This window comes from Nelumbo nucifera, chromosome 1 (assembly GCF_055504915.1).
Source record: "Nelumbo nucifera cultivar China Antique chromosome 1, China Antique-T2T, whole genome shotgun sequence".
Lineage (NCBI taxonomy): Eukaryota > Viridiplantae > Streptophyta > Magnoliopsida > Proteales > Nelumbonaceae > Nelumbo > Nelumbo nucifera.
The window spans coordinates 121,714,048-121,785,782 of record NC_142649.1 but is presented as its reverse complement, the minus strand read 5'-3'; the positions used below and the strand labels follow the sequence as shown (position 1 = coordinate 121,785,782).

Below are 71,735 nucleotides of genomic sequence, written 5' to 3'. Positions count from 1 at the left end.
AAATTGAAAATAGTAAAATAAAAATAATTGATATAATAATTCAAATATAATGGTTGCATATTTTTTGTGCCTTGGATTTTAATAAAAGTAAAAGTTGATGCATTATCAATAAAATTGTATAATATCTATGCATTCCGTTATATCAATAATAATATATTTCTTTAATTATTAATATAATTATTGAATTTATATGCATTTTCTTAGCGTATCCAAGCATTTTCATATTTTTCGTCCGTATCCATGTGTTTCCCAAGCTTATTTGTAACTGTATCCAAGTTGTCCGATACGATACCCGACACCTATACTTTAATCCTTGGTTACGTGAAATGTGAAGTTTATTAATGATATGTGTTGGTTGTGACACTAGAATCAAACACCATTCTCATTATTAAATCTGGATATTAGAATTTAGATTTTAGAGACAAACAAAAGACTTGTCTATTCTTTAGACTCTAGTTTTATCTTTTCAGTTTAAAGACTTGTGGTGGAGGGACTCTTGGTCAGATTTTGTAATTGGTATGAAATCAATCGACATCAACGAGAAACTTGAGGGACATTGTTAGGGATGTCACTGGCTCAAACTAAACTATAAACCCACATTAGGGTTGGGTCAGTCTTAATCAAGGTTAGGGTCGAGATGAACCCATGGCAATTCTAGATAATGATAATGATAATACTAATAATGTATCCAAAATTTTCTATAAACTTTATGTATTTTTTTATATTTAATTATTAATCTGATGCAGATTGTTAAATCCAATTTTGAATACATAAACACCTCATCCAAATATATGATAATCGAATCGAGTTGTAAAGTTTTAGTGTCATTAATAGGCCTACTTGTTTAGCTAGACTCTTCTTTTTTGTAATATTTTATTTTTTTGGTGTATCTTTTTTTGTGAAGTTTTAGAGCCTTTTTCTTGAAACAATGAGAAGAGTCATGAGTGATACATTACATTGTAAAAGTAGTAGTTCAATTTACAATTTAAACCTCACAATTAAACAGGGACTAAATTTAAAAAAGAGTATTTAAGTCAAAAGAAAGTTCCACGGTCTTACTCATATTTTTAATAGTAGTGTAAATATAGAATTATAGATGTGTTCAATTTTTTTATATTTTTTTGTGTAAAAATAATTTTGATATACCACACTTACTTTCTATTTAATATGATAAATATATGATATTATAGATGTGCCAAAAGTTGAACTATTGATCTTTATTAAATAGTAAAATAATTTTATTTTTGTTCAATTCTAAATTATGCATATCATTTTCACCATCAATAAAATTATTTTTTTTATTACACTTATTTTTTTTAATTTTATTAATAAAAATATCATAAGTGTCTAATTTTTCTATTTTTTTATTTTAAAAATTTTATTACCTAACTATAACTTCATTGGTTGATTAATTTGATTTGAATGGTTGAATTGCTTAGCCACCACTTGGATAAAGAATGATTTTCTTTTTGAGTCAGTTTTAAAATGTATAGGTTTATATTGTTAAAAATATTGACATAGATCTAATTAGTAGCATTTATTAGTAAAAAAATAACTTAGGATTTAATAAGAGAGAATGAGAGTTAATGGATTAAGTATAAAATGCTAATGAGAGGGGATTAAATGAGGTGGAAAGTAATAATTGAGATTACATTTTTAACCCTTACCATTAGAGATTAACTAAATTCATAAATATGAGCATTTTAGTAGCCATTAAAGCTTATATTAAAACTTTAATAAAATGACTTTTATAAATTATACCCTTTCTTAGACTAAGAAATAGAGGATAATTTTAATCCAAAAAAACTTTCACTCTTTATCCGCACTTTTATATATAGTATAAATAAGATTGGTTACTATAGATGTACTATATATGGAACATGACCGATTGGGTTTGGGTTCAAAATCTCTTATCCATAACCCATATATAATCCATATAGGATATAACCCTTTTTAGGTTTGGGTTCAAATTCAAGCAAATCTATACTGAACCCAACTTGTTGACATCCATACATGTCATAGCAATCTTGTATTTATTTTTAATGTTTCTATGAGTTTGTGTTAAAAAGAAGAAAGGAAATGAGGTTCCATTTGGTTCGCATTTGGAATCAGAACCGGGACCGGAATCAAAATCCTTCGGAGTTGGAATTGGAATGGTTTATTCCCATAGTCTGTTTTGTTCAGACAAGAATGGGAATTGGAATCAACAGGAATGAGATTTCATTCCCAAGGGATGGGTAGAGAATGGCCATTCCCTCAAATGGGGGAATGCCATTCTAGTAGGAATGGAAACAGGGTTCCAAAACAGTTGGAATTAGAATAGCCCATTCTGATTCCGGTTCCAGACCCCTATTCCTGCAAACCAAACAGGGCTTGAGATTATAATTTAGTATATCTATTTCATCAGAAGAACTTTGACCAATAATTAAGCATGTTGATTTTTCAAAAAGTTATTTACCTTGGTAAGTTCACTTATCCAAGTAAGTATTACCTGGGAAACACTTACCTGAGTAAGTTAACTTATCTGTATTCTTTTGATCCTCAAGTAAATTATACAATGACTCATTTATCTATAAAATGTCATTGTTAGATGGGGCAAAAGTGTCCCAACACGTTTTGTCAATTTTTCCTCTAGGTGTGAAAGTGGCATCACTTATTCAAGTAAGTGATACTTAGGCCTAATGGAGGGTGATTTGACCTGACCTCCTAACCAGGGGACACGTGGATATGACTCGACGTAAATGACAGCTCAGCATGACAGTTTGATCACAACTCGGTGTAATGAGCTCGCTGAAACCCCAGCAGAACAGCTCACCACAAGACAGCTCGCTACAGAACGGCTTACTGCAAGGTAGCTCGCTATGAAGGAGTTCGCTACAAGGGAGCTCGCTACAAAGGAGCTTGCTATTGAGTAACCCGGAGTCTTCAGGAAATTTCTTATTCGACAAGACCGTGCCTGTCAGACTGCTCCCACATCTCTTGTCTAGCGGCGCAGCACCTGCCAGTCTAGAGGACTGCGCCCACGTCTCACGTCAAGCGGCGTCGTGCACGCCAGCTCTGCATAACGTCTCTCAAATGATAGGACCGTACTCTGCGACGAATACATGCACCAATCGAATCAGCCTAGCGAATAACGGCTGCAGCAAAGAATCAGAGGCGGTTACACCCGATTCGATAGAGCATTAATATATAAGGACTCCAACTCCCAAGGAAAAGGGTAATCGAAAACTGCGCATCTTCACTCTTAGCATTTATTTCTTCGCAACTCTCTCAGTTTTTCCGCCGAGTTCTAAATTAAGCATTGGAGTGTTCCCGCCGGGTGAGCTCCCCGGGAATCCTTCATCTTCTTCTTCTTCTCAGGTACTGTCCGTCGCCAGCTTGGAGTGTGGCCCCCTGCCAGCTAGGAGTGACCAGATCACGCTACATCATTTGGCGCCATCTGTGGGAAACGCTTCAAAAGGCCTTCCTACACCAAACACCACAACTTTCAGTAAGACTTTAATGGCTTCCTCCAGCAACGCCGGACGAAGTGCTGACCAAAACACCTCTGAGGAACGACCTCGCTCCCTATCGTCTGCATTGGCCAGTTCACTGTACCCCTCTCTGCGGATGGAGTCCCTACCCTGAGCGCACCTCAGGTCATGGCGCCAGTAAATACTCCACTCCCTTCACCGGTGGAGGCGACCATTGCAAAACCGTCAGTTCTCCTAGTGGTTGGACAGAACCAACTAGAAAACTTGGTACACTGCATGCGAGTTATGCAAGCTCAAATGCAGCAGGTTCACCAGTTCCAGTGGTACCAGCAACAAATGCTTCACCACGTCTACCAATAGCAGTACCAGTAGCAATTTCCACCGCTGCCTCGGCATCAACAGCAAGTTCCACCTTGACACCCTTCTGCACCACATGCCCAGCCCCACCGTCATAGCGGGTGTCTCCCCCACCGAGGAGAAACCTCCCAAACTCAGAATCCTCTCGGGAGTCAGGTTCATCCCACGACAGGAGGGAAAGACAAGTTACTCCCCCCACTTCGCAGCTTGTAGTCAGGTCGGGGGCCTCTCAGCCAGTCAGACCGCGTCGCCTCGGCCTTCACATTTCAAGCTCCCGCTCACTGAGAACCAGTTCGAGGTCCTGGCCACGGACTGTAGACAAGGCCCTTCAGTTCATAGCCATCAGCAGCAATCCGAGCCCCTTCATGGGCCCATCGAGCTCGGCAACACAGAAGCAAGCAGTACTAATGTCAAGCCAACGAAGCAGCGGAGACGCCGCCGAGCTCGCCGAGCTGCCACTCACAACCTGCCCGAGCTCAAGGGTAAGGAGGAGGTGAGCTCGGATGAAGTGAAAGCCACTCCACTCTTCTTAGTGTCATCCCCCTTGTCTCCAAAACTTCTAGTCGTCCCTATGCCAAAGGACTTCAAGCTTCCTCCTTTGGACAAGTATGACGAATCGTTCGATCCAAATGACCACGTCGACGCCTTCCAGTCGCAGATGCACTTGGCTAGGGCCAGTGAGTCCTGCATGTGTGTGGCCTTCTCCACCACTTTCAAAGGGGTAGCCCACACATGGTACAGGAACTTTGCGCCCGGGTCAATAAAAAGTTGGGCGCAGTTCGTGCAACTCTTTACCTCCCATTTCGTCACCAGCAAGCGGTGCTCGAGAACCCAGGAGAGCCTCCTCGGCATAGCCCAGAAGGAAGGAGAGTCCATCTGGAGTTACATCAAGCGGTTCAATGACACTTGTTTATAGATACTTGACCTAGACCCCGCAGTGCGGCTTACAACAACTAAGAGAGGCATCACGCACAAAGAGTTCAAGTGGCACATGGTGGTCAATCGGCCCAAGACTGTAACCGAGTTCCTCAAGCTCGCGGACCAGTTCATAGGAACGGAGGAGGAGATCAACCAGAAAAATGAAAGTGTGCCCGACAAAAGGAAAAGGGAAGGTGAGTCCTCGATCCAAGGGGACAACAAGAAGAAAAAAGACCCAGCTCGGGGGGCAAGGCCAAGACAGCCTTTCCGAGCTCTTCCAGCAGAAAGGACTAACTACACACCCCTGAACGCGAAGCGGGCCGAGATCCTTATGGCAATCAAAGGTGCCCCGTATGTGAAGTGGCCACCCCGGCTGAAAGGGGACCCCAATGTAAGAAATAAGAATCTGTATTGTAGTTTTCATAAAGATCACGGTCATAGTACCGAGAATTGTAAGAACCTCTGTGACGAGATAGAAGAGCTCATCCGTCGCAGATACTTAAGAAATTTTGTACAAAAACAGTAATAATAAGGCAGGTCGACAAGGGGAGCAGGGTAGAGATGGTCCCGAGCCCAGCAGCAGGCAAGTAGAGCAACCGCAGTGGCAGCCCCCTGAAGAGAGACCAGTTCGAGGGACTATTCATGTAATTGTTGGAGGTTCGATCATCGCGGGCTGCACTTCGGCTGCAACTCGGATTTCAGCTCGAGAGGTCGGAAGGGAGGAGCAGAACCCCCCGAAGCGGCCAAGGATAGAAGACCCGAACTTCTTCACTGAGGATGATGCGCGTGGGGTCCACTACCCCCACAATGACGCGCTTGTCGTAAAGATAAGGATCAATGACTTTGAAGTCAAGCGTGTCCTCGTCGACTCCGGCAGCTCGGTGGACATTCTTTTCAAGGCAGCATTCGACAAGCTTCAGCTCCAAGAGAGCAACCTCAAGCCCGCAAGTACTCCCTTGGTGGGCTTCAGCGGAGAGGAAGTCAGGCCCTTGGGGAGAATCATAGTACATGTGGAAGTCGGCACCTGGCTTAGCATAGTGAGGCTTAACCACGACTTCTTGGTGGTCGCAACTCCCTCCCTGTACAACACCATAATAGGACGGCCCATCACCCACTCTCTATGTGCGGTGGTCTCCACCTATTATTTGGCGATGAAGTTCCCCACGGACTTCGGAGTTGGGGTAGCACGAGGTGATCAGTTCAAGTCTCGCAAGTGCTACATCGCCACCCTCAAAGGGAAAGCCAAGGTGGCTGACAACCTCGAGCTGGAGCGACCTACGGAGCAATGCAAAGAGCGAGCTACACCTACGGAAGAGACTATTTCCGTGCCCACTTCGGCGGAGGACCCAACTCGGACACTCCAAATCGGCGCTTCAGTCCAGGAGCCCCTGCGATCTCAACTGGTAAGTTTTTTACTTGAAAATTTAGATGTTTTTGCATGGTTTGCGGCAGAGATGCCCGGCATAGACCCTAACATCATAACTCACAGGCTAAATACTGATCCTGTAGTTAGGCCCGTTAGACAGAAGAAACGTAACTTAGCCCCAGAGCACTGGAGAGTAGTTGACGAGGAGGTCGGGAAGCTCCTCGCAGCCGACTTTATCAGAGATGTCCATTACCCGAGCTGGGTAGCCAACCCAGTCCTGGTAAAGAAGGCCAATGGTAAATGGCGCATGTGCATCGATTATACCGACCTGAATCGAGCATGTCCAAAGGATTGCTTCCCACTCCCCAAGATTGACCACCTGGTGGACGCGACCTTAGGGCATGAGTTGCTGAGTTTCCTAGACGCCTACTCAGGCTATAACCAGATAAGAATGAACCCTGCCGACGAAGAAAAAACAACTTTTATAACTGAACTAGGCTTGTACTGTTACAAGGTCATGCCCTTTGGACTGAAAAATGCCGGGGCTACCTTTTAAGGACTTGTAAATAAATTATTCGAGCCATTAATTGGCAGAAAAGTGGAATGTTATGTAGACGACATGGTCATCAAGACTCAGTTTTCAAATGATTTGCATTTTGTTTTCGAAATTTTGTGTAAGTTTAATATGAAACTAAACCCAAACAAGTGTGCCTTCGGTGTCACCTCGGGTACATCGTCAACCAGCGTGGCATTGAAGCCAGCCTAGATAAAATTAAGGCTATCCTAGATATGAGACCACCCTCAAAATTGAAGGAGGTTCAGAAGTTGAATGGCCGTATAGCCGCCCTGAGCCGCTTCGTGTCCAAATCGGCAGATTGCTGTCTACCTTTCTTTAAGGCAATTAAAAGCAAAGGCTTTGAATGGACCGAAGAGTGCCAGCTCGCATTTGACGAGCTCAAAGGGTACCTCGCCAGTATCCCAGCCTTAACCCAACCCGAGGAGGGTGATGTTTTGGAGTTGTACCTCTCTGCAAGTGACGAGGTGGTCAGCTCGATACTGATAAGAGAAGTAGATCGGGTCCAACGACCTATCTACTATGTTAGAAAGGTGTTGCAGGGTGCAGAGATGAGGTATCCAGAGATCGAAAAGTTGGCGTACGCGCTAGTTATTGCAGCTCAGAAGCTCCATCCGTACTTCCAAGCTCATACTATCGTCGTTCTCACCAACAAGCCTCTAAGGCAAGTCTTGCTCAAGCCCGAGGTCTCTGGTAGGTTGACGAAGTGGGCCATCGAGCTCAGCGAATACGACCTCCAGTACAAGCGCGAACTGCTATCAAGGCCCAAGCCTTAGCTAACTTTGTCGTGGAATGCACTTTCAGCACTGAAGTCCCTAGGCCGGTCGAGCCCAAGGCCCCCAGGTCGGATGAGCCTGAGGTTCCCAGGCCGGTTGGGCTCGAGCACCGTGAGGTAGCAATCAGTGCAGCTTCTCTCCTAGTTAGATCGAACCCAAGCTAGGATGAGGAGCCCTGGATCCTTCACGTGGATGGCTCGTCCAACCAGCAGGGCAGCGGAGCTGGAATTGTTCTGTATGGGCCAAGCGGGGTGAAACTGGAGTATGCCTTACGCTTTGAGTTCGCGACATCCAACAATGAAGCAGAGTACAAGGCGTTAATAGCCGGGCTGGCTCTAGCAAACGAAGTGAAAGCTAAGCACATCGTCATCTGTAGTGATTCTCAACTCGTGGTCAACCAAGTTACAGGTAAATATTAAGCTCGCGAGCCAACCATGATCGCCTACTTAGCCAAAGTAAGAGAGGCTCTGCTCAACTTCCAGTCTCACTTCATCAAGCAAATCCCGAGATTTGAGAACGCTGAGGCCGACGCCCTATCCCAGTTAGCCAGCACCAGTGACAATACCATGAGAACCATGTACATAGAGAACTTGCCTCCCTACAGATCGTAATGCCGCCAGAAGGGTAGAGCGCCAAGCGGTCAAATACGTCATGATAGATGAACGACTATACCAAAGGTCTTACACGCTCCCCTATCTACTGCTTGCGACCTTCCGAGGCCGAGCTCGTGCTCCACGACATTCATGAGGGCCTGTGCGGTGGACACTTGGGGGGTAGGGCTCTCGCCCTGAAAGCGCTTCGACAGGGATACTACTGGCCAACGATGAAGGCAGATGCGATCGAGCTCGTCAGAAGATGTAACAAGTGCCAGAAGCACGCCAACATCCACTACCAGCCTGCCGCCGACCTGAAGTATCTCACTAGCCCGTGGCCTTTTGCACAGTGGGGGATCGATATACTCGAACCATTTCCGCCAGCGACAGGGCAGAGGAGGTTCTTAGTGGTGGCAGTTGATTATTTCACTAAGTGGGTAGAAGCTGAACCTCTCACAACGATCACAACGCGGAATGTGTAGAACTTCTTCTGGAAGAATATAGTGTGTCGTTTCGGACTACCCCGAGTACTGATCTCTGACAATGGTAAGCAGTTCAAGGATATTAAATTCCAGAACTGGTGCAAAGATATAGAAATTCAACAAAACTTCACCTCGGTGGCGCACCCTCAAGCAAACGGCCAAGCGGAGGTCACGAACGGAGCCACTCTCCGCGGACTGAAGGCACGCCTCGACCGAGCTAAGGGACTATGGGTAGACGAGCTACCCAGTGTACTATGGGCTTATCAGAACACGGTAAAGACCGCAACAGGTGAGACCCCCTTCAACCTCACTTATGGCACTGAAGTAATCATCCCAGTCGAGAGGTTCCCATGCAACGTCTAGAAGTGTATGACGACAAAACAAACGAAAACGAGCTACATGCCAACCTCAACCTACTTGACGAGGTACGGGACCTCGCATACATTAGGACCGCGGCCTACTAGCAGAGAGTAGCTCGGTACTATAACGCTAGGGTCAAGAAGCGAAACCTCCACGTCGAAGATCTAGTCCTTCAAAAAGTTATGGTGCCTGAGCCCGGTGTTGGTAAGCTCGGGCCAAATTGGGTAGGACTCTACCGAGTAAAGCGGGTGCTCGGGGAAGGAACGTATGAGCTCGAAACCCTAGAAAGGAAACAAGTACCTCGGGCATGGAATATTGTCAACTTAAGGCAATATTACCTGTAATCACCAAGCTGAGTGGACTGTAGTCACTCCCAGAGCCTAAGGGCCAACATGCCGAGCTAACAAAAGACCTCGGCACTATAAGACCCAGTCACCTTTTCGGCATGGGCGAACTCCAGAAGGGGGTGGGACCGTAGTCGCTTCCAGAGCCTAAGGGCCAATACGCCGAGTTAACAAAAGACCTCGGCACTATAAGAATCAGTCGCCTCTTCGACAAGGGCAAACTCTAGGAGAGTGTACTATAAGTCACTCCCCCAGCCTAAGGGCTAAAACGCCGAGTTAACAAAGACCTCGACACCGTATAAGACCTAACCGCTTTATCAGCATAGGCCAAGTATTAATACCAAAGGCGCAGGCAGCTCGGGTGTGAATCCTATGATGCATAGCCCGCCCCAGTATACAAGTTGGACCCATTAGGGACAACCGACTTCAACTTCAGTAACCCAGGTGTAGACAGGTTGGGCATATGCCTTACTATGTTGTTCACCTCGATGTACATCATAAAATCACCCCTACTAAGTACGGGGAGACAACTTGGGGTGACGATAGTCAAGAAACCCCACTTCGGGTACTTATCTCTAACAGTTCGAGTGAAATAGTCACTTCGGAAAAAGAGTAAATCGCACAACACTTAGCAAAAAAAGAGAGGAACATTTCATTACTAGTTCTTATAAAAAAAAAAGTGGGCCTAATAGCCTGGGAGAGTACATCAAGGCAAAAAGAAAAAAGAGAACTGGGCTCAACCGCCCAGGAATAACCACTTCAAAGATTCATTTAGAAGAAGAAAAAAGAACAACCAGCCTTAAGGTCCCACCACCTCTACGTCCTCGTCGCTCTCCTCCAGGGAGTCGGGCTCCTCCTCCTCCGTAGTGTCCGCCGTCTCTGGGGCCAGGTCCTTCATTGTTACGCCTTCAAGGTTAAGGCCGGAGAACTTCTTCCGAACCAGCCATCGGCAACGCTTGAACCCCGAGCGGTAGGACTTCGAGTCATACTCGACCTGGAGGTCATGGAACTATTGGGACTCTTTAAAGTCCTCCATCGCCTTAGCCCGCTCTTCTTCCACCGCGGCGTCGAAGTTTCGGGTCTACTCGTGGAAAGTGGACTCCAAGCTCTGGACTTGCTGACGAAGAAGCTCCCTCTCCGCCGTCACCCTCGAAGACTCCTCCATATAACGGGTGCTCTCCTCAAACAATCGGGAGATCCGCACTTCCTAGTCCTTAACGTGCAACTCCTGGGCCTCGCTCCCCTTCTAAGTTTGAAGGACCTCACTCCGGGCCTGGTCGAGCTCGCGTTGGAGCCTCCGCACTTCTGACCTCTGGTTGGTGGCGTCCTGGGAGTGAATAGCAGTCTGACAGGCCATGGCGTGGATGGCGGAGTTCAGCTGCCAATAGAAAGCCAGGGTAAGTAAAAAAAAGGGGGAGAGAAAAAGGGAAGAAGCAAGCACTTACCACCATGTAGTGAGACGAGGTCAGCTTGAAGAGCTACCTAGGGTGCATCCCGTTCCAGTCCGCGATCTCCTCATGACTGACCACCTGCTGGCTCCTCTGTGAGGCCACGAGGAAGTTGGTGATGCTTTCATCACTCCCCTCGGTAGGGAGCCGCGAGAAGACGGTGGGGTCGGACCGCGCGGCCGGAGGGTACTACTCCTCGGGTGGGACCTCTTCTTCTTCGCCACCTCCCGCGGCTACTCCCTCGAACGGCACAGGTGGGACCTCTGGCGGCGGAACAAAGGCTGGGTCCGCAGCCCCGAACTCGGCGGCCCCAGAAGTGGACGCTTGGTCGGGGTGCGACCTCTTTGCCATATGCTTCTGGTTGTTCGACAACAGGCGACGTGCATCCACACCAGACATGTTGGCTGCAAGAATCACAAGGCATTAGTCCAACTCGCAAAAAAAAAAAAAGAAAAAAAAAGAAAAAAAAAGAGAGAAGGCGACCTAAAAGTAACCTACCGGGGCTTAGGCCGGCCTACACGAGCTTGTCCTCGGCCAAGTAATCTGAACAGAGAAAGCCGACCCCCGCCCAGGACTGTAGCGTTTCCCGAACCTTTGGGTCCAAGTCAACGCCCGGATCTTGAATGGCGGCCCTCTAGTGGGTCAGAAAGGGCCACCCCTCGGGGTTGTAAACTACAAAATAACCCCGCTTCCAGGCTGGGATCCTGTTAGGAAGCTCGTGGAGGAGCTTGAAGCCAGGACGGGGGGCAAAGTAATAAGAGCGCCTTTCTAGAGGGGCTCCGAGGGAGGCATTCTTAATTGACAAGATAGAGGCAAAGGTATCGAGGGAAAGAGGAAGACAGTACTTAAAGAACAGGAAAATAGTCCCCAAGTTCCGAACAGAGTTCGGGTGCAGTTAGTCTATGGTGACATTGAAGTGGGAAAGAACCTCCACTATCAGAGGGTGTAGAGGGAGTCGGAGACCAGCCACGAGCTGCTCTTCAAAAATCACGATCTCATCATGATCGTGTTCCCAGGGATAGTTACCGGATGGGAGGCTGTAAATAAGATCCCTGGGGAGGTTGTAATGAAAGACTAGGGCCTGAAGTCTCTCTATAGACATGGAGGAAGGACCGAAGCTATCCGGCTCCCGACCCCGGGAAGTGGAAGCCAAGTTACCGGAGCCTTCCCGAGCCTCCAAAGACTGCCCTTCGGGGAAACCCCAAGCTCCCCCTGAGCTCGAGGGGACCTTGCCCTGGTTACCGTCTCACGGGTACCCAGACATTATTGGACAAGACAAGGGACTCACCAGGAAAAAATGAACTGAGAAAGCAACGCGAACGAGGAGAGCTCGAGCAAACAAAGCAAAGGCACAACCTCAAAACTGAAAGCAAGGCAAGTTGGCATAAAAAAATGAGGCCTGGGGCCTTCCTATCTATAGCCACTGTGCCCGAAAGCCAACAGCTCTAATTAAAGCGAATCCAATGGCTCACAATAAAGACGGCCGCACGTATTCCGAAACTAAAGGCATTTTGGCGCATTTTTTGGCGCCCAAAAAAACCTGAAAACCACGCACAGTCGGTCAAAGTAATTTAAATTGCAGGTCAAATCCACCCGTCATTTCATGAACTCATCGCGCTAGAGCATGACCCTTAGCCCAAGGAGTGGGGGGCAATTGATGGAGGGTGATTTGACCCGAACTCCTAACCAGGGGACACGTGGATATGACTCGATGTAAATGATAGTTCAGCATGATAGCTTGGTCACAACTCGGCGTAATGAACTCGCTGAAACCCCAGCAGAATAGCTCGCTACAGAACGGCTTGCTGCAAGCTAGCTCGCTATTGGAGCTCACTACGAAGGAGTTTGCTACAAGGGAGCTCGCTACAAAGGAGCTCGCTATTGAGTAACCTGGAGTCGTCGGGAAACTTCTTATTCGACAAGACCGTGCCTGTCACACTACTCCTACGTCTCTTGTCTAGCGGCGCAGCACCTGCCAGTCCAGAGGACTGCGCCCACGTCTCACGTCAGGCGGCGTCGTGCATGCCAGTTCTGCATAACGTCTCTCAAATGACAGGACCATACTCTGCGACGGATACCTGCACCAATCGAATCAGCCTGGCGAATAACGGCTGCAGCAAAGAATCAGAGGCGGTTACACCCGATTCGACAGAGCATTAATATATAAGGACTCCAACTCCCAAAGAAAAGGGTAATTGAAAACTACGCATCTTCACTCTTAGCATTTATTTCTTCGCAACTCTCTCAGTTTTTTTGCCGAGTTCTAACTTAAGCATCAGAGTGTTCCCGCCGGGCGAGCTCCCCGGGAATCGTTCATCCTCTTCTTCTTCTCAAGTACCGTCCGTCACCAACTTGGAGTGTGGCCCCCTGCCAGTTAGGAGTGACCAGATCGTGCTACATCAAGGCCTATTTCATTTTTTTGGGAAGTAGGGGCAAGTAAGTTCATAGGCCCCACAAATAAGTATTTCTCAAGAAAAACTTTCCCGGATAAGTGCATTTACATAGATAAGACCAATACATGAATGAGGCCTTAAAGAATGTGAATTTTTTGAGTCATACATGAACATGAAAATGAACATGGAAAAAGTGGTCAATGGGAACTACAATCTCATTGACCGACTCCCCCCCCCCCTCTTGCGCCCTTTAGAGTGAGGCTAAGAGAGAGGTGTTCTTGCTCTTATTGAGACTTGTTTGAAGTTTTAACCTAGACCAATTGTAACCAAATGAAATGTGGTATTTAATATTTGACTAACAAGAGGGCACTGCTTTAAAAACCAAACCGAACCGGATGATTGAACCTTTCGACCCAGGAATTGGTCATATATCTGAGTCCATTTTTAGATTGGACCATTCTTTTGAAAAAAATCATTGAATTAGTCAAAGAACTGTTGACTTCGACAGTTGTGGGCAACGATTTGCAGTCTAATAAAAAATAATTTAATTTTTTAAATTATTTACAAAAAAGAAAAAGAGGTTGAGATATGGGAGGACTGATACACGACCTCAGATCTAAGACCACTAAAATCTGTGTTTGTGTGTGTGTGAGAGAGATAGAGATAGAGAGAGAGAGAGAGAAAGAGAGGGAGGGAGATATTAGAGAGAAAGAGAGGTAAGATTTCACATATGAGATCTAAGATCTGAGATTAGAGAAAGAAAGAAACCAGATCTCAGATCTCAAATCAGAGAAAGAGGCCTCCATTGCCATTATCATCGCTGTTATAGGTGAACGTCGCCTCCTCCTCCTCTTCCTTTCCTTCCTTCCTTCCTTTCCTTTCCTTTCCTTTCCTTTCTTCTTTTTCTCGTCCAACATCCACCTAGTTCTATCTCTCTTTTCTCATAAAAAGAGAAACATAACCTTAATACACTATAGGTCAAACCACCCAAACCGTTCAACCTGAATGATCAAACCGCTGACTTGGAAACTGGTGATCAAAGTGGTTCTGTTTCCGATTTGGTTCTTAAAACCCTACAAGAGGGCATTCTAGAGGTAGGAGTAAAAGGAACAAATATTCAAATTTTAAAATATGGTAACATATTGGTGTATATTGTATGATATGCATCAATTTTCAAGGCCACTAACATGTTGGTTCCTTAGAGTTAGGTTTAGTAGCAAAGCCAAGAATCTTCTTTTGGAAGTCATATAATTTTTTTAACCTTATGGTAATGAAAAAGTTATACGAAGTCAATTGCATTATAAAATATTGTTATAGAAAGTCATAAATGAATAAATAATATGACAAATAAGAGTAATGCCATGTCTTTTGATTATAGGCTTTGTGAATAAGCTCACCGCATTACTTTTCCCATGATACAACAACTTAGCAAAAACAAGAAAATAAGAGAGGAGGTAGGGTTTGGAGAGAAATAGGATAGGAGAACTTGGGTCGATTATGCTTTTTTCAAGTGGAGGGTTTTGAACTCGGTTTTGAGTGCTTCTCTACATTTGATTGATTTGTGTTGATAGAATGTCTTTGGAGAAGCTATTAAAAATTTAAAACTATCTTCACCAAAAAATTGAATTCTCAGTTTAACGATGACATTTTCTTGGCTTTCTGTTGTTTTCGCCAAGGGTTCCACTATGATGCTAGAAAGACGTCATACTAGAAAAACTTACAACCAATTAATCAGGATCTTAAAACTGGGAATCAATCAAATGGGTTTTCACCAAAATTCTCAAGGGTTGTGATTAGTCAAAGCCTTTTAGGTATGATGTCTTTCCAGCATCATATATTTTCCCTTTCACCAAATATAGTTTGCTAGCTGTTCATTTAGCACCTACCTTGCAGTGCCAGAAGCCACTTCAGGCCTCTCAAATCACTCTGAATTTACTATCCACAAATTGTTCACACTTCCATAGTTTCATATGAATTCACATCAACACCCCATTGTACATCTGAATCATGTATTGGAAACATATCCGAATGACAAATACAAGAGATATTCCTAATGCACACTGAGATTTGCATGTGACACATGCTCTGTGGGATACTGATGTGATCCCGTTCCATATTTGCAGAAGGACAAGGGAGATATTCATAATGCATAGCATTGGAAAGGACCCACCTCTATTCTTAGTTCTACCCTTGGTTAGCTTAAGTGGTATAAATTGTCAAATCAAGAAACAAAGTTTTGACTGAACGAAATTTGGGAGGGATTTGATTAAAGAAATATGCAACCCATTTAAAGTGTCATTTTATACGTATTCTATGAGTTTTTAGCTGAAAAATGTTCCAATCGACATGTTAGCAGTTGAGTTTTCTAGAGAAAATTGGTTAACCTATTATCTATGTAGCCGCGTGTTAAGGTATGATTGAACTACAAGAATTGGAATTGGGTCACTGTGGAGCGAGATAGGATTAATTGAACATAATAGTTGTTTCTTAGGCTGTGGAATAAATTATGATAGTCCACATCATGGTTCCCAATCATTTAATCTCTCAGTGTGGGCTTCATGTATTTGATAATTGACATGAGCATGATCATTGGTCTCACAACTGGATACACAGGACATGATCATTGGTCTCACAACTGGATATACAGGACATGATCATTGGTAAGGGTGTCAATGGAATGGTTTTGGGTTGGACCCCATCCAGTCTAAAATCAATTTGGATAAATTCGATGGACCAACAAGACATATTGGATTAGACCAATTTGGTCCAAAATATTTATTATATTGGATTAGACCTGGTCCATCTATAATAAATTTATATTTGATTAGGTTGGATTAAGCCAATATAGATATCAATGGACCGGGTTTGGGTTGAAACCAATCTAAATCAAAATGAATTTGAACAGATTAGACAGTCCAGACATTGAATTGGACCGATCCAAAATAATCCAAAATATTCATTGGATTGAATTGGACTGAATGACATCCAGTGCGTCTAGTAATCCGAATTCATGTATAGCTGCATGAAACAAAAAAAATGGTTTTGACTTCCTTTTTCATCTGAACCGTAGGGAAATAAAATATCTAATTCCTTTGAGTTTCTCCCCAATTAACCAAAATTCCACTAAAAAATACAAAAATATAGGTATTCCCCCATATTTCATTCAGTTATGTGGCATAAAAATGTAAAAATAGAAAGAAAATTAGAAGGGTCTATTTGATCAATACCTGAATAAAAGTCAAAATTAAAATCTTAAATCGAAATGGTCTATTCTCTTGCTTGTTTATTTCAGATATGAACCATAATCGACTAGAATAGGATTTTCACCCCTACGGGTAGGGGTATTGATTGGACTGGATTTTGTCCAATCCGATCTAATTCAATGTGAGTCCATTACAAAAATGGACCAGGTCCAATCCAATCCAATGAATAATATGGACCATTTTGGACCGGTCCAATTCAATGTTCAGACCATTCAATTTGTTCAATTTCATTTTAATTTAGATTGGTTTCAACCCAAACCCGGTCCATTGACACCTATATTCTTATCTTATATCAATGGACCGGATATTGGCTTAATCAAACTAAATCCAATATAAATTTATTACGGACGGATCAGGTCCAGTCCAATCTAATAAATATTTTGGATCGGATTGGTCCAATTCACTATGTCTTTTTGGTCCGTCCAATTCGTCCAAATTGATTTTGGACTGCACGGGATCCAGTCCAAAACTGGTCCATTGACACCTTTACCTACGGGAGAGGGAGGGAATGGCCATTCCCTCAAATGAAAGAGGAATGAAATTGGATTCCAATTTCACCCAACTAAACAGTTGAAATCCAAAATGGCCTATTCGCCTGAACTAAATGAAACCTAAGATTCAAAGAATTGACTAATCTAATTCTAAATCCACCCTAATATAAATGAAACTTTGTTAATTTGGACAAAGAAGATAGCATGACTTTTTAACTCCTATTTTTCATTCAAAGGGAGGATTTCTCGACGCCAATAAGCTATACCAGATATATCCTCCCATAAGACCAATAGGAGCTCCACTGAGGATGGATATGGTTTCTATACCGAGTATCGAGACCTTTGCATCATAAATATATTAGCCATTCTATCAGCACATCTATTAGCCTCGCTATAGCAATGAACCAACAAGGCAACTTGTATATTTTCCAACTGTTCCTAAGTACTAAAAAAGAGAGTCTCCATCTTCCAATTTAGACATTTTCGAGTTATTAAAGCTGAGATTGTGGATATGAAGTTTGACTCAACAATAAGCCTTTGAATTCCTTTGCTCCTCGCTTGCAATAAGCCTTCACGAATGGCCCATAACTTAGCCACCTTGTCAACACCTGATTTTTGCTCGGTGTACTGCTTGAACACCTAATTCACCCCAAACAAGGGATCAGACCCTCCAGATCTCTCTGAAACACCCAAACAACCCAAAAATCCCAACCTTCAGCCCCAAAGCCCCTAAATCCACTGTTAAACATATCCAATACCAATCTAATGGCCCCGATTAACCCCATCTACACTTTTACCCTCAGATCAAACACCACCACCAGACTTAAGACCTCTCAAAATAATTACCCATAAAATTTCAGCTCAATATTCCCCCATTTATCCTATCATCAAGAGAAGATTCCATTTTGATGTCTCTCGTTAGCCTAAATACTCAGAACCCGGATTCCCTTGATCTTAATACATCCAAACCAATCAAACCACACCATTAAACTCCAAATACATCAAAACACTTGCCCATGAAGTTTCAACCCCAGATTCCCCCATTTGCCCTACCACTTGTTGATCCAAATTCCTGCAATCTTGACCTTCTAAGACTAATCAAACATCACCATGAGATCCCGAACACCTCCAAATACCCACCTATAAAATTTCAGCCCAAAATTCCTTTGCTTACCCTTTCATCACACCAAGATTCAATTTTGAAGCCCTAGATTGATCGAATCAAGCCCTTTCCATATTTGCCTGATCCAGACCCAATGGCCCAATCTGACCTTACTAATCACCTCAGACTACCCAAAAACCCTATCCTATGAAATTTCACCAAAACTGCCTTCGTTTACCCTTTCATCACACAAAGATTTTGTTTCGAGGCTCTAGATTAATTAAATCAAGTCATCTTCCAGATCTGCCTAATCTAGGTTCATTTTACATAATCTGACACTACCACTCCACCCAGAATGTCCACAACCCTACCATGCCAAATTTCAACCAAAAATACCCCTATTTGACCATTCATCAAAAAATATCAAATTTCGGCCAATCTCATTAGCCCACACATGCAAAACCCCTCTTTGTGGTCAGACCCACCTTAACCCTCTGACAGTTGACCCAAACCATCCATCATTGAATCAGAGACCCAGTCTGACCACCCCTTAAACCGATTTAGACTTGAATTTACAAAGTTACAAAATGCTCATTTAAATTCTCATAAAGTACAAAAGCACCCCAACGCTCTTTAAAAGGGACTGAATATCTCATTTTGCCCTAATCTGCGGTTGGTTACTGTTCATCTCCCTCTTCCTCTTGCCAGCGGCGGTGAACCAGAGGTACCTTTTCCCGGTCATCCTCTCCCATCCCTTTCTCTCTTTTTCTCTTTCCCTCTCTTCTTCTTCTTCTTCTTCTTCTTCTTATAATCCAAAATATTTACCATTAATCCACCACTGTTCATCATCTTCTTCGTTGAATAGCGGCGGTATTTCTATCCTTCTCCCAACAATCCCTCTCTGTCCAGGCCTTCCCCTCTCTCACTTTATTTCTTGATCCAATTTCTCACATTTTCCATTCTCATTGCTCCAGTTGTAGTCACCTTCCTCCCTACGGAAAATAGGACGACTGGATTTCGATTACCAAACAAAGTTGTCTCTATTACATGAGCTTTGTGTGAGTCGAACAAAGTAAAGATATTATCGTCGATCCACTCACATTCAAAAGATGGAAGCAGACCCGATTGACCAGCTATAACCTCTAACTCATACCTTTGGAGCACATCAAATTCACCCGGGTTCCTCACTCATAGCATCAAACCGACAGGCCAGGACATTACTCAAGTAATTCGAACCGAACCTCTCCTTTTTTTTTTTGCTCTAATAATGAAGACTTAAGGTTGAAGAATGGATCGATGGAGCAAGTTCCATCGGAATGGCTCTCGTAGATCTCATCTCCAACCTAGTCCAAACTAAAATCTGATGTCTGCTCTCAAGTTTGTCTATATTTGAATATGGTATCTTAGGAATCAAGTTATGACCAATCTTTTCTTTTTTGATCCGTCTTTGAGATTAGTACTAGTAGGGGAATGGTTATTAGTTTAGTCATGTTTTCATTCGGATTTACTTGTTCTAGAAATGATCAATGGGATGATAGAATACATTTACTCCTCTACTTTTCAGTTTATCTCTATGATAATAAAATTCATAGCCTCAATTGTATAGGGCTTCCCTTTACAAAGCTTGGGGTGAAATACTTCAGTCGAGTAATCTCTTCCCTTTCCTTGCCCCCTTTTTCATTTTCTCCCTTCTGATATGAATATTTAAGTTCTATCTGATAATTTAATATCTATTAAGGTTACAGTTGCAGTAGGTTGTTCTAGTCTTTCTTTTCTTCTCGTATCAAAGCTGATAGAGCCGATTGATTTTCTCGATTGTTTATTGGATTTCTTATCATTTGAATATTTTATCTTCTCTTGGACACTTCATCCGAAACTGTTTAGTTGTCTCTCCTAAGATTCATTAAGAGTTTCGTTTCTAGCTCCCTGGCTTATCATGAATAGTATTTCATCATCTCATGTATGTTTATCATTTGATGCATCTCTGTTTGAGTAGTTACTTAGTAACATTCCTTTTATTAATAAGACATCATTTATTTAAGTAGTTACTTCTGCTTCATATTGTAGGCAACTGTTACCATGTGGGCCCCACCTATTGGACCCAGGAAAGGGGTGCCTAACCCCTTTCTTATCCCATCTGAGTCTTACTCAGACTGGTTTAGTTAGTGCCTTGGGCTACAAGAGTCACTATTGAGCTAAAATGATTTTGATATCATTCTCAGAGGTCCCATCACCTTCATTTCGTAATCTAATGGGTGGCGACTCCACCAGCCCAAGTGAGTCGTTTCTTGACACTTACACACCTCATTTGTTGTTTCTCCAATTACAATCGTAAAACCACCTTCCCACCGTCCCATGTGATCTCTAAATAGTCCTATTGCAATTGCCAACCCTGGATTACCTTTAACAGCACCATCAATATTAAGCTTAGTCCATCCATTAGGAAGAGGTTCCCAATGAATGCTTCTCCATACCCTGCCATCACCATTTGAAACTGGCAATGAAATACAATTAGAGATTGTAATTTATCTGTTTTTTAATAGATACATTATTGATAGGTTTACCCTAAAATATGTACTCATTTCTTGTCTTCCACATTGTCCATATCATATAGCATAATGTAGATTTTTCAAAAGTATCTAACATGACCAACATCTGCATCAGCCATTCATTAAAATTTAGTGGAGGGAAGTATAATAAAAAGGAATTCCAAACTTCTTGAGCCATGGTACAGGTAGAAAATATATGATCAATATCCTTTACTTCAGCTCCAAAAATTTTATAGCTTGGATCTTGAATTATATTCCTATAAGTTAAATAAGTTGAAGTTGGGAGTCTACCCAAAAGTAACCGCCAAACAAAGTATTTCACCTTATAGACACATGGTAACTGTCATATTTTGACAGGAAACTTTTGGAAATTTCCAAATTGTTCCTTGAAGAGATATTTGTACGCTGATTTTAATGTTACTTGACCATTTTTTCTATTTCCCCAATACCACTCATCCTCTAAATCCAAGTTAAAAGGGAGAGGAATTGCTCTTATTCTTCTAATAACGTTTTTCGGCAAAAGGGACTCTACTTCTTGAAGATTCCAATCATTATCTCTTATATAATCAGCAACCATGATTAGATTATTTTGTGTTACCGGTCCTTCCAATCAGAATTGGTTCAATGGGATGTTCATGGCCCAGCAATCATCCCAAAATTTTGTTTGCAGACTCGTCCCTATTCTACTTTTGATCCCCCTTTTTAACCATCTAATGCCTTTAATTAAGCTTTTTCATCCCTAAGAATCGCTAGCAGTAGCTTTCATATCCCCAAAACTCCTGCCTCTCCCATATTTTGAAATCATAATTTTTGCCCATAATGAGTCTTGATTGTGTAGTAAACCTCTAAGCATTTTTTATCAGAAAAGCTATACTAACCAGAGAAGTTTCTTTCAACCCCAATCCCCCTAATTTCTTTGGTCGTATAAAAAAATCTCCATCCCACTTGATGTTGCTTTTGATTTTGTTGAGTTGAATCCCAAAGGAAACTTCGTTTACATTAATCAATTTAGTTTGCCACTTGTATTGGAATTTTAAAACTATGTATCATGTGGTTAGGGATATTCTCAGCCACACTTTTTATTAAAGCATGCTGACCAACTAAGGAGAGAGAATCACTCTGCCATGAAGTTAATCTAGATATCACTTTATCCACCAATGAATGAAACATAGTCCTAGTAGCACGTCCTAAAATTAAAGGCATCCCTAAATATTTATCCAAATGTCTAGTACTTGGAATGCCCCTATTTTTGGATAAAGTTCTAATTACCCTTCTAGGCACATTGGAGGAAGAGATCATTGTCAGCACCCAGATTTTGCTTGGTCCCTTCCCCTACCTCTTCGTACCCTCCACTTGGACCTCAAAAACTAGGAAACACAACCAGGTTAACTTGACACTTTCCAAAACCCGAAATACCCTCCCTTGACACAACCTATGGGACGGATAAGAACATTGAGATCAATATCACTGTTCGATCAAACATCATCACAGACTTGGAAAACTATAAATTAGTTACACATCAATTTTCATTACTAAACCGCAAAGATCCATCGTTCATCACACCAACTTCCTTTCTAACGGCCCAGATCTATGCGATATTCAAACTCCAACTCCATAAAATCAAATCCAACACACCCATCACCTCAAGATCACTAGGAAGCAATCAACTAGCAAATCCCACCACAAATCTACGATGATCAAACTACAAAAACATCAACGTCCCATTTTGATGGCCCTGAATGATTTCCAAGATCGACCATATCTTTCTCATATCAGAACTATCCACTTGATGCCTCACCTTAATCTGTGTCTACCCACCAAATTGTAGCTCAAAATTCCCCCGTTTAACCCACCATCAAGCCTATATCCCATTTCAACAATTCTTATTAATTAGAGCATACCATTTGTCATCCCAACTTCATATGACCAATCAGACCTTACCACCATGTTCAAAAATCCAAAAAACCCTAGAATTTCAAATTACACGACCAAACTCCTCAATTTGCCCACTAAAAAATTAAGATTCCATTTTGGGCCCTCTCGTTGATTGAAAAACCATAAGCTAAGATCATGATTTGAACTAAATCTGTTAATCCAAACATTTGATCAAAGATCCATAGCTTTCATCAGATTTGGGGTGATCAAAAATGTCTACCTACCAAATTGTAGCTCAAAATTCCCTCATTTGACCATTCATTAAACAAAAATTCTATTTCAGCAAATCTTATTGATCCGAAGTTGTCAATCATAGATCTCCATCATTCCAACCCTATTTGTCCGATTTGACCTCACTATTGTGTTTAGATACCCAAAAACCCTAACACACCAAATTCATCCGTTTGATCGTTAAATTATAAAGATACCATTTCGACGTTATTTGTTCCAACCTGAAGCTTCAAAAGGGTGAGGGACTGATATTAACCCCTTACCTAGCCCATTAGAACACCTGGACCAATGAAATTGAGCCTAATAGACCCAAAAAACCCAAAGGTACCCCCACATAAAGCTAAGAAAACAAAACTACATTTAAAAGTTCATCAAATTTACATTTTCTGCCATTGACAACCCCAAATACGAGACTGCTATGCCAGGCACGCCCCAAGCTCCCATTGGACACATAAAACCCATGAAAATCACCCCAAATCAAAGATAATCTTTCACCAAAGAGGAAAAGTTGATTGATCACCATTTTCTTTGAAAAATCCTTACCCATTCTCTTGTAAAAGTTTTCTTGAAGCCCAAGCCTTGTGATTTGATGAATTCCAGGCCACTTCCCTTCCCTTCCTCTATAAATACAGTCCCAACTCAAGCTTTGAAAGGAGGAGGAAACCTGAGGGAGGCTCGAGAGAGAGAGAGAGAGAGAGACGGGGAAGAGAAAAGAGTGTTTTCTCCCAACCCATATACTGCCTCTTATTCACCCGAAATTCGGAGGTACTTTGAACTTCAAATTCTGAACTCGCCTCCTCCATTTTCAAGTGGAAGTTGTTGCAACTAAAAGCATTCCCTAGCTTAAGAACCCATTTAAACTTCATCCTATATCATCCCTAGCTGCTGGAAAACTTTTGACAAGGTACATACGAAAGGTAAGTCTTTCATTTTAACTTCTAAACCTGATTTCATAATCTCTATTTTTTTTTAGTTTATTTTGGGTTGCTTTAGTTTTAAGACCTTGGAGAAGCATTGTTCTCGACTTCTTTTAAACTAAGTATAGAGGTAGAGAGGAAAGGGCCCTATGGAAATTAGTACCTAAGACCTGATAACATAACCTCAAAGTCAGTCTGAGGAGAAGCTGAGAGCACGTTTCTCCAAATTTTATAAATTTTAGCAGTTGTGTTTATTGGTTTTCTGAAAGAAATTGAACCTAAATAACTCCCTTATTTGAATGCTACAGTAGCTTGGAGAGAGGGGTTCCTAATACCTTCTCTCTCCTAATCCTTGGGACCCGAAATCTCTCGATTATGTGCCTTTTCCATGGAGAACGGAATTACTATCAAATACTTAAATTGAAATTTTCAAATATAAAAATGATGGCCCATTTCCTCTAAAAAATGGGTGTAGACTCCATTTCTATGAGTCGTCCATGAGCTTCCCGGAGCTCATAATCATTAAAAATTTTCTTAAGCTATTGTTTCTCCTACCTATTCACAAAATGAATGTAATATACGCAAAACACACCTCAACTATTTTAAATAACCTTGACACATTATAAAAATGTCATCTGCAAAGAAAAGATGGGATATGGGAGGCATTGACATAGAAAACCTACAAGGTTTTAGGTTCTTCTACCCCTAGTAGGACAAAAAGGCACAAGAAGCTCTCCATTAAAAATTAATTGGATGGAAGCCTGTGAAAGACCAGCTCAATTTATCATACACTTTCTCTAAGTCTATTTTTAATCCTAGATATCCTCTTATTCCTTTTTTATGTTTGAAATAGTGGAGGATCTCATGCATAAGGACAATGTTGCCTTGAATATTCCTCCCTAGAATGAAACCCATTTGGCTCTCAGAGATGATGTATGGCAGGAATGGTTTCATACAATTGACAATTATCTTGGTAACCACTTTGTAAATTGTTTACATAAACTTATAGGTCTGAATTGACCTACTTTCTCTGGAATAGCTTGTTTTGGGATCAAAGTAATCAAAGTTTGATTCAATTCCCTAAGAACTTCCCCAGTTTGGAATATTTCTATAATAACATTTATCGCATTATTTCCTATAATATTCCAATGTTTCTTATAAAAATTCCACAGTAAGAGTAAGATCAGAATGGGCAGTGATCTGAAACCGTACGAGGCAAGTACAATAAACTGGCTCTCTGAAATAGATGAATCCATTCCGCATTGTAGAGCACCCTATCCAGATGTGTCTGCATATATATATGTCTTCTACTTGACCACGTAAATCAATCTTGGACCATGGTAAGGCATACCCATAAGTTGACATATATTCATAGTTTCATGCAATGTAACTCATTTTCTGAGAATTAGGAGATCGACCACCTCTTTTCTCCTCCATATTAAGGACTGCATTAAAGTCTCCTAGTAAAACCCAACCCATAGTTGATGTAGTGCACCAGTGATTGTATTTCCATCCACGTTTCCCTATTTCTTTTGAGGCTCCGGATGGCCTTACACAGCTGAGAACACCCATTTTGGCTGAGAAAGATGCAAATGAATTACCGCATGAATACATCTGATCCACTTGAGATACGGGCAGCTTCAACACCAACCTCTTCATTAACATCCAAATACCACCTGAAAAACCTTGAGCATCCAGGAGAGAAGAAACAAAATCTTAAACAGAGATATAAATTAGTAGGGATTAGCTGAGGGGATTTGCTTTAAGAGCCGGATTAATACATTGTGTCATGCAAAGAGGAGGATTTGCAAAACATAACCTTAATTTGGAACATTGTGTCATATGTAGCTTTGTCATCCATGTAAATTGAATGAAGATTTGGCATTTCATTCCAGGTGAACAAAAGAAATCATTGAAAATCTTGGAGATTTTTCTAAAAATCTTGTTGATGATTTCCATTATGATGGTACCTAAGAAATTAATAACCAATTCATACATTTTCTGTACCTAAAATTGCTTTCTTTCTATGAAATTTCTAAAATTTCACCAAAATTAGAGAGGAATGAAGGGTGCACCGGTGGATATGCAACTTTGTGTCAGACGTGGCTAAATTTATGGCTACGTGGCAAATCAAAACCATTTCTATTGAGCCCACCTGGAGACTAGCACGTCATCCAAAATTTCCCAAAGTCTAGATTTACATCTCTATGGCCCTATTTGATGATTAAATACATGTTCAACTTAGAAGTACTTATTTTAACAATCACTTAAGGCTGTTTGGTAACCCATTTTTCAAATCACTTATTATGTTTTTAAGCACTTATTGGAGAGGGGATATTTGGTAAATTACATTCCGCATAAGTGTTAATATTGACACAAATGACAATTTTACCTTTCATTGTAGATTATTCAGATCTCTTCCTTTCCCTCTCATTTTCTTCACCGAAACTATTGGAACCGCCGGAACTGTAGATTGGCACTCTAGTTTCTAGGAGTCTAGTTTTAGAGGAACTGACCCTCCGTCTATGTCATATATTCCTCTCGGGTTTCTTTCAACTGTGAACCGAGTTTAAATTGTAAGCAATGGCATCAATAATGGGCGGCCAGTTTTTGTGGTCAATATATCTGCTCCCTGTTTGTTATCCTTCAGAACTCATGGGAGGCACATGCCACCACACTCTGTTAAGAATGCCAAACTTGGTTGATGCGACTATCAATATTGAACAACCCTTCGACTGTCTCAACTCTCAACTCTCGGGTTTTTGTGGTCAATATATCGGCTCCTCCTGATCCTGAACTCGACTGTCTCAACTCTCAAGCAGTTGGGTATGAGGGTGTCGATGATGATAATAAAAGAATTGCCTGCCTGGGATATTTTCCCTACAGAGATGTTGTCCAAACGTGAAGATATTCAAATTGGAAATGGACGAACCCCGGCATCTTGATTGGGTGGGCACCACTGCTAAAGACCAAGCATGTTTCACTCAATCTTCTCCTTCTTCTGTTTAATTTTAGTCCTTCATAAATGTGCTTGCTTTTTAGGAGCTGGTTGATACTGAGGAAATTGAGAGGGTATGTTTAGCTTCGAGGAAGAAGACTTCTGGAAATCACATATGATCTCTGGTTTCCCTCTCAGCACCCTCAAGAATGTAGAGCTCAACTGGCTCAGTAGAAGCAGAAACGAGGTCCTTAGATGGCCAAGCTCTTGTTAAAGAATGCTGAGGTGCTGACTGCTGCAAGCGATCGATGTCCATCCGTTCCATTCCAAATGCTCAACCAAAGGATTACTTTAGAGCTTCCAACTACACAACTACTTCGAGTTGAAATTTTCCAACAGCTTCTCCATATTTTCGTATAGTGTTCTTGTAAAATCTGATTGTCGTAGTAATGCTTTCAGAGTTCAGCGCTTAAAATTCTGGTGATGGTTTGTGATGAACCTGCTGTGCCTTACCTTTCAGTTCACCTTCGCTCGTCAATAATACAGACGGTAGTATTTCCTGCATCTCTGAAATTTGCCAACTTCCTCACAAAATCCTCTTCCTCTCTTTCAGAGAACTGAACCTGGACAGCCCTCTTGTTCAAAATATTTAAATTAGGAGAACCCAAATTTAGTACTCTGTTTCTCCCTAATATCCAAGAGCTGTGAACTTGGGTCGTCTCGGAGCTTCCGAAAGGCATTAATGGCAGAAATAAACTTGAATTTCCTTAGATATTCTTGGGCTAGAGGGATTACAACAAGCCAAATGAACGTAACTCCGGCCACAAAAAATGGGTTTCGGTTGAAGAAATCGTCAATTGAAATTAGAACTGATTCCAGGTTGATCTTATTCGACACCTGCTCAGCGGAAATACTGGTTTCAGTGGCATGCAGGGGAAAGAGCACAAACTACCATGAAAGCGAAGGGTAGTTGAAGTTTCAGAGAATTTCGCAAGAAAGAAACTGCTTTGCAGACTGAATAGCGGTTATCTAGGCGATTTAGAAGATGGGTAATCGTAATTTCGGCACCAAGTTCCATCTGTCTGATCAAAAGATGGTCTTCAGGAAAGGAAGAATGAGGGAGGCATGATTTGAGTTCAGGGGTGGTGGGGGAATGCAACCGACCTGCAACCAAACGTCGCCGGTGGACCTGCAACTAAATGCCGCCGCTGCCTGTTGCTGTAGGGTTTCGAATGAAAGGAGAAGATGATAAATTCGAGTGGGGGTACCTCTTTTTTACCAAACAGCCATAAATATTAAAAATCACTTAATGTGTGATCCCATGGAATACTTATTTAAGTGTTTTCAAACACTACCTACATCTTGGTTCTTAGTCAAATTACAACTCTACATCGATCTCCCCTCGGCCCTCCAGTCGCTAACTCGGGATCTGCTGCTGCTCATTTAAACAACCCATGAAAAATGGTTGCCAACAAAGCCTTACTTCTCCGTTAGTTCTCCCCTTACCGTATATGTATGTTTTCTGCTCCAATCGCTTTCACCCAAGTGTAGAAGTTCTCAGACGCCGAGCACCTAGTACTGCCTGCGATTTGTGACTTGTGAGTAGCCAAACCACTCAACCTAAATTTCGCTCCAATGTAGCTGGCATCACAACAACCGATTTCAAATAAGCATACTCTCTGCCTTCTCTCTTTTCTGTTTCTACAAAATCTCTTTAGTTTAGACTGTAGATTATTCTGTCTTTGTCTCTGGATTTAACTTATCAGAGAGAATTTTAGCTTCTTTCTTCTTCATCTCGTCCACACAATCAAGATGTGATGTATCTGGTAACATCTTTAGGCAGATATCATGGCATCTGTGCTGCTGGACCTAACAAACCCTAATAGTTCTTTCTCCACGGAGAGCATGAGAACTCATGATTGCTTTTAGCTCTCAATTTTCCTTTTGTTCCCCACACCCAATTGTTCATCTGTAGGAAGAAACGAAACGAGAATGGCTGCAAGTAGTTTGGTCACAGAAGCAGTGTGGAAGGAAATTGTATCGACCCGTTCAGGTCTACCTCTGTGCTTGTTTAAGCTCAATTCAATCAGCATCTCTGCTTCTATCCTACCGAATAATGTTTATTTGTTTCCTTTCTTATTTCTTATTGTTTTTGGATCGTTAAACCGCATTAAATGACGCAAAGGTGAACTAAAATGGTGCAGTGACAGACGATCAACTCTCAATGTCAGTAATTCTTCTCCATTCTAAAGGCTTGGATTAGTTGATAATAAAGATAAGAAAAATCTCTAAACCTAATTGGAATTTAATCCAGCTTGCACTTCCTGTTCGGAAAGAACTTTGAGAGAGCAACCAGGATAGTTGATCAGAGAGGTGTCAAGAGGATTTCTGGTGAACTCAGTGGTCGTTCTGTCTTCCAGGTTTGTAATATTATTCACTCTCTTCTATTCTTTCTTCCTCAACTTTGTATCTGTTCATTTGGGTTTTTAGTGGCCATTTATTTTACTGTTATTAGGTAACAGGAGAATCCAGGAAGAAGGAGGAGTATTTCTGTTTTCCCGAGCACTACTGTGCCTGCTATTCTTTCTTCTATGATGTTGTCAACAGGGGAGAACAGATTTGTGTAGGAAAATTCTTTCTTACTCATTATTAATGGGACATTTTACACTTTTTTGTGCTCAATCGAGTTCCCTATGTATTATTGCTTTGTCACCTGATGTTCCGTTTTATTCTCTTTCCTCCTTTCTCATTACAGTGTAAGCATCAATTAGCTGCACGGCTTGCTGTTTCAGTAGGAGCATGCGTGGAAGTCAAGGTGTCTGATGAGCAACTAGCACTACTGCTTTCCAAATTTTGATATCTTTGGACAGTACTGAAATTTTTAATTGAGAAGGTATTGAAAGACAAAGTTGACTTGTTTGTCTCTTGGGGATTCAAGACTCACTATGGATGTTTTTGGTTCAGAAGGTCAAATAAACAGAGGATTGAGTGCCATTAATCAGCAACCAATGCTGATTCGTGTCCCTTTCTCTGTCTTCTTAATGTATTCCGAGGAGAGTATGGATCAGTAGTCCAAATCTTTTTTAAGTTGTAGCTTGTATGTTTCAGTTAGGGCGTCTGATCTTTTGTACTAGTTGATACCAAACAAAAATGTTTCTTCATGGCTTTGGAGGTATTATGGAGTGTAAATGAAGCAAGGGTTCCAAGATGCTTGGTTTAAATACTCTGTGACACTGTATTATCTGCTCCTTATGAGTCTTTTATGGGATGTTCACAGTTGAACTTCATCTCATTCTTTATACCAGTTGAGAATAAAGGTCTGTTTTTTGGTTGATATACTTGCATGCAAAAGAGAAAAGAAGATGAAAAATAAAAGGGGTTTCTATAGTTCAGTCCACCCCTAGCATGGAGCTAGGATTCCTAGGGATGGACTGAATCCTGCCCGTGGATTGTTGCCAAATTCACAGGCAGGATGCGGTAAAAATGGATAGGTAAAATGACTTGTATTCATTTGCAGATAGGAAAAAGTTGCCGGTTGCTTCACTAAAGACTATACCATTTTCTTCCTCCAAAAGGTTCCAAATGTGACTCATATCTGGATTTCATTGATCATCTCATCTCCTGTCTTAGCAATATTTTGGTGCTGTGTATGGTATGAAAATGTTTACTTAAGGCTTGCTTGTTTTTATTGCTATATTAGCTACAGTTGAGGTTAGAGATGGAAACCACCACTGGGTAATTGGCTTTTGTTTTGACTGGAGAATATGTGGTTTGATGTTTTTTAACGAGTACCTGAGATATTTCTCCTAAAAGGTTGCATTGAGTTCTAAATGCATGTGTCAGAAATGTATGGTTTGATAGACATTCAAATCAAGGTCAAAGTATTGGAAATGCTATGCGGAAAGGTAAATTTAAGAGGCATATCGAGATACACCTTGGATACACATGGATATGGACAAAAAATTAAGATACACATGAAAACACTTGGAAATGCTATAAATACTCTAATAAATCATAAATAAATATCAATATCACTAAATATAAAACATAAATGAGCTATTTATGCATAAAAATAGCATGTTTTAGTGGGTTTTATGAAAAAAACATATTATAATCAATAAACGGGAAGTCGGGAACAGAAACATACTATCTAATTATGGACATAATAGATCAAGTAATTATTTTGCATGTTTTATTCTAAAAATTAAATTAAAATTAAGAAAAATAAATATATAACAAAAAAATTGAATGGATTTATGGATATAATAGATGAAATAATTATTTTGCATATTTTATTCTAAAAGTATACTAAAATTTAAAAAATAAATAAATATCAATTATTCAATGTTTTAAAACACAGAAGTGTTCCACTACCTAGAGGCGTGAAGCATAGTTCAAAATAAAAGAGGCATAAACTTCCTTAAGAGGAGGAAGGAGGAAGGAGGAAGGAGGAAGGAGGAAGGGGGGATTTCATTTTTTTTCTTTATCTTTAATAAAAATCTTTTATATTAAAAAAAATAAAAATGCATAACATTTGTTAAAAGGGGGGTCTTGTCGAAGCAAAGGCAAGCGAGAGAAGCGAGCTCATTGAAGCGGAGCAAGACCCCCCTAACTCTAAAAAATAAAATTGGGCTACATCGAAAAAGGGGACGGGGGGGTTGGGGCCAGCCGAAGGGGCAGGGGTAAACCACTTTCTTTCCCCTTATCTTTTCTAACATTGGCTGAAAATGTAAAAAAATAAAAAAAAAAAAAAAAAATTGGAAAAACATATTTATTTTCACTTCTTTTTACACAACCTTGAAAAACTTATTGAATCTTGGCACCTTGCAAATTTATAAATGTTTTTTGTCAAATGTTTACAAGATTTGAGTCTTTAGAAAGGTTAAAAAGCTTTTTGGAGGGTTTGGGAAAGAAATAGAACTTCTGAAATGGGTTTAGAAGCCATCTTTCGAAATCATTTCTATTTGTGTGTTTAACAACAGTAAAATCGTTTTGTATCGGCCAATACACTACCGTATCAATTGCGTATCGACCAATACATGACCGAAACTCACCAATACAACACCGATACAGCGTCAATACACCTTCGGCACGACGAAAAGGAATGGTACGATTGATTTCAAACCGTTCCCCGTGCCGAAAGCCTTAAGATACAATACGTATCGACCGATACATGACAGAATTTTGAACCTTGATTCGAATAAATCTAGAATCACTCAGAATTGATTGAATGTTTACAAACTTTTCCAGAACCATAGTTGAACCCTTGTATTCTTTATGAGGAAAAAAATACAACAATATCAAATAGGTGATACTCGAAATTGATTATTAAAGGGCTCTGACAATTACTCAAGGATATAAAGTTCAAATTCCAGACATACCTAGAGCTATCAGAATTAACTAAGGGTAAGTTTGGTTTGCGGACAGGACCGGAATCGGAATCACCTATTCCTGGCATTTGTTGGTCCAGTCAGGAATCAGAATCAAATTCCGATTGTTACTGTTTGGTTCAACTAGAAGCTGGAATCGGAATCAGCCAAAATTTCCAATTCTTCCCCTGTTAAAAGAATCTCAAAAACATCTACTAATTATATATTTTCAACATATACACACATTGGAAACCTGCTACCAAGTGCATATGGAGAAAATATGAAAAAAAGAAAAGAAACACACAAACAAATAAAAATCACAAAAAATCATTCTCCATAAAATATGGAAAGAAAAATACATAAATAAACAAAAATCTCTCATAATGGTGGAAATATTACTGGTACAACATGAATGTTTAAAAACAAAAATCTCACATCTATAATACGATGTCACTCCTACATTTCATCTGCTACAATTAAACTTCAGCTCAAAAGGCTAGAACTTGGTCGTAATTTGGTGATTGATGAATAAATCCTAGTCTTCTGGCATCTGAACCCATATTTTTTACAGTGAGTTCCATCTGAACCATTTAACCTCATGAACCAATTATGGACTGAGATAAGTAAGTGCATAAACTGAAAAAAGCATGTGGGTTGCATGATTTTCACTTCTAAAATCCAAAAAAGGAACCAACCAATTAGACATGTATACATCAACCATCAAAGCAATAATTGAACGGATCATACAACCAACAGAACAAATAGATAAGCATCATGTAGTAAAGGGCATCTTACCTGCATGTCTGTAGCAATTTATCAAACAATTCAATCCTCTTCCATGGGAACCTCTGGAATATCAAACCTGTCTTCTTCAATTAACAGGAGATGGTAAGACTTTCAGGTCTTGGTTATTCATCCCCTGGATTCCCATGACAGCATCCATCAAAATTAAATATGATTTTTTCCAACTGCCAGTGCACTCCACTCAACCAAACTTTCAGGCTTCCCAACTGCCAGTGCACTCCATTCACAATGAAGCTTCCTGCTCCATCCAGTAACAAAATCTTAGACGGGTTCAAGCTTAGTCCAGAATTCAACTAGGTTGATCATTGGCTAACGTTACGCCTTTGATTGATAGGTTTATAAATTCAACTAGGCTGTTTGATTTTGAAGGTTCTATCTGGTTTTTGGTACATATAGGATAAAAGAGTAAACTAAATTACTGAAATACTGCTGGAAAGTGTGAACCATCCTTTTGGGTCTAAAAACATTCTCTCTCTCTGAAAGTTACTGTGAAAAAGTTGTAATGGTACAGGATAGCAGTGAACCAAGTCTATTGTACTGCATATTATTGATAGAACCAAGTCTATCGTATCATATTGAAATGAATGTAAAGCATTGAAAGAAGTCAAAGCAATGGTGCCCAAACTTCTATTTATAATATTTGATTATAAATATGCATGGCAGTTGGGGAGATTGCAAATGTGCATGAGTTGGCTGATATTTTGGGTTGCAAAGTAAGATGTTTGCCTTCAAAATACTTGGGTTTGCCATTAGGGACTAAGTTTACATCAAAAGCCATTTGGAACCCAATTCTAGAGAGGAAGGACTTGAAGCTGGCTGCTTGGAAGGCTTGGTATCTTTCTAAAGGAGTTAAGGTGACTTTAATAAAAAAATGTGTTGGCAAGCATTCCAGCTTATTATATGTCCATGTACGCAATCCCCTCATAGATTGAGTGGAAAATGAGTGTGGAATGGTTGGAAGGACTCAACCAAATATCATTTCATGAACTGGGATCAGGTTTGTAAACCACTATCACATGGAGGCTTAGGAATCAGGAAGGTAAATCTCTTTAACAAGGCACTTTTGGGAAGATGGTTTTGGAGGTTCTCTACAGAACCCAAAAATGTGAGGAAGATCATAGCTGAGAAGTATGGAATAAGCAGTAATGGCTGGGAGCCTGGGATGCAGAAAATTCTCAATTATCCTAAGGATGTGGGGTGTGGGGTGTGGGGTGTGGAGAGGTATTTCTAGAGCTTTTAGCAGTTTCAATGAAGGTTTAGAGATCAAACTGGGAGATAGAAGGAAGTTATGGTTCTGGATGGACCCTTGGCGTGGTGAATTGGCCAGGTTTCCGACCTTGTTTAATGTTGCTGAAAACAAAATGGCCTGGGTGGCTGAATCCTATGAGGTGTCTGGAAACATGATCACATAGACTCCTTCCTTCAGAAGGCACTTCAATGATTGGGAACTTGATTTGGTGATTTACCTCTTAGCTCTACTACAAAATTAGGACCCAAATCTAAATTTTCAAGATTCAAGATGCTGGAAGTGGATGTCCTCAGGGGAATTTTCAGTTAAATTCTTTTATAAAGGATTAGTTGGAGCTAAGGGATCAATGCCCTAGTTTGGCTGTTTGGGAAACTTCTATCCCGTCAAAAGTGAAATTCTTCACATGGGTAGCAACTTTGGAGAAGTGTTTGACTAAAGAAATGTTAGTAAGAAGGGGTTCAATGTTCAAGACAGCTTGTGAGTGCTTTGTAATGCTGAGGAAGAATCAATTAGCCATCTGTTCTTGCATTGCAGGTTTAGTAATGTTGCTTGGCTTCATTTTATCGGGGCACTCAATCTGCAATGGTGTTTCCCATTTTCATTTATCTCTTACAAGAATGAAGTCTCCCGGATATGTATAAAAAAGGGAAACTTTCTTGGCCAGTTATCCCCTAGCAATTATGTGAGCCATTTGGAATAAAAGAAACAATAGAATTTTTTAACAGAAGTCAACACCAGAAACAGGGGAGATAAATATGGTCAACATCCTCATCCATGCCTTATCCCTAAAAACAGTTGATACTTTCCAGAAATTTCCCAATTTAAGGGTTCCCAGAACATTTATCAATGAAATTCCTGCAACTATAAAATTTAGACACATACTTGCAATACTCTGCCAAAAGATTCCATATGTTGATAATAAGGGAAATATCAAAAAGGGAGATTTAGAAACTGAGAATTTAAATGTTCATGGAATTGAGAGAATTTTGACCCTAAGCACATTTGTTTGAATATTATTTTGCATGTCTATCCATTCTACATTACCACAATGAGCACTTTTATTCCTTGGTCTTTTTTGAGAGTATTTTTTTGTTAGTTTGTTAGTATTAACCATGTCTATGTAATCTTTCCTCATTTTTACTTCAAGGTTCCAATGTTCCAAGTCCATGATGCTTCCATCAAACTCAAAAACTTTATACCATTCTAAAATTTCCTCACAAACGTTCCATGAAATTTCTCATTTTTCAAGACTGAAATTTCCCTCAAAATCAAAATTGCAAACCTTGCACCAAGAGTGTCCAGATCCAAACTGTTCTCTTGTTGTAATTTAATGTGGCAAGAAAATCATTTACCTATCAGCATCTACACAAGACAAACAGAAATAAAATAAAAATCTATGAACTAGTTGGTACTTGTATTTCCTCAGTAATTGAGGTGCCAGGGCAACTGGATTTTGACAAAGCACTAGCGTTGGGACCATGAGATCCCTGGATAGAAGCTTAAGTGGCAAAATGCATGTTGTTGGAAATGTGGAATCAGCACTAGGAATATCAAGTGGGATTGGCTCTAGAAGTTGGTAACAGTATACAAAAGTGGATCTGAATGAAATATGAACGTTTGTACCTCATATCATAGTCTTAGTAACTCAAATTTGCCTTGAAATAAAAATATAAGTGGTGAAAGCTAGATTAACTAGTATATAGGATTCTATCGATATTAGTCCAGTAAGTCAGAAACATATTATACCATTAGTAAGAAAGACATTTTCCATCACTTTGACGCAACAATAAATATTTAATGTAAAATTGAGGCATCTCATGTAGCTACTTGGTTAACCATATTTGATTGGTTTAAATAACAAACTCTGCAACTATAACATAGACAATCAGTGAAATTATCTTAACAGAATATTCATTAATTTTATAGTCTTTCACCCAACAACAAATAATCAATATTATTTTTGGTAAAATTCCATATTGCACACTTTATTTGTTTTCATATTTTTATGAAAAATGTAAGGCAAGAAACAAACTATATTTCTGAAAAAAGGATAACAATATATAAGTATATCCAATAGAAAGATCATACCTTCTTTAACAAATATAGAAGATTATTTTTCTATTGAATGTATAAGTGAATACCTGAGTGAGAGATTTCCGGTCATTGTTAGCAGAGCCAATATAGACACCTTTATGATCTGATATCCAAACTTTTGCATGGACAGTGCCAGTCACGGTTAGCAGTGAACTGCAAATTATTACTCCTACATCATGTATACCACAGTGTCTTCTTCATTGGGTAGGGGAGATTTGGAAGAATAACGTTGTACAAGGAACTATCACAGATCGATTTAATCAAAACAACAAATTAATCAGTAGATTATCAACTATGAACTATACTCACCGATTGCCTGGATTGACTGGTGTGAAAAACTCGTTAATGGTAGCAGTGAAGAAGTAGATCGATCCCAAATAGAGTAGGAGCGGATCTGTAAAACATAAAACCATATTTCAGTTAGTGAAAAAAAAAGGAGGAAGAGGAGGCGAGGAAGAAGAAGAAGATTCAATCAGAGCATAGGCGGTGGATTAAGAAGAAGAAGAAGAAGAAGAAGATCCATGATGACTTACCTGGCCGGAGTAATTCAGGTCGGATCTTCAGAGTTCAACTGCCGAACTGCAGAAGGGTTTGAAGGAGGGAGTGACGAGAGAGGAGAAACAGGGTTGGAAACTTCGAATCGGGGGTTTTAAGGGTTTTCTGTCATTTTCATTTTTCTTGTTTTAACCGGCTGGAATGGGAATCCAATTCCAAGGGGGTGGGTCGGGAATGGCCATTCCCTCAAATGGGGGAATGCCATTCCACCCTGAATGGGAATCAGATTCCAATTCCACCCAACCAAATGGCTGGAATCAGAATGGACCATTCCGATTCCGATTCTGGACCTCTATTCCTGCGAACCAAACATACCCTAACTTCCTATTGGTTCTTGGAATTCTAATTATTAATCATAACAATACCTATTATTGGTGAAGTTGATCCATCATAGTTTTATTTATTGTGTTAGAGCTGTAGTAGAAATTTTCTGTATGAACTTGTATATGTTTAGCATCAGAAGAAGATTTTATATATGAAGTCTGTAATTTTAAATGTTCTGTTCACTTGTTTCATTATTTTCTTTTGATCGGTAACTGATCAGAAGTTTATTAGAAGCTAATGGGGAAAATTACAAATTCAGAAGAGTAGTCCTTCCCAAGTTAGAAAATGCAGAACTGAGAGCAAGCCCTCATACTACTTTCTCCCAACCAGTGTACAAACACAAAGTCCAAGGAATCTAGATATTAATCATGGAATTGAACCATCAAAAAGATTACCCCCACCTTTTACTAACTTATCTGCTGAAGCACTAGCAGATTTAGGTACCCACTACCCAGTGAAACGAAACCTGTAAGTTTTGTGCCAGCACAAAAGGTTCAAACTCATCCATCTTATAATTATAGTGACCCATGAATCTTCCTCTACTTTTAGGCACAAGTGACTCTGTGAAAATCATAAGGTGATCTTTGAAGCAGTGAAAGAAGTTCTTTGCGAGTGAAATCTCCCCTATGGGACTAGAATAGACGATCATGATGACACCAATATGATTTCTAAGGTCCCCTCCAATTCCATAGTCTTCATGTTTGCCAGAACCATTGATGTCACACTTAAACTTTATGCATCCAACTGGAAGAGTGGGGAGCCATGCGGCCCATGCCTGAACTATTTTCTTGATCAGTCAAGGCCTGCTGGAATCATGATTTGCAATAAATCATCAGTACTGAACATCATGAATTTTTCCATAGATCAGTCAATGCCTGCTGAGTCTGCATCTTTCAAAGGTTCCATAGTTCAATCCATCATCCACAAGCAAATATGGTATATTGATATTTAGAGGAATAGTAGATTTCAAATTCCATAATGATAAATCTGTGAAACAATGTAGAAGAAAACTAAAAAGAAAGAAGAAAGAAAAATGGAAGAGGGATCAAAGTGGGTAGTATGATTACTGAAATATTTGCACAGGGCCAAATGAATTCACAAACTCAATTTCATTCTTTTTTATATGGTAGCCATAATTATTAAATTGTCTCAAGTCAAAGTAACAGAAAAAATGTCTTAACCATAATTCAAAATTCAATTTCATCAGGTATTTTACAGTGTGCAAATGAGAATATTTCAGTAAAATTTCGTTCAAATATGTGTAACAACCAACTATATACCACAAATATAGAATTTTAAGGAGTGGAGATAATGGGGTGCACATGAGGTGGATTGATCTTTCTCACAGGGGATTAAGGAGTGGAGAGTAGATGGGGTACACGTGAGGTTGACTGATTATCACACAGAGCCTGCAGTTATACGGGTTTAATCCCACATCTTCATTTTTGGAGGAACACCGAGTGTGATCATCTTAGCTATTGGGTCATCGGTCTTCATTTTTGGAGGAACACCGAGCAACCATCTTAGCTATTGGGTCATCGGTGACGAGGAGTTTGGTTCAGTAGTCCTCCATGGTTTATGGACATGATCTAGCTTATTTGCTGCCTCAAGAAGTTAGTTTATTCATTAAAAAAAAGGTATTAATGAGAAAAAACAAAAAGAAAGGAAGATTATTTAGTGAGAAATGTTTTTCCTATTTATGGTAAATCTATGATGCAGAAAAGGTTTGAATTTTTTATGATGGAAGAGCTTTGACCAATCCTTACTGCCTCCTCACTTCAGGGTGTTTTAACTAATGCATATGATTTTATTTCTGAAAAAAAAAACTGCTAAATCGGCAAAATCTTATTTTTTCTCTAATGTGGCCATTGTATTTTTGTTTTCACAAGCAAAATCATACGCATTGGCCAACATCCTCTTAGTGCATGCCAGAAACAATACCGTCCCACCAACAGCAGCAGAAACTATTTTCTATTTAGACTTTATTGGTATAACCCTGATGAAGATTTTATTGAAAAGAACACAAAGGATATTTCAGAAGAGTTGATTCATCCATATAATTTGCTCTCTTTTTTGTCAGAAATGGTGTATTTAAAAGGGAAAGAGAAGCTCAACGCAAAAATCAATTGAGAAAACAGTGAGTATATGGAAAATCAGGAAGCAGAGCATAGAATTGGTCACTTTGTAAAGATACACTCCAACATATATCAGACAACACTCATACAACAAATAACATCACTATAGAGTATAGGAGAATTGGCCGTGTCCATCCATAGTCTAACCCTGATGAAGATTGAAGCCACCAGCAGAGAGCAGAGTCCTACTAGTCCTTCACAAACAAACCATTGTCCAATTCAGAGTTGAGAGTAGTACCTTTTTGGCAGAACAGAGTTGAGAGTAGTTGCATCTACAAACACTTATTCTGTATAATTTGTTCATTTATGTTGCAATGACTTCCACAAATTCAACTGGAAATACTTCCTTTTGCTTTATTCATGTGTGAATAGTGAACTCAGAGCTCAGTATTTAACAATAGCTTCATCGTCATTAGAAACAACAACAACAACAACAACAACAACAAAGCCCCACCTGTGTTTATCAACTGGAAACAAGAAGACTAAAAATCCTCTTCATCCTTAACGAGTTATTTCCTTCTCATTGTTCCTTGATAAATAAAAAACCAAACAATCGGCAAGGGAGAAATAAAGGACAGGGAAACAGAGAGAGAAAGAAAGGGGGGAAAATCAAGGCACGATCTTGAAAGCTTTCATCTTGTCAATCCAGGAAATGAAGGCATTGGTGGAATTCCTGAACCCCAAGAAGCCATGCTCTTTGCTCTTGTTCATGTTGTCCAAATAAGTGTCCTTGGCCCCAAGGACGATGTCCACAAACCACCAAAACCCGATCTCCTCCAGCTTGGACGGGACCAAGCCGTTATCATTCACGATCTCGTCCCACACCGCACCTTTATCCTTCATCATCTCCTCCAGGCTCAATCCCCTCTCCTCCTCGAATTCGGCGCATTCCACCCCAAATTGCTCCCCCAACACCTTCCACAGATGCTTCCACTTGAACACATCCCCGTTGCTACAATTGAAGGCCTCGTTCTTGGCATGAGGGTCCACCGACGCCCATATCTGATGCTCCGCGATCATATCAGCATCTGATGCATTCGAGTAGCCTTCCCAGACCTCTCTACTCCCCGGAAACCTGAGCAGTTTCCCCTCGTGCTTGCAGATAGTCGCGTACACGCAGAGCGTCCCCACTATGTTCATCTGGCTGTAAGGGGAGAACCCAAAGATCGTCCCTGGCCGGTGGATGGACCACGTCAGGTCTTCCTTCTTCTCCACCTCTTCGAAGAGGATGTCCTCGAGGGTGTAGTAGAAATTGGGGGCGTCTAATCGGGGGAGATCCTCGTGGTATGGGGGATCGTAGGTTTGAATCTTACCCAAGGACTCGAAGGAGCCGATGTAGTGCTTGCGGCCAGTCTGGAGGCAGATGTGCTGGAGATTTGGAGCGTTCGGGATGACAGCCCTAAGGACGTTGCGTAACATGGCGCCGTTGATTTCACAGTTAGCGGACTCGCTCTGTCGATTGGTCCAGGTTACGTAGAACAGATGGGTGACGTCGGTGAGAGGGGAGAGCTTGGCTAGGGTTTCGTCGGGGTCGGAGACGTCGCATTGGATGTACTCGATGGGGTAATCGACATGCCAGGAGGGGCGGGGCCGCCGGGCAACGCCGTAGACTTTCCATGGGCCGCCGGGTGTGTCGTTCAGCGGTAGTATTTCAGCCAAGCTGTTACCGACGATGCCAGTTACTCCAATCACCAGTCCGACGCTCTGGTGCTTGGGAGGTCCAACATCTTCGTCGGGTTTCTTCTGTTATATTAAATGGAAAGGAATCAATCAATAAAAGATGGTAGATTGGTAGAGAATAGAGATGCTGTAAAAATGTATACACCATCAAAGAACAAATGGGAAAGCTGGAAAAAGAAAAGAAAACAAAAACAACAAAAGTATTTGCCTTTGCAGCGCCAATTGCTCCTGCCCACCACCAACTCATATTCACTCACTGATTCAGATTATGCAGATTAGCGAGCGAGCGAGCGAGCGATAAAAGATGGAATAGAAGAGAAGCAGATGAGTGGAGCACCGGATTGGACTGGCTGTTGAGGAAGACAGGAAAATGAAGAAGGCGATGAGTGGATCTCGTGCCTTTTTTGTCCTTGCCTCTGTTTTGTACCCTTCTATTCTATAACTAATATAATATCCATCTATCTAATAATAAGTTTGTGAACTATAAGTATACAACACAATGAATAAGTATTAAGTAGTGGTCTAGACAGCATAGGTAAGAATATCCGTCCGTTGGCGTTTGGGGCAGGCGCCAGGCGGAAGAAGAACCACGTGCAGCTTTGGTTTTGGAAACATTCGGGCTGGGGACTAGTGACCAGACCGGACCGGACCGGGTTTTAGTCATTGAATTGAACTTGAACAGTTGAACATTGCTGGAGCGCAAGTGACGGACTGACGGTGAAGCCAGCCACAGCTCCCCCATTGGGTTCACAGTAAACCGGGCTAAACCGGCAAATCCGCTCCCTTCCAAGTTCCACCCTGTTTAGTCAACCTCCTAATATCTAAAACAATACATAGTTTAGGATTGGATTTCTTGCAAGCAAGATATATAACATTACCCCTTGAAGCATCTGTGAACGAATCAAATACATTCAAAGAATCCCAGGTTTTCCTCTTACTGTTTCCCACTACTAGTAAAATCACTTTCTTTGGTCTTTCACATGAATAATTGACCCAATTACTCTGTTCCTCTGGCTCAGTTTGGGAAAAATACAAATTAGGGGTGGTAATTTTTGTAACCCAATCCAACCCAACCATTAATTGATGGGTTGGTTTGTATCCATTTAATCTGGGTGATTTGCGGGTTGGATAATCCAATAAAAGAAAATTTGATGGTTTGGGTGGATTGGTTCATAGTTATCCAACGGGTGGCCCATTAGCCTCTTGTTTTAGTTCAACATCGATAAGGAAGATCTTCAAACTTTTAACTTTTGCTGGAGATTAGGTTAAGTGGTCATGAATCTCAATCTCAAATACTCAAAGAAATCAAAGAAGCCAACTATTGTCAGAGAAGACCCGCTTGAAGCTGCAAAAAAAGTATTGTGTCTCGATTAAGCACCGCCACTCTGTTGTCAATTCTAGTAAGCTTCAAAGGTGGAAAGCTAAGCTACCGCCTGTGCAACGCCTGGTTTGATCTCTCAATTCTTTCCGTTTATTTACAGGATTGTGAAACTATTTTGTCCCCCTACTAGCTGGGTCATCAACTGCCAGTCACCCACTCAATAGTTGAACTTGAAACAAAAGATGGACCTCTCTCTCATGCAATCATGGTTTGGCAGTTAAGTAGACAACATGCAATACAAGTACATCAAGACGTTTGATCATCCTAATTTAATTTTCCTTACACCATAAGGGGAAAGAAAGTTGGTAGGTTTTTTTGTTGATCATACTGTACTGATTGTTATACGTTACAGGTAGGTCTATATATTCGAAAATCCACGGCTGGACATCGAATCCAATTATTTCAAATTCGGTTGATGTATTTGTATAATTGGATTGGATCGGATTCGGGTTTTACTTTATTCAAACTAATTAAAATCTAAATTCGATTAAATTATAATATTTATTGATTCTAATATATAAATTTTATATAATTATATTTAAAATTGTAAGAAATATGTTTTTATATATTATATCTCATATGAATTGATAAATTAACGCTATTGTTTAGTTAATTGATAAATTATACATTTTACTGTTTAACTATTGCCTTAAACCATTCCTATTATTTCTAACAATTGACTAGCTCTACCCTATACATTAATGTCCTTAATGTTCCATCAAAATCTGTACACATTTGACAGCACATGACATATAAAACTTTTTTAAAACCCAATAATATTCTTCATCCCTTAGCCCAACCAGAATCACATGCTCGTTCAAAACCCTTCTCTTTTCCCTCTTTCTCCCCTCCCTCTTCTCTACCGTATCAAGGTGCCAAATATAAATATGAATCTATCACCGCCTCCATCTTCTACATCATCATCTTCTTCCGAATGGGAAAGAAGTTGCAGTTAAACAGCTCAAAGCTAGTAGTGGGCAGGGGGAGCGTGATTCAGATCATATTTTTCAAGGAGTTCACCCATCTTCTGCCTCCATGCCTACGGTCTTGCTCCCATTCCCAGTGCCCTAAAACACTGGATTATGTTCTCAGAGGGGCCTCAACAACGTTAGGTAACTCTAGAACCAGTAGCCTCAACGAAGTGGGTTCAAGCTCCAAGGATTTTCAACAAGATAAAAAAGACAAGTGTTGGCTTCAGCTGCGAATTGATGATTATGTGATGGGATGAATCGATTTTTAACCATTTTCTCCTACACAGATGAAATGGTCACTGAACGCAGAGTGAGAAAATAATACCTCAGGATGCTTTTACACAAGAGAACTATACCTCTACTTAATTAATCCAAAGACCTATGTCCTTTTCTTCTCTTTTCTTCTGCGGAACCCTAAAATGCTCAACAGATTAAACTTCTAACTCCAATTGATTCTGTAGCACTGTGCCTCATAAAGTTGAATAGGTTAACAGAAATGAAAATTGTTAGAAAAGATAGGCACATAATAGCAAGGTAGTTGTAACAGAAAAAGATCCAAACATGTGGCCATCTTGTTAGGCCCACTTGTCCACTTGATTGAAGTTGGTTAGGACTTGTATATATATGTATCAACTAATAAAATATTTGCAAGTGCATTCTTCTCTCATCCGATACCATTTACATGATATTAGAGCCAACCAGTTCTGATCTACAGATTTCTCTCCTTTTGTTGATCCTACTCTGCATCAACACTCTGTTAATGGCGATGATAGAGGCAAAATCAAGCTCGCTGCGCATAAACAACTCTGTTGACATTAGGTTAGATTCGCTGAGCTCACCATATTATCTTCATCCTTCCAACAATCCAAAACTGATTCTTGTGTTAAATCCACTCATCGGTGATAACTTCCATACCTCGAGGCGTGCGATGAAGATTGCACTTCTTGCAAAGAATAAGTATAAGTTTGTTGATGGTTCTTTACCGCAACAGTCGTTTTCTTCGCCGGAAGAGGAGATTTAGAGCAAATGTAACTCCATGGTCGCCTCTTGGATTCTCAATTCATTGACAAAAGAGATCCATCACAATGTCACCTTCATTGAATCTACGGCAGAAATATGGCGTGCACTTGAAGAACGATTTGGTCAAGGCAACATTCCATGTATCTATCAGCTTGAACAGGATCTCGCCTTACTTTGACAAGGAGATCTCTCTTTTGCTGCTTATTTTACTCGTCTAAAAATTCTATGGGATGAGCTCGGCATTCTCACAAATCTACCTGAATGTACCTATGTTGCGATGAAATCCGTCCTTGTTGATCAAGAACAGAGAAATATCCATCAATTTCTTATGGGACTCCGAGATCCTTTCAACATGCTCCATTCACAAATTCTTGGATCTTATCCTATGCCACCTTTGAATCGAGTTTATGCATTGGTTATACAAGAGGAACGCCATCAATTAACTATCTCCTTGCGGAGTCCATTCAATCTTGATGCCATGGCTCTCCACATTGCCTCCAAACTACTTGGTCATCCATCTGGTCAGAATAGACCCTACTGTGATCATTGTAAGCATCCAGGCCACATAAGAGATAAGTGTTATGAGCTCGTTGGGTATCCTCCTGGCTGGACCCGCCGAACTACTGGTTCTAACAAAAATACACGTCCTCCAACTGGATCTGATAAACCCAATCAAGATTTCCTTGTTATTGGACCTTCACTCCAGCAGTATAACCAACTAATTTCTCTTCTCAACAAAGACTCAACAAAGACTTCAACTAATCTCTCCGATAAGACCATCCCTCTTGAATGGATTCTTGATAGTGGTGCATCCGACCACATTATATCAGATACATCTCTATTTCTTACCATTCTCCAATGCCTAATCCAAAATTGGTACATCTACCCAATGGTGCTACTGTTTCTATCTCACACCATGGCATAGTCTCTTTGACTTGTTTCTCTAGGCACCTTAGCCATGCCTCTAGATCTTGCTTATCCTTATTCCTTGTGATTGCTCTCTCTCCACCTGATGTATGTTGCAATGCCTATCAACGTGCAAATAAGGTTCAAAGTATCGACACGTATCAGCTCGTATTGACTGATACGTATCATTCTGGGACCCCTCCGATACGCCCCTATAGTGGGTGTATTGGAGGTTTGACCGGTTCAGGGGGTAGAAGAGCCCTAAACCAGCCCCCCTGAACCGATTGCGAAAAAAATAAAAAAAAAAAGCAATAAAAATGAGTATCGATTCACCCGATACGCCCCTACTGGCATATCGGGCGTATCGATATTTTGAACTTTGCGTGCCAAGCAGACATAGTCTCGATTTCCAATCAGCCATGTTAGTAACACTTCTCCATTTCAATTGTTACATTGTGATATATGGGGCGGTTACAAAACCCCTTCTCATACCAATGCACATTTCTTTCTTATTGTAGTAGATGATTTTACTAGGTATACATGGACATTTCTCATGAAACAGAAGTTTGAGGTTTTCCACTTTCTCACAAATTTTTGTATAATGGTTGAAACACAATATAAGTGCTCAGTTCAACAGGTTCGATCTGACAATGGTCTTGAATTTTTATATGGGCCCTTACAAAGGTTCTTTCAACAAAAGGGTATTATCCACCAACGGTCGTGTGTAGATACACCACAACAAAATGGCGTTGCCAAGTGCAAGCATCGGCACTTATTGGAGGTTGTACATGCTCTTCGTCTTCAAGCAAATCTCCCAGTTTCATTTTGGGGTGAATGTCTTCTTACAACAACCTATCTTATCAACATTGCACCCACGCCAATGTTGGGTGGCAAGTCCCCATATGAGAAGTTTCATCTTGGCCCACCCAATTATAGCCATCTCCAAGTATTTGGGTGCCTCTGCTATGCACAAATATAGTCAGCTCCCCATGACAAATTTGCATCCCTCTCTAACGATGCGTGTTCATTGGCTATCCATATGGTTAGAAAGGGTATAGGGTGTTCAACTTGGACACCAAACAGATATTCACTTCTCAAGACGTGTCTTTTTATGAAATTAAGTTCTTGTTTGCAATTGTATCAACTACCAGTTCCACTGGTACTGTCATTCCATTAGCCCAACCAGATGATAGGTGTGATCTTGTTCTATGCAATAATGAGCCTCTTAATGGGTCTCATGGTCACAATAATGTTGCCTTTGATGGCAATTATAATCATGAGGTTACAAGACCATAATCAGTCCTGCTGCAAATAGTGGACCAAGCCTTGAACCACCAAATGAGCCTAACTCTATGCATGATACTTTACACCAATCTGAAACTATTATTTCACATCCCACTCGCTCACGCCACCTTCCATCTAATCTACATGATTTTGTATGTGATTTTCCCACCTCTCTCACAAACAACCATGCCTTACTTGCTACCACTCCTCATCATCCCCCTGAACCCACAACTTACTCTCAAGCTACTCAATCTCCTCATTGGCAAACTGCCATGGCCGATGAACTTACAACTCTAAATCATAACAATACTTGGACACTCATGGATTTTTTCCCTAGCCAAAGGGCTATAAGTTGCAAATGGGCCTACAAGCTTAAGTTAAAGGCTGATGGCTCTATAGATCGTTATAAAGCCCAACTTGTAGCAAAGGGTTACAATCAAGTTGAAGGGTTGGATTATCATGACACTTTTGCTCCTGTTGCAAAATCAGTTACCATGTGTTGCCTACTTGCAATAGTTGCTATGAAACATTAGGAGTTACATCAGCTAGTTGTTAACAATGCCTTCTTACATGGTGATCTTCATGAAGAAGCCTACATGAAACCACCCCCATGCCTTCTTGCCAATAATGGTTGTCGTGTTTTCAAGTTAAACAAATCCCTCTATAGTCTCAAACAAGCTTCTCGACAGTGGTTCACCAAATTCATGCAAGCTCTTATTACCATTGGCTTCACACAATCCTCTGCTAACTATTCTTTGTTCACTTCTCAACAGTCCAACTCATATGTTGCTATCCTCGTGTATGTTGATGATTTAATCATCACAGGAGATGATCCTGCCCATATTGCTTCTCTTAAGGACTACATCAATGATTGCTTCAAGACAAGAGACCTTGGGCCCTTACGATACTTCTTGGGGATCTAGGTATGTTGAATTAATGATGGTATTTTTCTGTATCAACACAAATACATCCTCAATATCCTCACTGAATCAGGCATGCTTGAATACAATCCTTGTCCAACCCCTATGAAGCAGCAAAAACATTTCACTAATGCATCCAGCCCACCTATTTCCGATCCTACTCGTTATAGGCGCTTGGTGGGCCGATTGGTCTACCTCACTACTACCAAGCCCAAGTTAAGCTTTGCGGTCTACTCCCTTAGTCAATTCATGCAAGACCCCCATCAAGAAAATCTTGATGCTACTCTTCGAGTGGTATGCTACCTTCAACCTACACCCACACAATGGTTATTTCTCCTAACCAAGAGTGATCTACAACTCCGAGGTTTTCGTGACTCCAATTGGGTCAGTTAACTTCTTACCCGAAGATTAACCACATGCTACACCACCTTCCTAGGTGACTCACCTCTTTCATGGAAAAACAAGAAGCAACATACTATTTCACATTCTTCTACAAAGGAGTATCGCGTTGTGGCAATTCCCACCTCCGAACTTTTATGGCTTAAAAAGCTTCGTGCTGAACTTACGAATACCATTTGTAAACCCATGGAGTTTCATTGTGATAGTAAGGTTTCCATTCACATTGTGACCAACCCTATTTTTCATGAAAGTATAAAACACATAGACATTGACTATCATTTTGTACGTGAGTACATCCAAAAGTAGGCGATCTAAAATGTACACATATCTAGCACCATTCAGCCTGCTGACCTACTTAGAAAGGCTTTCAGTGCAGACCATTTTCAGCAACTACTATTCAAGTTGGGCATTGCTTCTCATGTCCAACTTGAAGGGGGGTGTTAGCCAAGACAAGCACGTAACAGCAATGCAGTTGTAATAGAAAAAGATCCAAACACATGACCATCTTGTTAGGCCCACTTGTCCACTTGATTGAAGTCAATTTAAACTTGTATATATATATATGTATCAACTAATAAAATATTTGCGAGTGCATTCTTCTCCCATCCGATACCATTTACAAAAACCAATATCTACTTGCTATATTTACACATCTTTTTGTAACCGGAAACAAATCGACCAATGATGAACGAAGTTATTTTTGAAGAAAAAAAGAAAAATAAATATGACAATATGTTGGTTTACGGAGTTTAGGATGAGAGCCATTATAGAACTCTGTTTTATTTTGATTTTTTAATAAAAAAGGTCAAAAAAATTTTAACCTTATAAAGATTAATGCGAGAATCTTTTTTGATTTTGTTTCTTTTCTCTTTTCTGATTTTTTTTTTTTTTTGCATGTAGACATTGCAATCTTAAGGGATCATTATGGAAATATGGGAAGTATGGATTTCTCCTATAGTTTGCAGCAGCCAAATGTGCTTCCTCATGGTTAAAGTTCAAGTTCTAGGATGTCATATTACCTTAATCAACACCTTAGGTTTAAGTGTCCAAGTTTTAGTTTTAGGTTTATTGGAAATCCAAGGGTTCTTTCAATAAGATGCACATAAAATAAGATGAAGAGAGCTTGAGAGCAATACCAAAAGCGTTAGAACAAGAGATCTATTGCTGTTTTGATCACCGTACATTTCTGAAATGGAAATGGAAAATAGAGACGGAGACGGAAACGAAGACGGAGATGGAAACTGAAATGGAGATGGAGCAACGATATGATTCCTATCTTCTTGAAAATTTTCATAAGTAGGGTTTTATTTTGAAAATTTGAAGAATAGTTGAGGGAAAATTTGACATTTCTTTTTTTTTCCATTAGCATTTAACGACGATGCCAATTGTAGAAATAGTAGGGATGGTGCAAGACAATAGTTAAACAATAATGATAGAGTTAGTTAATTAGATAAACCATAAGGGTAGTTTAAGAAAATTTCCCTATTATATATAGAAGTTAAAAAGTAATTAACTTTTAAATTTATTTTTTGTATTTTAAAAATTAAAATGGAGTTGGATTAAATTCGAATATGATCCGAGTTTGTTAGGATTCAAATTCAAATCTAAGGTTTTTAATCCAATTGGATTTTGGATCAGATTTGGATTTTGTTGAATCTGATCCGGTTACAACCCTAATTATAGAATTCTCATGGAATCATTGATCATCGTTAAGATTTTTCTTCCGTTTTTAAGCCCCAACTAACTCCAACAAACATAGAAGATGAATAATATCAGCAAATTGGATTAGTTTCCCAAAATGATGAATCTTAGAATGTTAGGCTTGGGGAAGTTAAAGTCTTAGGCCTTCCACCTATGATTAGACTTGCCCACGGGTCAGGCCAGGCTAGGGTTCGGGCTAGACTTTGCCTTTTTATAAAAAGAACATTACTAAACCCAAGCCCAAGCCCAACCCGACCATCAGGCCTAGATCTTGATCCCAAACTTGGCCCTATATAAGGCTCGAAACCCACGTCTAAGCTCAAAGCCCAATCTAGACAGATATTTTACAATATATTAATAATATTTTACAAATAATATATACATTATAGAATATTATATTATATATATATAATATTATGAGGTCATCAAGCCCGAGCTTGAACCCAAGCCTGCAAGCAAACCTTGTCCAAGCCTAATATAGAATGGGTCGAGCCAAGCCAGCATGTCAAGCTACCTAGCCCATGAACAAATTTTCCTAAGGTTTAAAGTATCGATAGAATACTCTTGATATGTGATGTATCATATCCATATCTATGGCGATTACCAAACAAAAATCCATATCTATGGCCATGGCTATAGGATAAACCACAACTAGGTGCATATCCCACAAGTCATGCGTATCAGTAAAATATGCCTTCATATCGAGCTATATCGGTGGATACAGTCCAATATGCATTGATACAAAAGTATAGCAGTGCCTAGTTTGACAAAAATATATATTGATTGCTTTTGGATTCTTTTTAGTAAAAATTGAAAATTATAAGTATAAAAACCAAAATAGAATTATAATTTTAAAAACTAAAATAAATAATTTAAGATTTAATTTTCCTTTAAAATTTTAATAAGAACTGAAAGTTATGAAAATAATTTATTATATATACCTTAAATAATTTATATGTTTTATTTTAGATATAAATTATATGTTAAAAATGAGAAAATATTTTTTTATTTGAAAAGGTAGAGTTCTTAATTATATAAAAATATTAAATAAATAAAATTTCCCAAAAACTTAACAAAAATTGAAAATTATAAATATAAAATCTAAAATAAATAATATAAGAATGAATTTTTCCCAAAATTTAATAAAAACTAAAAATTATAAAACCAATTTATTTTTTATCTACCTTAACTGATTTATGTGTTAAAACAATTATATTCTAAAAACGAAAACATATTTATTATTTGACAAAATAGCTATTATTTATATAAAAATACTAAATAAATATTTTTTAAAAATTTAATAAAAATTAAAAATCATAAATGATAATTATTGTTTGATTATACAAGTTTGAGTTCCAATATTGTTGATTGCAATGTTCATTTTCATATATCCTATTAAAGTATGGATTTCTCGTGTGTTTATACCTTATTCAAAAACAATTCAACTTTAAATTTAATATTATTAATATATTTATATAATGAGTATACTATACATTTCATCGCATATCACCTCGTTGTAATTAGGTAAATTTGATTCAATGTCGAATCCCAAAGCCTAGGTAACACATCCAACACAAAAAACTAGGGATCTATTCAACAAACAGGTCCTCGACACCTCATCCGACCCCCTAAAATTATTTGAAAGACATCACTTAAAGCATTTTTGAAATGACAAGTCTTTCCAGACAAATTATAAATCCATAATCCTTAAATACTGCAAAGCGCAAACTGTTCACCCCTAGATAGCTAGATTTAATCTCATCATATATATTAAAGTCTTACAAAATAGTTAGACGATTAGAATATAGAATACCAGCAGTACATTCTCTTAGCCCAGTTGGATTCCACTATTGTACTCTATAAATATTCAACATACAATGAATCAATGTTTTAAAAATAGTAAAGAGAGCATATGGAACTTATCGGTAATCGCTTTCTAAACCTAAGTTGCAGTGATGTGAAGTTGTTGTAGGAACTCGAAACTGGGAATTGCAAGAAGATGGAGGGCTAAGTCATGCCACTTGGCCACTCTCCTTAAAACCGTATTTGCCCCCTATGGTGCAGCCGAGTGATTGCAAACCGATTGTCAAGAAAAAACAGCCCACAGGCCACTGGTAGGTGTGCACTTGCTTACCAGACCTCCGCGAACCACTAAAGATTGATGCTCAGATTTCTCAAAGAAAAGAATGTCGAAAATGGTATGTGTGTGTGTGTAAAGACTAGGTCAGCCAGCACTCTTCTTATAGAGTGCTCTCAGACCCGAATGGACATAGATGTGTCCTTTTAGATAGGAGCCTCTTCAGAACAATGCACATGTTCGAAGAGGCACAAGGAGGAAGAAGAGACACGAAAAAAAGAAAACAATTTATTTAAAATTTAAATTTGAATTTGAAGAGACGCGTTTTAAAATTGAAAAAGTGTAATTTGGATAAACAAAATTGATGAAGGAAGATTTGGCCCGACCTCGTAACCACTCAACACGTGGCAAAGGCAACAGTTCGGCACAACAACTCGCCAAGGCGCGAGCTCCGAAAGGAGGAACCAGTGGTCCGAACTCCCTGCAAAGAACCCGAACTCCCAGTAAGGAGCCCGAGCTCTCCCTTAGGTCCCGAGCCGTACGAACACAAAGGGCAACAACCCAAACTGGCCTGCCCCACGGCAATTCGGGCCACACCACTATCTGAACTCAAGACTTCACCTCGCACACCACTCCAGCACTTCGCCCCTAGGACACCGAACTGAACAAACCGTACCTGACACCGAAGGAGTCCGTATCCAGGGGCGGCGCACCTGACTGACTTGGGATCTGACGCTTGACAGCCGCATTCCAACGGCCACCTGCCACCGCCATCTCCAGTTACAGAGACAGCCCGGACAAGGAGCAGTGGCGGTTCTGTCCCAGCAGAGGTGATGACACCCAAACTGGCAGAAGCACAGAAGTAATCATACCCGACCTGACAGAAGCCTCAGAGTGAGTGCACGAGGTGGTTATAAAAGGCTCTCTACCCCCCGAGGACAAGGTATGTGAACTTTGTGCCATCTGGTTTTATCTTGCCTTTGAGAGAATACTAACTTGAGCTTCGGAGTGATCTCGCCGGGTTCCTCCCCGGAGATTCCCCACTTTCTTCTCCGTTTCAGGCTCCCTTGTTGCTCCAGTCAGAGGCAACGTCGTTGATAGCTAGGACCAGCCGGATTGCGCACCATCAATTGGCGCCGTCTATGGGATACGCTTCTAAAATCCTCCCTCTAAAACTCTCATAACCTCTTTTCTCCAAAAACCCCAACACTCATGGCTTCTTCCAGCAATGTCGGACGTGGCACGGAGATGAACACCACTGGGGAACAACTTCAAGTCCCCGTGGTGTGCGTCGGACAGTTCACCATCCCCCTTCCGGTGGATGGGATCCCCAACTTGAATGCACCACAAACAGTGGTGCTCGTAAACCTTCCTGCCATGAGCATCCCCTTTCCTCTCCCTATCAAAACAACCTTTACTGAACCAACTGTTGTCCCCCTGGCGACCAGCCAGAACCAGTTGGACGACCTAATGCAACGCATGTGGGCAATGCAAGCCCAAATGCAACAATTCCAGCAACATCAGCTCCAGTAGCACCAAGTACTACACCACATCTCCCAGTATCACTATCAGCAGCAATTCCCCCAACTGCCTCTGAACCAACCACTACTTCCACCTCGGCACCCTGCTCCAAAGCCAGTTAAGCCCTCCCCTCAGGGTGGACGCCGTCACCGAGGAGAGGCCTCCCAACCTCAGAACGCTCACAAGAGCCAGGCCTCATCCCCGGGCCGAGGGCAAAGAAAGATCACCCCCGCCTCGCAGCTCGCCGGCGGGTCGGGCACCTCGCCCGCCAAGTCAGTATCTCGACACTCCAAGTCTGAGCTCCCGCTGATAGAGAATCGGTTCAGCGTCCCGGCGGCAAACTACCAACAGCATGGGCCCATTGAGCTTGGCAACACAGAGGCCAGCAGTGCCAGCACCAGGCCCACTCAGCAACGAAGGCGCCGACGAAGTTGCCGAACTGCCACCCGTGTCCTGCTCGAGCTTAAAGGTAAAGAAGAGACAAGCTCGGAAGAGGTAAAAGCTGCCCCAATTCTCTCAGTTCCTTCCCCCCTCGCATCAGAACTCCTGGCAGTCCCCATGCCTAGAGACTTCAAGCTCCCACCTTTGGACAAGTATGATGGGTCCTTTGACCCCAACGACCACGTCGATGCTTTCCAGTCCCAAATGCACCTCGCTAGGGCCAGTGAATCGTACATGTGCGTGGCCTTCACCACCACCTTCAAGGGGGTAGCCCGCACTTGGTACAGGAACCTGGCCCCCGGGTCGTTAAGATGTTGGGCCCAGTTCGTGCAAGTCTTCACCGCACACTTTGTCACCAGCAAGCGGTGCCCCAGAACCGAGGAAAGCATATTCGGAGTAGTCCAGAGAAAAGGAGAATCCATCCGGGGCTACATCAAGCGGTTCAATGAAGCGTGCTTGCAGATACCGCGATTAGACCCCGCGGTGCAGCTCACGGCGGCCAAGAGAGGAGTAACGCACAAGGAGTTCAAATGGCACATGGTAGCTAACCAGCTCGCAACCGTGGCCGAATTCCTCAAGCTCGCGGATAAGTTCATGAGAACAGAGGAAGTAATCAACCAAAGGTCCAAAAGCGGGATCGAGAAAAGAAAGAGGGAAGGCGAGCCCTCCAACCCAGTCGACAGAAAAAACCCGGCCCGGGAGCCGAAGCCGAACCAGCCGTTTCGAGCTCCCTTAGCAGTTTGGACGGATTACACACTGTTAAACACGAGGCGGACCGAGATCTTGATGACGATCAAAGACGCCCCATACGTAAAATGGCCACCTCGCCTAAAGGGGAATCCAAACGACAGAAATAAAAATTTGTACTGTAGTTTCCATAGAGACCACGGTCATAGTACCGAACAGTGTAATAATCTCCGGGACGAGATAGAGGGACTCATCCGTCACGGATACTTGAGGAATTTTGTACAGCATGATAATAATAATAACAATAAGGCAGGTCGGCAAGGGAAGCATGGAAAGGATGCCCCCGAATCCAGCAGCAGGCCAACCGAACCGTTGCAGCAACAGCCTCCGGAAGAGAGGCCAGTTCGGGGAACCATCCATGTGATAGTGAGAGGTTCAGTGGTAGCAGGGTGTAATTCGGCAGCGGCCCGGACGTCAGTTCGCGAGGCAGCCCGAGAAGAACAGAACCTTCCAAAGAGGCCGAAGACTGAAGAACCGATCTTCTTCACGGAAGATGATGCGCGAGGGGTCCACTACCCCCACGATGACGCGCTTGTCATAAAACTAAGGATCAGTGACTCCGAGGTCAGGCGCGTACTCGTGGATTTGGGCAGCTCAACAGACATCCTCTTCAAGTCAGCATTTGACCAGCTACAGTTTCAGAGAAGCCAGCTGAAGCCCGCGAATACTCCTCTGGTGGGCTTCAGCGGAGAGGAAGTCAGGCCCCTCGGGAAAATAACAGTACCTATGGAAGTCGGCACATGGCCTTGTGCGGTCAGACTCAACCACGATTTCCTGGTGGTCGCGACCCCCTCCCCATACAATGCCATAATAGGGCGGCCAATTACGCATATCCTGCGGGTAGTGGTCTCCACATACTATTTGGCAATGAAGTTCCCTACAGACTTCGGTGTGGGGGTAGCGCGGGGCGACCAGCTTGAGTTCCGCAAGTGTTATGTTGCCGCCCTAAAGGGAAAAACCAAGGCGGCCGACGACCTTGAACTAGAGCGGCCTACGGAGCAAGGCGAGGAACGAGCTTCGCCCACATAGGAAATGGTCGCAATCCCGACTTCGGCTACAGACCTAGCTCACACGCTACAGATCGGTGCTTCCGTCAAGAAACCTCTACGAACCGAACTAGTGAGCTTTTTACTTCAAAATTTAGATAATTTTGCCTGGTCTGCGGCCGATATGCCCGGTATTGACCCCAGCCTTAGAACTCACAAACTTAATAGTGACCCTATAGTCAAACCCATTAGACAGAAGAAACGCAACTTAGCCCCAGAGCGCTGAAGGGCGGTCGACGAGGAGGTCGAAAAGCTCCTCGCAGCAGACTTCATAAGGGAAGTTCATTACCCGAGCTGAGTAGCCAACCCAGTGCTGGGAAAAAGGCAAACGGCAAGTGGCGCATGTGCGTCGACTACACCGACCTGAACCGAGTTTGCCCGAAAGATTGCTTCCCCCTCCCCAGAATTGACCGCCTAGTGGACACAATCTCGGGACATGAGTTGCTAAGCTTCTTAAACGCCTACTCAGGCTACAACCAAATCAGGATGGACCAGTCCGATGAGGAAAAAACCAGCTTCATAACCGAGTTCGGCCTGTATTGCTACAAGGTCATGCCCTTCGGATTAAAAAATGCTGGGGCGACCTTCCAAAGACTTGTAAATAGACTGTTTCGGCCCTTAATTGGCACGAAAATAGAATGTTATGTAGACGACATGGTCGTCAAGACGCAGTTTTCACGGGAATTAATACAAGACTTAGATTCTGTCTTCCAAATTCTACATCAATTTAGCATGAAACTGAACCCAAACAAGTGTGTCTTCGGTGTCACCTCGGGTAAGTTCCTAGGGTACATTGTCAACTGATGCGGTATTGAAGCCAACCTGGACAAAATAAAGGCCATCCTAGATATGAGACCACCTAGAAAAGTAAAAGAGGTTCAGAGGCTAAACGGCCGCATAGCCGCTCTGAGCCGCTTCATGTCCAAATCGGCAGACCGCTGCCTGCCATTCTTTAAAGCAATCAAAGGCAAAGGGTTCGAGTGGACCCAAGACTGCCAGCTCGCGTTCGACGAGCTAAAAAACTACCTCGCTAGTGTGCCGATCTTAGCTCGGCCCGAGGAGGGCGAGGTCTTGCAACTGTACCTCTCGGCAAGCGACGAGGTGGTCAGTTCGGTACTAATAAAAGAAGTAGATCGAGTCCAACGACCCATCTATTATGTTAGTAAAATTTTGCAGGGAGCCGAGACAAGGTACCTGCAGATAGAAAAGCTAGCATACGCACTGGTAGTAGCAGCTCGGAAACTCTACCCGTATTTTCAGGCTCACACTGTCATCGTCTTGACTGACCAGCCTCCAAGGCAAGTCTTACTCAAGCCCGAGGTTTCCGATCGGCTGACGAAATGGGCCATCGAACTCAGCGAGTACGACCTCCAATACAAGCCACGAACTACTATTAAGGCCCAAGCCTTAGCAGATTTTATCGCCAAATGCACGTTCAGCCTCGAAGTCCCCAGGCCGGTCGAGCCCGAGATCCCCAGTTCGGGTGAGCACAGAGCTCCCAAGCCAACAGAGTCTGAACCCCATGAAGTAGCAGCCAGTGTGGCATCTCTCCTGGTTAGGACAAACGCGAACTGGGATGAGGAGCCCTGGATCCTTCACGTAGATGGCTCCTCGAACCAACAGGGCAGTGGGGCTGGAATAGTACTACGCGGCCCAGGTGGCACAAAATTGGAATACACACTACGCTTTGAGTTCGCGGCATCCAACAACGAGGCGGAGTATGAGGCACTGATAGCCGGACTGAACCTAGCGCAAAGAGTAAGGGCAAAATACTTAGTTATCTGCAGCGATTTCCAGCTTGTAGTCAACCAGGTTACGGGCGAATACGAAGCACGCGAGCTGACTATGATCGCCTACTTGGCAAAAGTAAAGGAGGCTCTGCTCAACTTCCAGTCACACTTCATCAGGCAAATACCGAGGTCAGAGAACACTGAGGCCGACGCCCTGTCCTGGTTAGCCAGCACGAGTCACAACACCATGAGAACCGTGTACATAGAGGACTTACCTCGCTCTCGTCCTTGAAGCAGAGCCAAGCTGGATTGACCCACTCGCGAGCTTCTTGCTAGATGGAACCCTCCCTGCGGACCGCAATGCAGCCAAGAGGGTGCAGTGCCAGGCAGCTAAATACGTCATAATAGACGAGCGGCTGTACCGAAGGTCCTACACGTTGCCCTACCTGCGCTGCTTGCGACCTACCGAAGCCGAGCTCGTACTCCGCGACACTCATGAAGTTTGTGCGGTGGACACTTGGGAGGCATGGCCCCTGCTCAAAAGGCACTTCGACAAGGGTACTACTGGCCAACGATGAAGGCAGAGGCCGTCGAGCTCGTCAGAAAATGCGACAAGTGTTAGAAGCATGCCAATATCCCCCATCAGCCTGCTGCCGACCTCAAGTACCTCACCAGTCCATGGCCCTTTGAGCAATGGGGCATCGACCTCCTGGGGCCATTCCCGCCAGCAACAAGTGGGAGAAAGTTCCTAGTGGTGGCGATAGATTACTTCACAAAGTGGATAGAAGTTGAACCTCTGGCAATAGTTACAGCCCGAAACATACAGAACTTCTTTTGGAAGAACATAGTATGTCGCTTCGGACTACCTCGGGTACTGATCTCCGACAACGGCAAGTAGTTCGAGGATATCAAGTTCCAAGAATGGTGCCAAGATATGGGAATTTATTAGAACTTCAAATTGGTCGAACACCCGCAGGCAAACGGTTAAACAGAAGTAATGAATAGAGCCATCCTCCGCGGACTGAAAGCCCGACTAGACCGAGCTAAAGGGTTGTGGGCGGACGAGCTACTAAGTGTTCTATGGGCTCACCGAACTACGGAAAAAACCGCCACAGGAGAGACCCCCTTTAACCTCACCTACGGCACTGAAGCGGTAATCCCGGCGGAGATCGAAATACCTACACTGCGACTAGAAGCATATGACGATCAGACAAACGGAGACGAGTTACGTACCAACCTCGACCTACTGGACGAGGTAAGAGATCTCGCGCACATCCGGACAGCAACCTACCAGCAAAAAGTAGCTCGGTACTACAATGCTAGAGTAAAGAAGCGGAGTTTCCGCGTCGGCGACCTGGTTCTCCGTAAGATCATGGTACCCGAACCCGGCGTGGGCAAACTTGGACCAAATTGGGAAGGTCCCTACAGAGTAAAGAAAGCGCTCGGGGGGGCATACGAGCTTGAAACCTTAGAGGGAAAACAAGTACCCCGAGCGTGGAACATCGTCAACTTAAGGCGATACTACCTATAGACCACCAAGCGAAGTGGACAAAATCGCTATCAGAGCCTAAAGGCTAGGATACCGAGCTAACGAAGTGGTGACAATGAACTAATAGGGACATTGGCATCTTAGAGACTAAGTATTAACACCAAAACAGGCCGCGCGTGTGCAGTAACCCGGGCAAGAAACAGATCGGGCATATGGTCAGTTTGGCAGATACGGTCAGTTTGGGAGAAAAAACAACCAACACTTAACCAAAAGAGTCATTCCATTTCAAAATAAGGGAGTGTACATTTTGAACAAAAAAAAATATATACATATCGAGCTCACAGGCCCGGAGGTGCTTATTCTTCATCAGAAGGTACTTCGACAACACCCGAAGGTCCTGCCTCGCCCTCGGAATCCGGCTCACCATCAGCGGCGTCGGCCATCTCCTGAGTAATACGCGAGGTGGATATCGCACTAATATCAAGCTCGGGGTATGTATTTCGGATCATCCACCGGCTTAGTTTAAAGCCCTCTCTGTACGAGTCCACCATCAGGTCATCAAAGCGTGGCAAGGCGATGTACTCATCAACGGCCTTCTTCTTGGCGTCCTCAATGCCTTGGGAAAAAATCTGCGTCCTCTCCCTGATATCCTCTTGAAGATATTCAACCTGATGTTGCAAGTCCAGCCTCAGGTCCGCCATATGCTTCACCACAACTCTCATGGCCTCAGCATCTCTCTGAGACCTCGCCTGCCTGGCCTGTGCAGCGCGAGCAGCCGCCTCAGCAGCTCGGGAAGCCGCCTCGGTAGCACGGAAAGCCTATTCGGCAGCTCGCGCCTGCCTCGAGCTCCTTTCCACCTGGGCCGCCAAGGCATGGATTGAAGAATTCACCTACCAAAAGGAAAGACAAAATGATCAAAAGAACGATAGCAAGAAGGATAAAAGCAAAGAGCCGGACAAGAAATCAGACTTACCACCATGGCATGAGTGGCACCACGACAAGCTACCTGGTTCAAAGGAAGCTCGGACCATGCCGCGCCCTCCTCAGGATAGATGGCCTCCCTACTCTTCTGCAGAGCGTGGTTCGGTGACAACACACTCCTGAACTCGCCTTGGGCCCCCGAGCCTGAGGGCCCAGCTCGCGTGTAAGCGGACTCAAAGTAAGTAGGAGCCCCCATGTAAGTAGCTTCGGCATAAGGAGCCCCTGCCGCCTCATGGACTGGAGGGGCCATCTTGGGCTCCCTAGGCGGATCCACAGATGGGTAGTCTGGTACTTCGGGCTCCGCGTCTCGGGGCACCTCGGCACAAGTTCGTTTGGCGACTCGCTTCCTCCTCTTCATGCCGTGAAACAGGTGCCCACCGCGAGTCCTCTCTAAGTCTATCACACCTGCAAAAATGAGCTCGGCATCAGGAAAAAACGAAAGAACAAAGCAAAACTGAAGACAAACCTGAGTAAGGAACCTACCCGAAATCAAACCGGCCTCAATGAGCTTGGCCTCCGACAGATAATGATGGCATTTTAGCCCAAGCCGTGCCCATTGCCGGAGGCTCTTCGCCGTCTCTTTATCAAGCGTAACACCGGAGTCAGGGGCGGCCATCCCCCACTCAGTTTGAAACGGCCACCCCAATACACTTCTCACCCCGAAGTAGTCTCGCTTCCACGTCGGGACCTTGTTGGGAAGTTCATGTAAAAGCTTAAAACCCGGGCAAGGAGACAGGTAATACGCCCGCCTACGCCCGGGAAGGGGACCCGCTTGTTTCTTAAGCATTAAGATGGAAGAGAAGATCTCCAACTCTAAAGGAAAGCCCTGTTCGCAAAATAGGGAGATTGTCCCCACCAAGTTACGAATGGAGTTCGGGTGAAGCTGGCCGACAGTAACGCCGAAGTGGTTCATGACCTCGACAAGGAGGGGGTGGAAAGGCAGTCGCAGCCCCGCAGCGAGCTGCTCCCGGAATATCACGATCTCTTCAGGACCGTGTTCCCAAGGAAAGCTACCCGAAGGTATGAAGTAGGCGTACTCCCTAGGCAAGTTGTAATAGGCAATAAGGGATTGGAGCCCCTCAGGCATCATGGTCGAGGGACCAAACTTGTCTAACTTCCGACCTCGACGAGAGGTGGACGCCAAGCTACCCGAGGCGACTCAGCCTATGGGTTCGAACTCTTCCTCGAGCTTGACCTCCGGTTCGCTAGGACCATCAGGGGATGCAACTCGGTTCGTAGAACCTGCATCTGACCCCCTTGAAGAACCGCCTGAGCAATCCAAGCTAGACATCGGGGAGAGAAGATGGATTCCAGGAAAGTACTCACCTGGAAAAAGGCTTGAACGGACTACGGGAACTTGAACACGAGCAAAAGATCTTGAAGGCGAACTAAAGGCTTGGACGCGAGCTGAAACTTGGACGCGAGCTCAAGAAACAAAGCGCAGAAGTGACAAAAGCAACTGGGTCCCCCACTATTTATACCCACGGTAACCAAGAATCAACGGCTCAGATAAAAGCTAATCCGACGGCCCGCAGTCGCGCTGACCGCACATCTCTTGAGACCAAGATGTGACTGGCCACACGTCTCTCGAAACTGACTGCACGTCTCCTCACATTAAAGGCGGCAGCGGCACGTTTTCAAATTCGAAAAGACACCCGTTGTCGCATCTCCCAGCGGCGCGCTTTTTGAATTTTGAAATAAGGCGCGCGTTGTCACGTCTGTCAGCATTTCTAGGCAGATCGGCGCGTTCCCCGTCTTTTGGGCGCTCAAGAAACCCAAAAGAATCCGGATGACGCACCTCGCGCTATCAGTCAACCAAATCGAAGTACGGGACAAATCCACCTCGCGAACTCCCCGCGCCAGGGCAAGACCCTTAGCATGAGGAGTGGGGGGGAATTGATGAAGGAAGATTTGAACCGACCTCGTAACCACTCAACACGTTGCAAAGGCAACAGTTCGGCACAACAGCTCGCCAAGGCGCGAGCTCCGAAAGGAGGAACCAGCGGTCCGAACTCCCTACAAAGAGCCCGAACTCCCAGTAAGGAGCCCGAGCTCTCCCTTAGGCCCCGAGCCTTACGAACACAAAGGGCAACAACCCAAACTGGCCTGCCCCATGGCAGTTCGGGCCACATCACTGTCCAAACTCAAGACTTCACCTCGCACACCACTCCAGCACTTCACCCCCAGGACACCGAACTGAACAAACCGTACCTGACACCGAAGGAGTCCGTATCCAGGGGCGGCGCACTTGACTGACTTGGGATCTGACGTTTGACAGCCGCATTCCAACGTCCACCTGCCACCGCCATCTCCAGTTACAGAGACGGCTCGGACAAGGAGCAGTGGCGGTTCTGTCCCAGCAGAGGTGATGACACCGAACTGGCAGAAGCACAGAAGTAATCATACCCGACCTGACAAAAGCCTCGGAGTGAGTGCGCGAGGTGGTTATAAAAGGCTCTCTACCCCCCGAGGACAAGGTATGTGAACTTTGCGCCATCTGGTTTTATCTTTCCTTTGAGAGAAAAGTAACTTGAGCTTCGGAGTGATCTCGCCGAGTTCCTCCTCGGAGAATCCCTACTTTCTTCCCCGTTTCAGGCTCCCCTGTTGCTCCAGTCAGAGGCAAGGTCGTTGACAGTTAGGACCAGCCATATTGCGCACCATCAAAAATGATTCAGTGCATTGCACATACACGTACACATACATGTTCACGCACCTACACCCGCACCCCCAACCCAGCTCGGTGCATGCGTGTGAAAAGCACCCCAACCCCCCTCACATGCATGGAATATCTATAGTCCTCTCCACCAATGGGCCCCTACCCATAGATGGAAAAAAACTACAAATATACTCCACTCCCACTCCTTTCCCAAGCAATGTGGGACAATGAGTCATTCAAGGGAGGAAAGGACAAAAACAAGAGAGGGAGGAAAGAGATTCTTGTAAATTTGAATCACCCTCCAACAATCCCCCACAAGATTCAAAATTACAAGAAGTTCGAACAATCTGAGCATCGCAGTGAGAAAAGTATTCATGGTGATGTCTTTTAGACTTCAATCAACAATTAGGTTTGAAAGGCTATGTTACAGAGTACGGGTGGATTCAGAATCCTTCAACCTTTCCTCCTTATCGTAACTAGCAAACCGACCAACCAACTCAATTCACTAGTTCTTTAGTGGTTCTTTTGTTTTGGAACATTTCGACATTTTCTCGTCTTGGAATCATGAGTGTTTTTTAGAGTCAGCCCTAGATCTCTCTTAGAAGCGACCACACTTCACACTCACTTAGGTCAGTTATTAGTATGCACTGCTCACACTGTTCCTAACTGATTAAGAGCCTCATGCTCAACCTCCTCAATCTGCAGTGAGTACTACCTTACCTCAGCATCTGAAATGGGACACAAATGATAGTGCTTTCCCAAGTCATCTAGTGACTCGTTTTTACCCATTCAACCTAATTCTAGGGATCTCCTTTCACATAGGTTGGGTGTTCATCACTAATGACTTTGTAACGGGCTTCAGCCTCATTCCTACTGATGCTTCATAAACCACCTTAAAGGTTTGTGGTTTGGTTAACGAATCTGCAAGGTTCTTTTCAGACCTTACAAAATTCAGAGCGGTCGTACCTTCGCTGATGTATTGTCTTATCAGGTTATGCCTTAAGAGGATGTGCCTCTTTTACCGTTGTATGTCTGGTTTTTTGCTCTGGCTATTGCTGCTTGGCTATCACAATGGAGAGATATGGACAGAACCGGCCACGGCCAAAGTGGTATATTTGCTAGCAAGTTCCTTAGCCACTCTGCCTCAGACCCCGTCAATTCTAGTGCAATGAACTCGGCCTCCATTGTTGAACTTGTATTGCATGATTGCTTTAATGATTTCCACAATACTATTCCTCTACCTAGAGTAAGCACATATCCACTGGTGGAAGTATCATTTGAATCTGAAATCCAATTCGCATCAGTAAAGCTTTCTAAAACAGGAGGAAAACCTGAGTAATGTAAACCAAAGTTTATGGTTCCTTTTAAATATTTTAATAATCTTACTAAAGCTTCCCAATGTTCATTTCCGGGATTATGAGTATACTAACTTAATTTTCCCACATCTATAGCTATGTCTGGTCTTGTACAGTTCATTAAATAAGATACAGATCCAATTATACTTGCATACTCCTTTTGTGAAACAGGTTCTCCTATATATTTCTTTAAGTGAATACTACAGTCAAGAGGTGTTTTAACCGGCTTACAATCATAGTGTCCAAATTTCCTAAAAATACTCTCTACATAATGTGATTGGGAGAGAATAAAGTTTCCTTGTTTTTTATGGATTTTAATCCCCAAGATTACATCAACTTCATTCAAGTCCTTGGTATCAAATTTGGACATTAGAAATTGTTTCGTTTCTTTTATTACCTCTAGACTAGTTTCTATTATTAGCATATCATCAACATATAGACAGATCATGACTTCTTTATTATTTTCAAATTTGTCATAGACACATTTATCAGAATCATTTATGCTATATCCATTAGTTATTAAAACATTATTAAATTTTTCATGCCATTTTTGGGAGCTTGTTTTAAGCCATACAGAGACTTAACTAATTTACATACTTTATTTTCTTGTCTTGCCATTATGAAGCATTTAGGTTGCCTAATGTAAATTTCTTCCTCTAATTCCCCATTTAAGAAAGTTGTTTTCACATTCATTTGGTGAACTACCAGTTTATAAATGGATGCTATAGCAAACAAAACCCTAATTGTTGTTAATCTTGCAACTGGGGAGTAGGTGTCAAAAAAGTCTACATCTTTCTTTTGTCTGAACCCCTTAGCGACTAACCTGGCCTTGAATTTATCTATTGTGCCATCTGGTTTTAGTTTTTTCTTAAAAATCCACTTACAATCTAGTGCCTTAGTTCTAGGTGGGAGATCTACAAGTTCCCAAGTGTGATTAGTGACTAAGGAGTCTATTTCACTTTTTATGGTTTTTTTCCAAAATACTGCATCAAGTGAAGTTACAGCTTCCTGATAGGTTATTGGGTCATTGTCCACCAGAAATGTGAACATTTCGTCACCCAAGTTTGTTCCTCTTCTTTGTCTTTTACTTCTCCTTAAATCTAGGTCTTGCCTAAGTGAAGTACTAGTTTCTTGAGCATTCACTTGTTCTTGGTTTCTAACTTGGTTTTGGGAAGGTTCCCTATTTAATGTTTCTTTTTTCCAATGAAAGATGTGCTCAAAGAACTCTACATCTCGGGACTCTATTATTATGTTATTTTCGACAACATTTTCAATTGTTTTAATTACAAGAAACTTATAAGCCGCACTGTTTTGTGCATAGCCAATGAACGCACAGTCACAAGTTTTCGATCATAATTTCTTTCTTTTAGGTTCAAGTATTCCAACATTTGCTAGGTTTCCTGTTATGCCAAAGTTCAAAGGGAATCTGTCATTTCTTCTTATGTGGTATTCTATTATATAAGTGAGCTGAACTAATTAACATTGCATTCATCATTAGGATTGCTTCCACCCACTTATATAATAGAATACCACATATTATATAAGTGGTATTCTATTGCCGTAACATTGCATTCATCATTCAGCCTTATGTAGTATTCCAACGTTAGGATTGCTTCCACCCACAAATTCAAAGGTGCACCTGAACTAATTAACATTGTATTCATCATTTCTTTTAGTGTTCTATTAAGTCTTTCTGTAACTCCATTAGATTCAGGTTGATAGGGAGCTATAGTTTCACGTATGATTCCATTTTCTTCAAAGAATTTTCTAATGATTTATCTATCATACTCAGTTCCTCTATCTTTTTATTTTCTTTCCTAACTGATTTTCTACTTCAATTTTATAGTTTATGAAAACTTGATCAGCCTCATCTTTTGATCTAAGTAGAACTACTTTTGCATATCTAGAGAAGTCATCTATAAATGTTATATAGTATCTTTTTCCTCCTCTAGCTTCATAACATTTAAGGTCTCCTAGATCACTATGTATAAGTTGTAACAACTCAGTTTCTCTTTGTACACTTTTATGAGGTTTCTTAGTAAATTTTGATTCTACACATACTTGGCATTTTTCATTTGTAAAGTTAATAGGAACATTCAAAACTCCTAATTTACATAAATGTTTTAAATAAGGAGCACTACGATGTGCTAGTCTAGCATGCCAAATATCAAAAGATTCAAAATATAAGCAGAAGAAGAAGCAGTTTTATTTATAATAATATCATAGATGTTCAGTACAAATAATCCACCAGCATTGCACCATTTTCTAATAAATACATTGTTTTTAGTCAACACAGCCTTGTCTGCTTCAAATGTGAGTTTCAGTCCTAGTTTGTTGAGTGCTCCCAATACCAACTTCCGTCGGATCTCCGGTACATGTAGTACATCATTCAGCATTAGGATTTTTCTTGAAGTTAGTTTTAGGAGCACATTTCCTTTGCCGATGACCTTCGAAGTTTGTGAGTTTCCCATGAAAACTTGCTCTCCTTCAGACAGAGTTGTATACTCATAAAAGGAATTGCGGTCTCCACAGATGTGCTTGGTAGCACTAGTGTCTAGTACCCACTCCTTTGGCTTATCAATTAAGTTTACCTCAATTACCATTACTGCGATAACATCCTCAGTCAAATTGACTTTCGGTTTCACAGAGTCCTTCTTTCGGTACCAGCAATCCTTCTTGTAATGTCCGGGTTTCCCACATACATAGCAGTTTCCTTTCTTTTGTTGTTTCTTGAATTTCTAATCATTTTTCACATTCAAGTTCTTTTTGAATTTTGTAGTTTTTTCCTCCACTAGATTGGTTTTGGAAAGCTGGTCCTCATCTTTCTTTCTATTCTTTTCTTCTATCTTAATTCGGACCACTACTTGGTCCGAAGTAGTGTCATTTCTCTTGTGTTTCATACTGGTCTTGAAATCATTCCATGTATGTGGCAGTTTCTTTATGAGAGAACTAGCAATGAATTCATCTGACAATACCATGCCTTCCTTTGCTAGTTCCCCCACAAGAACTTGGAACTCATCTATTTGAGCAGACACATCCATGTCTTCTTTCATAGTGAAGTGCAAGAAGTTGGCAATTACATATTTCTTATTTCCGGCATTTTCTATAGCATACTTAATGTCCAATGCATTCTAGATTTCATAGGCATAATTATAGGAAGAATAAACATTGTATAGTTCATTGGACAAGCAGTTTAGGATATGGTTGGTGTAGAGGTGGTCGGCTGTAGTCCAATGTTCTGCAACAACAGAACGGGCTGGTTCCTCCATATTTAATGGGTTTGGTTCAGTCAAAGCGAAAGCCTGTAGTTGGTTCCATTGAATGGTTCAATTTTAGAAAAATTGGGAACTGTTGATAGTATCCGGTTCCTCATGAAGGGGTTAGCAGAGATAGGTTCCATAAATATGGTTTTAAGAATGTTGTAAAAATAGTAAAGAGAGCAAATGGAACTTATTAGTAATCACTTTCCAAACCAAAGTTGCAGTGATGTGAAGTTGTTGCAGGAACTCAAAACTAGGAATTGCAGGAAGATGGAGGGCTGAGTCATGCCACTTGGTCACTCTCCTTAAAACTGTATTTTCCCCCTATGGTGCTACCAGGTGATCGCAAACCGATCGCCAAGATAAAATAGCCCACAGGCCACTAGTAGGCGTGCACTCGCTTACCAGACCTCTGCGAACCACTAAAGATTGATGCTCAGATTTCTCAAAGAAAATAATGTCGAAAATGGTGTGTGTGTGTGTGTGTGTGTGTGTGTAAAGACTGGGTCAGCCAGCACTCTTCTTATAGAGTGCTCTCAGACCCGAATGGACACAGATGTGTCCTTTCAGACAGGACCTGTTTGAAGAGGAACAAAAAAAGAAAACAATTTATTTAAAAATTAAATTTGAATTTGAAGAGCTCGGCGCGTGAAAAGAACTCCCAACCCCCTCTCACATGCATGGAATATCTATAGTCATCTCCTCCCTACCCATAGATGGAGCAAAACTACAAATATACTCCACTCCCACTCCTTTCCCAAGCAATGTGGGACAAGGAGTCATTCAAGGGAGGAAAGGACAAAAACAAGAGAGGAGGAGAGAGATTTTTGTAAATTTGAATCTCCCTCCAACAATCAAATATGTGATTTCCTTCTTTCCTTTTCTGGTTTTAGATGGTATCAGAAGACTCTTCCACATGAAACCCTGTTGAAGCTGTGTTTACAACGATGAATGCAAGATGACTCTAGAGACCAAAAGCAATTGCAGCAGTGAGAGATTCACATATCTCTTCTCTCCATATTACCTCCATCCATCCGACGACCCTAGTACCGCCTTAGTCTCCTGCCTGTTAACGGGAGAGAATTATCAGACATGGAGGCGTGTAATGATCAACACGCTCAACGCCAAAAATAAAGCTGGATTTGTGGATGGAACGATAAAAAAATCAGATCGTTCGAAGACGATGGAATGGCTAGCATGGTCGAAATGCAATTCAATGGTGATATCTTGGATTTTCAATGCACTCGTCCAAGAATTACATCAAAGTATCGCCTATATATGTCGAGAATGCCAAGATCTCGAACAACATTTTTCTCAAGGCAATGCCCCTCGGATCTTCCAGTTAAAGAGAAATATTGCACTCTTGAAGCAAGATGATCTTGTAGTTGTCTATTACACGAAGATGAAGGGGATATGGGACGAACTCGCTACTTTCTCAAGGGCTCCAACCTGTTCATGCGGAGGTGCTGCGAAAGAATTCATTGTCGAAAAAGAAAATGAATACGTATTTCAATTTCTTGTTGGTTTAAATGAGAGATTCACTCCTATCAGGTCCAGCATTCTTGGCATGGAACCTCTACCGGACATCACCAAAGTCTATGCATTAGTGTCCCAAGAAGAAAATTATCAAGAATTAGCAATCCAACAAGCATCGACAGTAGAGGCAGTAGCCATGAATGTAGCAGCACAACCACAAGGTGGAAACTTCAAGAATAGCAATGGCAAGCCTAAACTACGGTGCAATCACTGTAAGAAACAGGGACACACCAAAGACCATTGTTATGAGATTTTTGCATACCCACCAAACTGGGAAACCAGGGGGAGATCAAAAGGAAAAGCTCCATTGAAGACAAATAATTCTAAACCTGGGTCTACCAATCCAAATACAGAAGTCTCACCTATCAATGGACTCTCCCATTTGAACAATACCGACAGTTGATTGACCTTCTCAATGGTGGAAAGCCCAATATCTCCAACTTTGCAGGTACAGTTAACTGGTTCATGAATTCTGATATTTGGTTATTAGATAGTGGTGCGATTGATCACATGGCACCTTTTCATTCTGAGCATCATACTAATAACCAATCCAGTATCAGACCTATTCAATTGTCGAATGGAACATAACTACCCGTTCAATCCAGAGGCAATGTGTCTCTATGTCCTGAACTTAGCTTGCAAAATGTATTGTTCATTTCTGGTTTCCACTACAATTTGGCATCCATTAGCAAACTCACGTCACAGTTTAACTGTGCTACCATATTTTTCCCAACTTTCTGCGTTTTGTAGGACTTGACCTCCAAGAGAGTGATTGGGGTGAGTCTACTGCGTGATCGACTATACTACCTGACACCAGCGAGCTCAATGGTGGCTCTGCAAACTCATGTTGAATCTTCTGGTTTGTGGCATACAAGACTTGGCCATGCCTCTTATGATCGGTTAGCCTTCATCAAAGATCTTCACATTACTATACCTGCTACTGTATGTTGTGATACTTGTATGCGTGCAAAGCAAACTCTCCTGTCTTTTCCCATTAGGAATCCTAGATCAACATGCATTTTTTCTTATTTCATTGTGATATATGGGGGAGCTATAATTAAGACACCATCCCTCTCAGGGGCATGGTACTTCCTAACAATTGTTGATGACTTCCACATGGATGTATCTATTGAAGACCAAATCTGAAGCCTATACATATCTTGTCATGTTGTGTACCATGGTCAATACTCAATATGATAGCAAGATTCAATGTGTTCGATCTGACAATGGTTCGGAATTCTTATCTAGTCCTATGAAGAATTTCTTAGCTGAACATGGTATCATGCAACAAACCTCATGTGTAGATACCCCACAACAGAATGGGGTGGTGGAAAGAAAGCATCGACACCTCTTAGAGATTGGAAGAGCCCTACGATTTTAGGCCAAATTACCAATAAAGTTTTGGGGAGAATGCATTTTTACTGCATTTTATCTTTCCACACCCATTGAAATTTTACAAGGCCAAGCACCTTCTTATGCACACTTTCCAACCTTTGGCTGCCTCGCCTATGCTACTACAACTCGCCATGGTCGTGATAAATTTGCCTCTCGATCTAGGTGATATACCTTTCTTGGTTACCCTCATTGACAAAAGGGGTACAGACTTCTTGATACAACTTTTCGTCTCATGAGATGTCGAGTTTTCTCAAGATGAATTCCCTTTTTTATTGAAAGTAAACAAGATGATAAACCATTGGACTTTGTTACACACTCGCTAGTTATTCCAGCACTAGCATTAGACGATGGCTTTAATATTTTCACCCATAAAGACTTAGGACACTCAAATATTACTAAAACCACTGGGTCACTCACATATGATGTACTCGTTGCAGCTAAGCCCATGGTGCCCATCACACCTGAATCTGAACCCATACCGATTACCGCCAACTCGCCATCCATCATGCCTGTATTAGACCCTCCTAATCAGCCTATTCACAATAAACGTATTCTAGCCCATCTTGCTGATTACGTTTGTCCAACCATTTAGTCCAATAATGGCCCACATGCTTCATCCACTTCTCACCCTATCTCCAAGTTTCTCCATTCAAGTGCCACTGTCCATCTTGAGCCTACCATATGTAATGATATAAGCATGCCTAGAAAGGTGAACGATGGAGACAATCAATGGCAGTAGAATTATTGGCTCTTGAAAATACTTACACATGGACTCTAATAGAACTTTCACCCGGCAAAAAGCCCACCAGCGGTGCAGATGGGTTTACAAGGTCAAATATAATCCAGATGGCACAATTGAGTGCTACAAAGTATGACGGGTTGCAAAGGGATATTCACAAGCCAAAGAGATTGATTACACTGAAACCTTTGCTCCTGTTGTAAAATTAGCAATGGTGTGTTGTTTACTCGCTCTTGCAGCAACACGAGGCAGGGAACTTCACCAAATGGACGTGAACGCTTTTTTTCATGGCTCTTGATGAGGACGGATTTGGCCCCCCAGTGAAATTATGACACCTGACACCTCATACCAAATAAGTGCAGCCTCTTGACAACTAGACAGGTCGAGTTAGCTACAGGCAGCTCGGCACAGGTAGCTCACCACTTACAGGCAACTCGGCATAGGCAGTTCGCCATAGGTAGCTCACCACTTATAGGCAGCTCGGCATAGGTAGCTCACCACTTACAGGCAGCTTGGCATAAGCAGCTCGCCACAAGTAGCTCACCACTTATAGGCAGCTCGGCATAGGTAGCTCGCCACAGGCAACTGGCCACTTATAGGCAGCTCGCCACAGACAGCCTGACATCTTACGAATAGCTCGGGTAGAAGCACCTCGGCACATTACCGGTAGTTCGGTGAAAAGCAGCTCGATGCAAGGTAGCCCGTTGTAGAGCAGCTCAGCGTATCGTAGGAAGATTTCCTACTTGACAACCGTACCTACCAAATCTGGAGACTGCTCCCACGACTCTAGCCAAGCGGCGTCGTGCCTGCTAGTCCCTGACAAGCGTCCCCTGTCTGGCAGGGCCGTACCCTGCAACGGTTACCTGCACCCACCAGCTCAGCCCTGGCAAGTAACGGTTGCGACAAAGAATCAAAGGCGGTTACGCCAGATCTGTCAGAACATCGCTATATAAGAGCTCCAACCCCCCAGAGGGGAGGGGGATGAAAAATAGAGGTAACCCCTGCTCTCTAGCTCTCTGATTTCTCTAATATCATCTTCAAGCTCTCTACTATCAGAGTGCTAACTTAGCCATCGGAGTGGCCCCGCCGAGTAAACACCCCCGGGTCCTCTAATTCAGTTCTCGTATGTTCATCGGCTTCCACCATCTACAAAGAGGAGCAGATCATCTCATGCTGAGGACAGTCGGGTTGCACTACACTAGGAGGCTCGCCACCAAGGCAGCGCACCCAACAGTTCATCAAGGTAACTCACCACTAGGGAGCTCGTCACCAAGTAGCTCACCACTAGGGAGTTCGTCACCAAGTAACTCACCACCAGGGAGTTCGCCACCAAGTAGCTCACCACCAGGCAGTTCGCCACCAGGGAGCTCAATCATTCTCTGAGTCACAGGCCACCTGGGAATAGGTCAAATGACGAAGTACTTAACCAAAAATTGATACATCACGAAAAAAAATTGGTA

The 71,735-nt window shown here is 42.0% G+C and overlaps 5 protein-coding genes across 6 annotated transcripts; 3 read left to right on the top strand and 2 right to left on the bottom strand.

Moving 5' to 3' along the window:
* The first annotated feature begins 4,821 nt into the window (after nt 1–4,821).
* On the top strand, nt 4,822–11,168 carry LOC148803759 (uncharacterized). Its single transcript, XM_088897690.1, has 3 exons — nt 4,822–4,942; nt 5,253–6,151; nt 6,262–11,168. The coding sequence occupies exons 1-3, from the start codon at nt 4,822–4,824 to the stop codon at nt 6,268–6,270; spliced, it is 1,029 nt and encodes a 342-aa protein (XP_088753816.1). The 3' UTR covers nt 6,271–11,168.
* A 14,118-nt stretch (nt 11,169–25,286) lies between these two features.
* On the top strand, nt 25,287–29,844 carry SSN2 (zinc finger SWIM domain protein). 2 transcript variants are annotated; one of them, XM_088894101.1, is made up of 6 exons: nt 25,287–28,108; nt 28,486–28,563; nt 28,706–28,736; nt 28,825–28,930; nt 29,026–29,133; nt 29,266–29,844. In XM_088894101.1, exons 2-6 carry the CDS (start codon nt 28,503–28,505, stop codon nt 29,365–29,367), a joined length of 408 nt encoding a protein of 135 aa, XP_088750227.1. In that variant the 5' UTR covers nt 25,287–28,108; nt 28,486–28,502; the 3' UTR covers nt 29,368–29,844. The 2 variants fall into 2 exon arrangements, with proteins under 2 accessions (XP_088750227.1, XP_010277134.1); XM_010278832.3 differs by having other exon boundaries at nt 25,289–28,108; nt 28,715–28,736.
* A 9,524-nt stretch (nt 29,845–39,368) lies between these two features.
* LOC104611667 ((S)-8-oxocitronellyl enol synthase ISY1-like) lies at nt 39,369–41,201 on the bottom strand. The gene is made up of 2 exons (XM_010278835.3): nt 40,929–41,201; nt 39,369–40,783 (listed from the first exon to the last, which is right to left on the bottom strand). The coding sequence occupies exons 1-2, from the start codon at nt 40,965–40,967 to the stop codon at nt 39,650–39,652; spliced, it is 1,173 nt and encodes a 390-aa protein (XP_010277137.1). The 5' UTR covers nt 40,968–41,201; the 3' UTR covers nt 39,369–39,649.
* A 9,298-nt stretch (nt 41,202–50,499) lies between these two features.
* On the bottom strand, nt 50,500–60,424 carry LOC148803758 (uncharacterized). The gene is made up of 3 exons (XM_088894100.1): nt 59,818–60,424; nt 59,327–59,739; nt 50,500–59,243 (listed from the first exon to the last, which is right to left on the bottom strand). Exons 1-3 carry the CDS (start codon nt 60,422–60,424, stop codon nt 59,172–59,174), a joined length of 1,092 nt encoding a protein of 363 aa, XP_088750226.1. The 3' UTR covers nt 50,500–59,171.
* A 7,139-nt stretch (nt 60,425–67,563) lies between these two features.
* On the top strand, nt 67,564–68,544 carry LOC109115783 (uncharacterized). The gene has a single exon (XM_019200137.1). The coding sequence runs from the start codon at nt 67,564–67,566 to the stop codon at nt 68,542–68,544; it is 981 nt and encodes a 326-aa protein (XP_019055682.1).
* The last annotated feature ends 3,191 nt before the right edge of the window (nt 68,545–71,735 follow it).

Excerpts from the sequence above, each read along its gene's own strand:
- LOC109115783 (XM_019200137.1), top strand. The coding sequence starts at position 67,564 with ATGACTCTAGAGACCAAAAGCAATTGCAGCAGTGAGAGATTCACATAT.
- SSN2 (XM_088894101.1), top strand. The coding sequence starts at position 28,503 with ATGGCTGCAAGTAGTTTGGTCACAGAAGCAGTGTGGAAGGAAATTGTA. Across the intron at positions 28,564-28,705 it reads AATTGTATCGACCCGTTCAG|ATGGTGCAGTGACAGACGAT; the intron begins GTCTACCTCTGT and ends AGGTGAACTAAA. Across the intron at positions 28,737-28,824 it reads ACAGACGATCAACTCTCAAT|CTTGCACTTCCTGTTCGGAA; the intron begins GTCAGTAATTCT and ends AATTTAATCCAG.
- LOC148803759 (XM_088897690.1), top strand. The coding sequence starts at position 4,822 with ATGGTGGTCAATCGGCCCAAGACTGTAACCGAGTTCCTCAAGCTCGCG. Across the intron at positions 4,943-5,252 it reads CGACAAAAGGAAAAGGGAAG|AAATTTTGTACAAAAACAGT; the intron begins GTGAGTCCTCGA and ends CAGATACTTAAG.
- LOC148803758 (XM_088894100.1), bottom strand. The coding sequence starts at position 60,424 with ATGATGCCTGAGGGGCTCCAATCCCTTATTGCCTATTACAACTTGCCT. Across the intron at positions 59,740-59,817 it reads TGAGGCCGGTTTGATTTCGG|GTGTGATAGACTTAGAGAGG; the intron begins GTAGGTTCCTTA and ends TCATTTTTGCAG. Across the intron at positions 59,244-59,326 it reads GTGCCACTCATGCCATGGTG|GTGAATTCTTCAATCCATGC; the intron begins GTAAGTCTGATT and ends TCCTTTTGGTAG.
- LOC104611667 (XM_010278835.3), bottom strand. The coding sequence starts at position 40,967 with ATGAGTTGGTGGTGGGCAGGAGCAATTGGCGCTGCAAAG. Across the intron at positions 40,784-40,928 it reads GAGCAATTGGCGCTGCAAAG|AAGAAACCCGACGAAGATGT; the intron begins GCAAATACTTTT and ends TTAATATAACAG.